Source organism: Ictidomys tridecemlineatus, chromosome 11 (assembly GCF_052094955.1).
Source record: "Ictidomys tridecemlineatus isolate mIctTri1 chromosome 11, mIctTri1.hap1, whole genome shotgun sequence".
In the NCBI taxonomy this organism is placed as follows: domain Eukaryota; kingdom Metazoa; phylum Chordata; class Mammalia; order Rodentia; family Sciuridae; genus Ictidomys; species Ictidomys tridecemlineatus.
In genome coordinates, this window is record NC_135487.1 from 110,818,085 (window position 1) to 110,890,173 (window position 72,089).

The window sequence follows — 72,089 nt, forward strand, 5'->3', positions numbered from 1 at the left end:
TACTGAAAGTTAGTTATTAATTTTAGCAATAATAATAAATAATTTAGGTGAGAGTGGGAGTCCTGAAGTTTGAGAGCAAATTAACTTCTTCCTTTTTTTGCTTCCATGGAAAATGCTACTCCTCCAGTTATATGAGGAGCATTAGACTCACTATCCCATTTCTGCACTAGTCTCCTGACAAGACTACACAATTCTGGTTCGAAGCCGAGACACTTCAGGCTCTGAAAGCAACATTCAAGATCTCCTGGTTTTCATTGAACACTCCTGCTTCCTTACTGTAACAAGTAGAGCTAATTTCCAGTAATCTTCAACCAAACTTGTAACTTCTCTTTAAGCCATTCAGGTGGCCTGGTGCTGGAGAGGGACAAGGGAGGAGGAGGCTACATCTTATAGACATATTCTGTCCAGTAAAAGCAGCATCACCTATAAATATCGCCACATGGACAGGAGGAAGAATGATGTTTTATCTCCTGACAGGAAAGTCAGAGCGAGTGTTTGACAGGAGAGAGTATGGATTTAATCAGCTCAGGCTGCACGTGGGAGCCTCCTGGCTCCTCTCCTTTGCCTGTTCTTATGCCAAATTTTATTTCAAAAATACTGAACCAGGCCAGGGATAGAATTATATCCAGTGCAATTCTCACCCATGGGGTCAGCTTCATAACCTTGAGCATGATGTGAGTGTCATAGCAGGCACCCAATAAACACATGTTGAGTGACTGATAAAACACAACTGTATAATGGACAACTTTACACACATGCTCACAAATTTAAAGTCTCTGGTACAAAAGGCATCTGTCTTCAGAAACTTTCTCCTTTGGATTCCCTTTCAAGTTTTTTTTTTTCACTGTCTTGGTTCATTTGTTATATTCTCTCCCATCTTATATACATTCCCACATGCACACCCCCACACACATGCACAAATGCACTTTGAGATCAAAAAGATATGGATGTGTAATACATTAGATCTGATTACACTAGCTGCAGACTGACGGTGTAACATGTCAAGAGTTACTATTCTGCCAGTTTAGTTGCTTTGAAAATACAAGCAAGGCTTGACTGACTTTGCTCCATGCTCTGGACAATTTAATATTCTGCATTAGTTTTTGGATGAGTTGGTGAGCCATAACTGAGTCTTTAAGACTGGGTAAAGCACATGGGGAAGTACATTATGAGATCAGAAAGTAAACAGAGGGGAAAATGGGGTAAAATATGTATTGACAATGGGTGGCCCATCAATGAGGGCACAATGGGGTAGAAACAGCCTAGAGTCAGAAATAAAGTGTGCACCCAACTGCCATTGCCAAAATCATCGTGATAAGATAGGCAAGGAAAGATGCCCCCCAAGTGTTTCATGTCACAGTGAACAAAGGAATGCAGTGGAGATTATTTAAAATAATGTAAAAAGATAGGCCATCAGGTGCACAAATGCAGGCGTGGAGTGCATGGTATGTAACAGCAGGCAGTCCAGGCAGACAGCAACTGGGACGTCTGCTGCTGAATAAGGTAACTGTTCCCCAAGTCATGGAAACTAGCATTTGACAAGGGCCGATGGAAGATCAAGGCAAGCCCCAAAGTTGGCAGGAAGTGCACTGTGGTCAGCAATTTTCCCCATCCCTGTTCCCATTCTCTTTTGCAACATAAGCTTTGCAGCTTCTCCCATCCAGAGGTGGAATATATTCTCTGCCCATTCATTCTAGATTGGGCCATTTGACTTGTTTTGTCCAGTATGTTACAGTTAGATGCTTGAAATGACTTGCTCATTGTGGAGTGTCTTCTCTCTTGCTGTTCTTGGAACCCCCGCCATCACCATCATGTTACAACCCCTACCCAAGTTAGTTATTGCATGATGAGAGATATATGTACCCATCTCCTTCATCACCAAAACCAATGGATATTGGCCATTCACCAGTGATGAAATCATTTAGCTGCCCAACTGTTGCCTGCAGCACACAAGTGAAGCTGGCAAAGACCAGCGGAAGGACCACCCAGCCATGCCAATCAAAATTACCATTGTACAAAGGTATAAGCTAAATAAATAGTCATTGCTTAAAGCTACTAACTTTGGAAGTGGTTTATTCTGTTATGCATCACAAAAATAACTTAAATACAAAGATATCAGATAAGTCACTATCCAGCTCTTTGGGAATAAGAATTTAGTAAAGTAGAGATTCTTGTCTTGGGAACAAACCAGGGGGCCAATAATAAAAAATTTGCCTAAGCAAAGGAATAGAATCTCATAAGTAAGACAGAAGCAAATTTTTTTCAGATTTTGAGACCTCACATTAAGGCAGAGCAGCTTTAACAGGGAGCAGAGTTAACATCATACGATGACCTTATATTTGTTGAGTGCTTCCGGTGTCAAATCAGGATTGTTGCTGGGAAATTTGATTTTTAGATCGTCCTATCCATCTTTTGCACCTACTCTCCACAGAAACTACTCCAGACATTTTTCCAAATTCTTCAGACCCCTAATTTTACTTTTTTTTCTCATTCTCTTACCTGATTACCTTACTATCCCATGTCACAGGGAAAATACAAGGAACGACATAACAACTCAGTTAACTTTCTACCACAAAAGGCATGGGCAGCCCACTGCAGCCAGAGTTGCCTCCTTCCCAACAGGACCTGGCTGTCATGCCTCACTTCTCCTGCCTGGGCTTCAGATCCACCTACAGGACTTCTCCTATTGCCTCTCTTCTCCTTCTTTTGTATCTTCAGTGGCTATCCTTTTACTCTTTCCCATCAGAATGGAAATATTCCAATACTCTAAATTTTAAAAAAAATCTCCCTTACCACTTTGTTCTTGAGGGAGCATTCTATTGCTGGCTTCTCATTCTTTCTCAAATTTTGTGGCAAAATGTTGCCTTCTTACTGCTCTCATATCCAGAACCGATTTCCCCCCACACACCTTTTTTTTTGCTTCTGCCTTCCACATGCTATGAAATTGCTTTCACTCCAAGCTGCAGCTCAGATTGGTCTTGATATATACAATGACATTGGCCTTGCTTTTCCTAATTACATGTGAAAAGTTATGAGAATCTGCCAGGTATGCTGTTTCCCCTTAGGATATTGTCTTAGACATTATCTATAACTTCTTTAAGCTCAAGGATGTCTGTTTAGTCAGTTATTTATCAGTAATTGTTCAGCCCCATTTTAAGAATTGAAAACAATGGACTGCAAAGCTGGAGCTAGAGTCTGGTTACTGGGAAGGATTTGTGTGATATGTTTTTTATATATAAGAAGCATAGGCAAGGGAGCACCTACTTACAGGAAGGCCACACCAGTACCTCGTCTAATCAGTGTATGCTGGATCCAACATCCAGGCAACAGCAAGGGATGAGAAGGAGAAAGAGAAAGCTGAAATTTTTGAATTTTGTGTCTGGGAACTTATCACATCTATAAAGGGTCATTCAATGGGTATCTCTGTTGTAGCTTAAAACTTAGCTGGTGCAAAGCCTTGCACGTCTCCAAATTTACTTGCCACTCTGCTGGTGGTATCCCATCTTGTTTAGTCAATTTCTTATCATTGGCTCATTGGTTTGTTCTGGGAAAAAATTTTTAAAAACTTGCAATAAGAATCCTAACAGCAAAAAGATATGAAAATGGAATCTCATTATTCAGCTTCCAGAATCCAGGAAACTATAAATGGAGAATGGAATATTCACAGACGATCTCAAAAGAAAGTTTCCTAAATATTAAAAGAAGCACTCATAAAACCGGACACAGACAGTATTCTTTTTAAAACGATATCTAAAAACTCATATGCAAAATTAAAACCAAGCATACATGTTAAATGAATGAATATAACACACCATTCTTACTTAATATAATAAAAGGACTGTTCCATTGAATAACAAAACACAACTCAATTTTATATTAAATATAAAATACACATCTAAAATAAAGTGTCTGAAGAAGGCTGATAATCAGAGGCTGTGCAAAGATACATGAGGCAGATGTATACAAAACCAAGTTAAAGCTTTAACCTTAACAAAAAAAAATTCAAGTTAAAAGCATTAGAAAACAAAGCACACTTAAAATATGGTTATGTCAACTAATTTAGTATCAACATCATAAAGCAAACACTATAGAAGTTAAAAAAGGAGAAAGTGTTGAAAAATAAACTCATGATAAGAGACTTTACAAATTCCTGTCTCTGGCCATGACAGAATAAATGCTCATAAAACATTTGGCAAAATTAATTAAGTAATAGGCCCCAAAATAAAATTTAAAAATTCCTCAAAAAAATGTGCACTACATTCAACATCTAGAGGTGCTATCAATAGGAAAAGAAAAAGAAAACAAAAAAATATGGAAATTAAAATTCTTATTGGTAGAATTTTCTCTGTAAAAAAAACCAAATAGAAATTGCAGAGGATCTAAAACGAGACAAAATAAAGTTCCTAAAATGCTGCCTATCAGAACTATAGGATAGCCAATAAAACAGGGTTCATAAGAAAATTAATAATTTAAAGTATTTACATTAACAAAAAAGAAAGGGATAAAAATTAGCACTTAAGAATTTGGAAGAAGGGGAGTCACTCCTCAAGACAAACACAGGTTGCTCCCTACTCACAGGGACTTTGTCAGAGCATCTGTTATGGTTTGGATATGATGTGTCCACCAAAAGCTCACGATGAGATTATGAGAGTGTGTTATGGTTGGGATGTGAGGTGTCCCCCAAAAGCTCATGTGGGAGACAAGGCAAGAAGGTTGAGAAGAAATGATTGGGTTGTTACAATCTTAACCCGGTCCATTAATTAACCCTCTGATGGGGGTTAACTGAGTGGTAACTGCAGTGGTAGGGTATGGCTGGAGAAGATGGGAACTGGGGTGTGGGTTGGGGGTATATATTTGTATCTGGTCAGTGGACTACCTCTCTCTGCTTTCTGATCATCATGTGAGCTGCTTCCCTCCACTACACTCTTCTGCCAGGATGTTCTGCCTCACCTGGAGCCCTGAAGAATGCAACCTGCTGTCTGTGAATGGAGACCTCTGAAACCATGAGACTCTGAGTAAACTTTTCCTTCTAAAATTGTTGTGGACAGATCTTTTAGTCACCACAGGGAAAAAGCTGACTAAAACAGAGATGTGACCTATTCAGTGGAATAAACCATTTGCTGAATCAATAATTTGAAATGACCACTGTGATAACTCTAGGCAGGTAGAATATAGTTAGAGAAAGCAGGTCACTGAAGGCACTCTTTTGTGGTTTATATTTTGTCCCTGGTACCTCAGGGTCTCTGCTTTCTGACCGTTGCGAGTTGAGCCCTTTTCCTCCATCATGCCCTTCTGGGTGTTTTCTGCCTCATTTTAGGTCCAGAGCAATGGAGTTGTCTGACCACGTACTGAACCTCTAAAACAATGGTCCAAAATAAACTTTTCCTCCTCTAAGTCGTTCTTGTTGAGTGTTTTGAGTAAAGCAATGAAGAGCTAACTCACGTAGCATCTCACATGATACTCATGAACCCGGGTGGCTCTGCCTGTGGGCTTGTGAACTGAAGTGAGTGTGGGAGCCGTGGGCAGGACACCCTCAAAGCTGGGAATGGACTCAGTGGTCTTGGAGGATGTGGTTGTGAACACTACCCAGGAGAGATGGCTCAGCTGGATCCTTCCCAGAAGAAACTCTTTGGGGATGTGATGTAGGAAGCTTTTAACAACTTGGCGTCTATAGCAAAAAAATGTGGGAAAATGAGAATTTTGAAGATTGCTACAAAAATTGAAAGGTGGGGGAGAATTTAAGGCATCATTGGAATATTGGTCTCCTAAAAAGCTTTTTGGAAATATTTCTTCTAGTGATAATTTTTGAAGAATTTCCAAACTATTTATATTGATTCTTCTTTGAGAGTTTATTGAGCATTCACATTAAGCCCTGAGAGCTATGTGGTTCTGAACTTCTCTCTCTCTCTCTCTCTCTCTCTCTCTCTCTCTCTCTCTCTCTCCAAAAAATAATGTAGAGAAATCTTGGAAAAGTAAAGAGCATCATCACAATGAAGAAATCTTGAGCCACATTCCAAATATTATTCTGAACAAAAAAAAAAGTCCTACTGGAGTAAAACCATATGAGTGTAATGTGCCTGGAATAGTCATCATGTGTCACTCATCCCTTAATATCACATTGTGGCTGACATCATTTACCAAGCCCATGAGTGTCAGAGGTAGGGGAAGAAAGCATAACTTTAAGCAATGTGGGAAAGGCTTCGATGATACCCATTCCTTTCTAAGGAATGAAGGTTCAGACTGCAGGAAAAATTCTGTGATTGCAAGGAATGTGGGAAATTATTTGTTTCTCATAAAAGCCATAGAAGACAAAGGATAGTGCACACTAGAACAGATTCTGGTTCCAATCGAGCCCATGAAAAGGTGCACACTAGAGATGGACTTTTTTAAATGTAAAGTTTATGAGAATGTCTTTAACTCTACAAGACAAAATTCATTTTAGAAAGGAAAGGACTCACACGGGAGAAAAATCCTATGAATGCAAGGAATGTGTGAATGCCTCCAAGGATCCTGGTTCTTTTAAATTCCTTGAATGAACTCACACTGGAAAGAAACCTTATGAATGTTAGAGCTGTGGGAAAGCCTTCATTTTCCTTGAAAAGATTAGAAGACACCTGGAAGAGCATCCTGGAGATGGACTTTATAAATGTATATTTTTTGGTTAAGCCTTTAGTTTTCCCAGTTCAGTTCTGAAGCATGAAATGATTCATATTGGAGAGATACCTTATGAATATAAGCAATGTGGGAAATCCCTCAGAGATTCTGGTTCTGTTCAAGCCCATAAAAGGGTTGACATGGAGAGAAACCTTAAGAATGTAAAGACTTATGGGAAGGCCTTCAGTGATATTTAATTCTTTTGGAGTTGGTGAAAATCTTAATTTCTTATAAAAATTAGTTTGGAAGAAATATGGTAGAGCACACTGGAAATGAACTTTGTAAGTACAAATTTGTGGAAGAGCATTTAACTTTCCTAACTAAGTTTTGGGGCATTGCCACACACCTTGCATCCATCAGTTCTCTCTCCAGTATGATCCCTTTCATGGACTCCAATGAAATATAAATTCCTGAAGGCTTTCCCACATAAATTCATAAGGCTTCTTACTAGTGTGAATACTTTCAGAGACTTGAACTAGATTTTGTGAAATCTTTCCCAAATGAAGGAACTCAAACAAGAGAGAAACATTATTAATGCAAACAGTGGGGGAAAGATTTCACTCCTTTTGGTTGTTTTCAAGAATACAAAAGGACTCACATTACAGAGAAACTTTATGAATGGCTGGACTGTGGGAAAGCTTTGTTTCTCTTGCACACATTGGAAGGCACATGATAGTACATAAGAGAGATGCACCTAATAATGTTAATTTGGGGGGAAAGACTTTAATTTTCCCAGTTGACGTCTAAAGCATAAAAGGTCTCACTTCAGATATATGTGGTGAACATAAATAGTGCCGGTAAAGACTTCAGTTATTTCAGTTCAATTCATAAGAAAAAAAAATCACACTGCAGAAAAGTGCTATGAAAATAAGGAATACGTGAAAGCCTTCAACTTTTCAGTTCCTTTCTGACTCATAAAATAACTCAAATTGGAGAGAAGCCCTATGAAAGGAATACGGGAATCCTTTTGTGTAATCTTTCCAGTACAGAAACAAATGAATAATGGACAGACACCCTGTAAATGTCAAAATGTGGGAAAGCTTGAAAGCTTTCTGTTATTTCAGTTCAAATCAAAGCCATAAAAGAATGTGTAACTAATGAGAAACTCCACGAATATACATAAAGTTTCAAAGCTTCTGGTAGCCTGCATCCTGACAAAGACACATATAGTTACACACAGATGTGAAGCACTATTACTTTTAAAAATGCAGGAACATTTTCCATTTCATCAAGGTTTTTCTTCCTTCCTCCTATCCCTCCTTACTCCATCCCTCCCTCTTTCTCTCTTTTGTAAACTGGGGATGGAACTCAGGGACACTCTGCCACTGAGCTACATGCCCAGCCTTTTTAATTTTTATTTTGAGAGAGTCTCTGGCTGGGTGGTTGCCAGGCTGACCTTGAACTTGTGATTTTTCTGCCTCTGCCTCCTGAATTAGCAGTGATCGAAAGAATACTCTACCATGTTCAGGAGATTTAACCAGGTATTTTAAGTCATGTGAAAAATCACACTGGAGAAAAATTTATACAAATGTTAAGTAATATGAAAATCCTGATGAAAACTGGTTCCTGTTTAATTCTATAAAAATTTCACAGCATGAGAGAAATGTTGTGAGAGTGATATATTGTGTTTTTCAGTGGCCTGTTTTTAACTTGGATCTGTAAACATTTCATTTCTCCTTTTGCAAAGGAGCATTGAAGTAAGATATTTCTGTAAGCATTCCTAAAGTCTATATCCTTGATCCACTATGAGAGATAGTGGAGAGATAGGGATGAGAGACAGGGGTTGAATTTCATTTGGCAACATATGGATTTCCAGTTTTCCCAGCACCGCTTGTTGAAGAAGCTATATTTTCTCCAGTATATGTTTATGGCACCTCTGTCTAGTATGTGATAACTGTATTTATGTAGGTTTGTCTCTGTGTCTTCTATTCTGTTCCACGGGTCTTCATGTTAAGTACAAGAAGTAAAATCAAGAATCAAAAAATGGGATGGTATCAAACTAAAAAACTTCTTCACCACAAAGGAAACAAGCAAAAACATGGAGAGAGAGAATAGAGCATGGGAGAATATCTTTGCCACCTTCACCTTAGATACAGCATTAATCTCCAGGATATATAAAGAACTCAAAAACCTTAACACCAGAAGAACAAATAATCCAATCAATATATAGACAAGGGAACCAAACAGGAGCCTTACAGCAGAGGAGATATGAATAGTCAAAAAATATCTGAAAAAAAATGTTTAACATCTCTAGGAATTAGAGAAGTGCAAACTAAAACCACAAAGAGATTCCATCTCACTCCAGTCAGAAGGGCAATTATCAAGAATATAAGTAACAATAAATGTTGGCGAGGATGTGGGGGGGGAGGTACACTCATACATTGCTGGTGGGACTGAAAATTGGTGCAACCACTCTGGAAGGAGTATGGAGATTCCTCAGAAAACTTGGAATGGAACGACTTTTGATTTAGTTATCCCACTCCTTGGTATATACCTAAAGGACTTAAAATCAACATATTACAGTGACATAGCCAATCATTGTTTATAGGATCTCAATTCACAATAGCTAAACTAGGGAACTAACCTAGGTACCCTTCAACAGATGAATGGGTAAAGAATGGAATATTACTCAGTCATTAAAAGATTAAAATTATGACATTTGTCACTAAATGGATGGAACTTGAGACTATCAGGCTAAGTGAAATAAGCCCATCCCCTAAAACCAAAGGCTGAATGTTCTCTCTCATATGTGGATGCTAATATGCAACAAGCGGGGAAAAGGAAGAACACAAGTTCATTGGATTAGACAAAGAGGAATGAAGGAAAGGGAGAGGAGATTGGGATAGGAAAGACAGTAGAATGAATTGGACATAACTTTTCTATGTTCACATAGGAATACAGACCATGTAACTCCACATTAAAAAAAAAAAAGCACATGGTCATTTCAATGCACACTGAAAAAGCACTCGATAAAATTCAACATTCCTTGACGACAAAAACTCAGCAAATTAGGTATGGAAGGAAGATACTTTGACACATAAGAGAGGCCATGAAAAAAAACCCAAAACAAACATCATCCGGAACGGAGGGAAGTTGAAATATTTTCCTCTAAAATCTAGAACAATATAAGGATGCTCACTATTATCACTTTCATTTAAAAGAGTACTGGATTTCTCAGCCATAGCTATTAAGGAAAAGAAACAAAGGGAATCTAAATTGAAAAGGAGGAAGTCATATTATCCTTGTTTGCAGATGATAAGATTGTACACATAGAAAATCTTACAGATGACACCAAAAACTTTTAGAATTAATAAACAAATTCAGTAAATTTGCAAGATACAAAATCAAAATATGAAAATCAGTAGTGTTTCTGTAAGCCAATAAATGGCAAACTATCTGAAAAAGAAATCAAGAAAGCAATTCCTTTATTCCTAATGCTTAGGAATAAAGGAAGTGAAAGATCTCTACAAATAAAATTTATAAAAATTTGATGAAGGGAATTGAAGAGAGAAAAATAAAAATAAATAAATAGAAGATGTCCTGGGTTTATTATTTGGAAGAATTAAAATTTTTTAAATGTCCATACTACTCAAAGTTGGGTGGATTCAATGTGATTGCTACCAAAACACCAATATCATTCTTCGATAAAATAGAAACAAAAAATCCCTGAAATTCATATGGAATCATAAATGATACTGAAAATCATCTTGAACAAAAAACAAAGCTGAAGAAGGCTTTACATAAGCTGACTGCAAAACATGCTCCAAACCTAACCAGCTTGATGGTTGCAAAAAACAGACACAGAGCCCAATGGAACAGAAGAGAGAACATAGAAAGCTACTTTTCAGACAGTTCCCACTCTCATAAGAAAAAAAAAACCACAATTTCTTATAGCACTTTATGGCTTCATATGAATATTTCATTCATTTTAAATTAGTCCTGAAAAACTAGAAGTATAGATAAGATACAGGTCTAATGTAATTTTTTTTTCTAGAGAGAATACAGAAATAAATTCACACACAATAGACTTCCAAAAAAGAATTAAGATTCCACACTGGGGAAAGGACCGTCTCTTTAATAAATGGTGCCAAGAAAACTGGGCCTATTCATGGAGAAGAATGAAACGAGTCTTTATCTCCCAATTTCCAAATCAACACACAACGAATTAAAGACTCAAACTTAAGACCTTCAACTGTGAAATTACTAAAATAAAACAGGGTATAATGCTGCATGATATTCCTTCTAGACAGGAATTTTATGGATTAAAAACTCAAAATCACAGGTGATTCAAGTAAAAATAAATAGATAAAGGGGAATGCAGCAAACTAAAAAGCTTCTTCACAGCAAAGGAAACAAACAACAGAGTGAAGACACAATTTAAAGAATGGGAGAAAATATTGACAAACTATGCAACTCGGGACAATATCCAGAATATATAAGGAAGTAAAAAGATTCAGTGGCAAAATAAATAAATAAATGTGATTTTAAGATGGGCCAAAAAGGGAGCTGGGATGTGGCTCAGTGATTGAATGCTTGCCTGGCAAGCATGAGGTCATTTTTCTGACATTTGTTAGGGCAGTGAATGTACTCTATGTGATGCTATAATGATGTGTATATGTCATCATCTATTTGTCCAAACCCATAGAAAGCCCCAATGCCAACCGTGAACCCATATACAAATGGTGGTCTTTAGGTGATTATGATGTATCATGTGCTTGCCAGCGATAACATATACACCATGTTGGTGGGTGATATTGATAATAAGGAAGGCTACCCACATGTAAGGCAGTGGGTATTTGACAAAAGTTTTGTGTCTTCTTGTAAATTTAGTTGGGAACCTAGGGAAGGGATTGATAAATTTGATTGATAAATTTGACTGCATTAAAGATGAGAAATTTAGCTCATCAGAATTTAAACCTGGAAGTCAAACACCAAGCTATAAATCAATCTCTCTTCCTCCTTCTCTCTCTCTTTCTTTCTCTTTCTCTTTTACACACACACACACACACACACACACACACACACAGAGTCTCTGAGTCAATAAAGAAAACAAATAAATAAAAAGGTCAAATTTCATCAACAAATATTTTATTGAAGGGAAAACACAATACAAATGGCCAATGAATATGTATGTCACTAATCAAGAAAATACATTTTGAAATAACAATGATATACCACTTATGCTCATGAAATGGTCAAAAGTCATATGTACATTGACTTTTTGGCAAGACTGTAGAATGATGACTGTAGAACTCTTACTTGTTGGTAGCCAGGTAGTTTGGCATCACTATGTTAAATGATTTAGTATTACCGCCCCAAAAGTTAAAAGAGGGTACACACCTACTTCATTCTGAGAAGAAACTCACCTATCTTGCAATAGGGCAGGTGAATAAGAATGTTCACAACAGAATTATCCTTAATAGAAGAAAACAAAGACAAAAACATAGAAAGAAAAAAAGAGTGGCACCCACCCCCTATCTATTTACTAATAAATTTAAAAACAAAGTTTAGAATAGTTCATAGCAGTGAAAATTATTTAACTACCAACACATAACAATATAGATGAATCTTAAAAACAACGTGAACTGCAAACTTTTTTTCAAGTAAGTATTAATTCTAGTGGGTAAAGAATGTTGATATGATTTAGGAAAAGAGAATCATTGACACCATATTTTTTTAATTGTGTGATGGGTAAGTGGTTGTTCTTTTTATTATTATTATTATTATTTAAACCAGATATGAATGTATGGTCACGAATTGTTTTTCAATTGAAAATAGCAATTGGCGGCAGGATAAAATATCCCTGGAATTCGTAATCTGTTAGAGTTGTACAATGATCAGGACTTAGGAAACCAGCCAAATGGGAAATATTTGTACCTAGAGCTAGATGGAATAAAGTAATTAGGTGAGTAATTTTATCATCAATATATAGCTTTATTTCTGACATATTATACACATTCAATAAGTATTCACTGGATGAATGATAAATAAAAAGCAGGGATTGAAAACCCTTGGGCTGGGCCTTCAAAATTACAAGCATTATTTTATTAATCGTGGGAGGTAAGGCTTTAAGGGCAAATGGTGGAATGCTTTGGAAATGTCTTGTGGGCCTTCAGCTATTAAAAATGCAGAATAATAAAATACTGATGAAGGGAGGGAGTCATAGAAAAAATGAAAACTAGTCAATTTATTTAGTTGCCAGCATTGCAGCTCCTACACAGACATACAGCCTGATCATTTTATACACATAACAGACTAATTTTAAGAACATCCTATGGGAGAATTCAATCTTCATGAGAAAACACTTACTAACTTATTCCTAGACATATAGCCCTCTGATGTAGCATTTAACATTTTATATGTGTAAGATTCTGTCAAATACATTGTACCAATGATAGAATTTCCACAATCATATTCATATTTCATAATGCAGGAAAAAACCAGAAATATCTAATATATCACTTTGTCACATAACTAATTACAGAAATACTCTCCTGAACACAGACAAGTGCTCAAAATTAAGTGACATGTGGTTCAAGATACATATGTGTGGTTTGCTTAAATCAACCTGAAGCTTTAGTGTCTGAGTGATTCATCTAATAAAAGGAGTCTGCAGCCATCTCCTGTGATTTTTGTCTCCAGGTTTTTACTGTCCTCTGCCTATCATATATTTTACCCTTCTAGAATCAGTCCCGCCTGACAGTACTCCAGACAAAGCAACATCACTATTTCTTTTCTTCCTTTAGATATGACACATTCCTAAACTCTCAGGAATCTGATAACTAACTTCCATGTAGTCGTTGGAAAACAAGCTCATAATGAGAGAAGCTAGATGAGAGGCTGACAGAGGAAGAGCTGAACAATGAGGCCCTGCCCAGCAGTCCATGCCAGCAAGAGCACTGACCAAGGGGCCGCAAGCTAACCAGGAAAGGTGGCACTGTGGTACCCCAGGAGGGCAGATCCTGCTGCATGGCTTTATGGAATGGGCCTGAACTCTGACATCATCTTCTCCACCACCAGACCCAATGCCTTACTGCTCACCTGTTCAACACTTCTCAGCCGTTTAAGAAAAAGTGTCTAGAGAGTGTCGAGTGCTCTTAATAATAAATAGCTCAAAGGAAATTAAGAGACCATATTTTTTTTTAAAAAAACTACAGTGGTGCAAAATCAAATTTTAATACTAAGAAGGGGATAGAGAATGAGGTGAAAGGTGGTCCTGGCATAGTTTGTTTTCAGAATTCTCCATTCTGTCAGTGAGCTATTTATGAAGTACCTGTGCAAGTGACCGTCAGGCAGTGAAGGGAACAGAGGAGCAGGGGACATGATGCCTGCTAGCATTTGGACGTTAGGAAGTAGTGGAGACTGTGGACACCACAGTTTTCTTTGGGCACATGTGTTTAGAGAAGGAGGAATACAAAAGTGTTTATATTAAGATTATCTCTTTTTTAAAAAAATTTTTTTAGTTGTAGATGGACACACTACCTTATTTTGTTTACTTATTTTTATGTGATGCTGAGGATCGAACCCAGTGCCTCACACATGCTAGGCAAGTGCTCTACAGCTGAGCCACAACCCTAGTCACATATTAAGATTGTCTTCAGGAGAAGTGGCAAGAAGGCAATGTGGAAAAGGGAAGTGGGCTAGTCTGGATGTCTTCAGGAGGCTGAGTAACTGGCAGTGATGGAGGTGATGGCTTTTAAGAGCCTGTGGGGTCAGGCTCCACTTCCTAGGTCAAATTCCAGCTCTCCTATTTGTGACCCTGGGCAAGATACATAGCTTCATTGTGCTTCAGTTTCATTGTCTAAGAAAAGATGATAGCAATGTCTTCCTTATAGAAATGCTCTAAGGATACAAAAAAAATGTGCATGTGAAATGCTCAGTGCTATAGTGAATATATCAATTTGATAATTTATTTATTATTAATTAATATTATTTTTACTGATACAGAAATTTATATTGGTTAGCATTAGGAAATCAAACTATAAAGTCAAGATTATTCCTTAAATGCCAGATGACAATAATTTGGTTTTATTCTGTGGGAAGCGAGGGCATTAGGGGAAAGATATCATAACCGGAGAAACTTACCCAATTCTGCAAAGACTAGGTATGCTGTAAGAGTTGAGTGGATAGAGCCTGGAGGCCAGGGGAAGAGAGATCAAGTGGGAAGTGATGGCTATAGCTCACGGGTGAGATAATATGGTCCTGAACTCGGAAATGACTCAGTAGAGGTGAGAAGGAAGTTTATAGACTGGAGATATTGTAAAAAAGGGAAGGAAAGTGCAGTGTCTGTTTGAATCTAGGAAGGAAAGCCAAAGTTATGCATGCTATTTTGAGCTTTAGTGACTAAGACTAATGTAGTGCCATAATGAAAAGCAGAAAATGAGGAATAAAATAACTGATTAAGGAAAGAAGAGGGGGGCATAATATGAAATTTAAGTGCAATGTACTATAGGCAGCTGGAGATGCAGAATGAGAATTCAAGAGAGAGGTCAACGGGGGTGTGTTGTCTTCTGAGTAATGGCAGAGAGCAGGTTGATGGATGACTGCTCTGCGAGCAAAAACGTCAAGGTAAGAGACGAGACTAATGTCTGAGCCTTAGGGATTACACAGAGACTTGGTGATCTGGGCTTTGAAAGAAGAGCATTATTTTATTCTCTCTGGCCATGATGATGCTGTTATAGAACTATTAGCAATAAAGCACACATCCATGTTTTTCTTTCAGTCATTTTTTTTCATCGATTTGCTCGTTTGTGAGCAGTTTTCAAACCTCCTGGTACTTAGAAGCTACTGGATAAACGAATGGAATCCGTGGAACTGTCACATCCTACAGACCAGCTTACCTACCTCCATGTCCTATAGTTTCTCATCACCTTTAGGGAGGGCATTGCAAAGAGATTTATCCGGCATTATCGGAGCCCACAGGACTTTGACCACACATAGTCAGTTATAGCTTCGGGGTAACCTGACACACCTTTTATAGAAACCACTTCCATTCAACATTTATCAGAAGTATTTTGACTCCTTCCCATCCCAAGGGATCAATGACCAGTTTTGAAGTGGGTGAAGGAACAGTGTCCCTAAGTAGCTCATCTTGGCAACTCTCGCTCAAGGACTCACCCGCCCTCACCTGGGCAGAAGTCTCTCTCTAGTGGGACAGTACTTTGCATCTTAGCAATGTCAATTAGAGGTTGAGATAACCATGAAATCACCAACTAAATACTGCTAGTTTGCTCACCACTTTAAAAAAAAAAATAACTAATGGTTCTCGAGTGTCTAAGGCACACTGATGCAGACAGCACCCTGTCTCCCTTCCCACCTTCCCAAACCTCCCCCATCCTTCTTCCACCATCTCCATGGCTACCTCTAAAACAAGCCGTTACAATTCCTGACGTGGCACCAGGCTGACACCTTGGGCTGGGATTTAATTTTGAGTTATGACCGCATTAGGAAAACATATGATGTGGCCGTTTGCTTACAGAAAGAGGGGGGGAAATCATAAAACCCTCTTTTTTTACGAGCTGTCGCTTGATTCGTTCCTGGAGCCCCAAGTAGCAAGCTTCTAAATCAATGTGTGCAGCTGTTTTGGCTGCTTGGAGCCCAGCAGGTGTATTGCTCAGCTCGGCTGCCATCTCCCTACACTCACATTACAAATAATAATGTCTCACACACACCAGCCATCCATCAGAGTTACTGCTGGTCCCTCAGAGCCTTCCTTCCCTCTTCCCTACAACGCTTTATCCTTCTCCTTTCTTCCCCCGCCCCCGCCCTTTTTTCCTTCTTTAATAATAGATGTACTCCATATATTGATTTTTCATCACACTTCTGGATGCCTTTAATTGAATAACCTTTGGCTCTTTTGGCAAGAGGACCAGAGAGAGAAAGAAGAGAAAACCCACCACAGTGTTTATTTGTGTTAAAATAAAAAACAATAGGAGTATTGTGACTGGTGAAATCAATTAGTCTTCCTAAGCACTAAAGGCCCACATCTGGTGTGACTTAAGTTAATGTAAGGGAAAGGGCTGCAGAGGCCCAGAGACCTTGCATTCTCATTTCAACAGGTGACAGAGAAGGCATAAAAGGCTAATAATATACTACAAGTGCAGAGATGGTGTGATAAATACTGGGGGCGGGCGGGGGAGTGCCTCAGAGTAAAATCTTTGTTGGCCTATGACAACCAACTTAAATGCTCCTTCTTCAGGCTGGTCATTGACTCCAGGGAACTGGGAGGCTGAAGGCCAACCTGAGACTATTCCAAAAGGTCAATAAGACCCCCTTCCCAGGGAAATGCAGAGATAAGAACTAGCACTCTGGAGATTTGGTGGTGGGGCAAGTGAAGACAGATTTGACAAGTAAACCCTCCAATCAGAGTGGGTCAATTGAGAGGGCCATGGCAATGCTGTGTCTGGTGATTAGTGCAGAGAGGAGGCTGCTGCATGATTCCAACATATGACTTGGGCCTTGACCTCTGAGTAAGCTGCTAAACTTTGCAAATAAAAATGCAGGACACCTAATTAAATTTTAATTTCAACTCAAGGAGTCATTTTATAGTATAAGTATGTCCTATGCAACATTTGCACATACTTATACTAAAAAGTTGTTTACCTAAAATTCCAATTTTATTGGATTTCCTATACATCCTCTGGTAATTCTACCTTCTAGAAACTTGATTTTTTTTTTTTTTTTTTTTTTACATTTGATACCCTCTCCAGTGTTCTCCATGTTGTGTTATGGATCAAATAAGAACTGGCCCTAAGAAAAGCATGTCTTCTTTATCTGCAAAGCCAGTGCTTAATGCCCATCATATAATTTAGTATCTTTTAGGTAAACATTCATGGGACACACCCTTAAAATTATTTTTTTTTAAATAAGGGTGTCATTCTCATCTTTAGATGCAGAAAATATTCTTTCATCAAAAATATTCCTTTTGCCTTTATTCCCCAGGAGCCTGGAGCTTAAACTACTGCTCCAGTCAAGAAATTGTTTTGGCTTTGGTCCATTTTTCACGAAGCCTCAGAACTCCATGAAAAAAGCAGGTCGTGGTAGTCCTCTATCAGAAAATTATAATATTTTTTTTAGCAAACTAAGGGATCTGGGAATGTTGCAGGAAAAAAAAAAAAAAAAAACCTGTTTAGCTTTTCTCCACCCAGACTTCACTTGTTTGATTACAGAACAACATTTTCAAGAAATGCCCGTTTACACCCAGAACTAATTCACTGAGTCACAGAAGTTGCCAACTGTCGGCTTCGAGATTTTATATATTTATTCTCCTCCTCAGTCTACATACACCTTCTATTTAAATGTTAATTGTCTTATTCGACAGGCATTTCCTTTCAAGGCATCTCAAGTCTTTTTGGAAAGTTTGGGACAGATCAGTCATGAGCAAATAAGTAAATAAAGAAAGGTGCTTGGCATGGATCACATATACAGTACACAAAATACTTGTTAAAGACCTGTAACTCAGAATATTCAGAGAATCGTGGTCACTAAGAAGACTTCTTTCCTTTTTCTCTGTAACACTGCTGACATATGTGAGGGAGCTGCTCCCTGAAAACAATCTGCCCCTTTCTTTCTGCTTTGGTGCCTACCCCATCATAATCCTCACCTGGGTGGGGAGCTCCTGCCGCTGCTCCCTGTAGCTGGTCTCTGCCAGGTGTTAACTTCCACCCCAGAGATAGCTAAGCTTAGCAGAAGTCCAACACTTGAGAGTACATTACATAGGTAGAGTTAGGGACTCTTTAGGAAGAAAGGGGGTGAGGGGGCCACGTGACTTGTTATTCTAAAAGTCTCAATTATTAACTGAGCCCTGAGGCGAGACCCCTTGGTACCTAGCAATCATTCCAGCACAATATAAATCTAGGTGTCATAGAGAAATCTCATTCCAAGGGGAAAGACCCCCTTATTTATTCCAAAGCTAATGGCAGGTACCAGAAACCTGGAACCACAGGACAGTCCATGGGTATTTTAATTTTTATTATTTTCTTAAACCAATTTCCAACAGCTGGCTGCCAGTTGCCCCTAGACGTGGACACATAAAAGCAAAGCCTCCAGCGCTGTGCCAGCCAGGATCAGGGAAGAATCGCAGCCCTCATAAATCAAGGCTGCACTGTTGTACAGCTTTCGTACAATGAAGTGCATGTGTATGGGATAAAGGGGACGAGCTGTGGCCAGAGAAAAAAAAGAGCACACTCCTCCCCCTGGAGACAAGCCAGCACCAGTACGGATGAAGCTTTTGTCCTGCTTTCAGTTTATGCACAGGTCAAATCATCCACCCAAGACCACAGTCTCCTATGGGCAAAGCTTCCCAGAACACTGTCCTAGCTCTTTGCTTGTTTGTTTGTTTTTGGTTTAGTTTTTGCTTTTTAATGTAGAGGCTGGTCCAAGTTGTGCTTCAGGAAGAGTGGACTCTCAAGGTTGGGGAACGGAGATAAGCAGAGCATCCTTCATTACTGACCTGTTGGACTGCAGTCCACTAGAAAGAGTGAGGTCGACTTGGGCTTGGCTTCTAGAAAGGAGAAGGAAGGTCTTTTCTCAGAGGAGGAGAACAGGATTAAAATGAGAAAAGGAGAAGAAAACATGAAAAAATATGTTAACCATCCCCCCACCCCCTCACCCCCATCCCCCCATCCCCCCCACCCCACCCATCCTCCCATCCCCCATCCCCACCCCCAATCATCCCCCCACAGCCCCATCCCCATCTCCAAATTGCTGAACTTCCATTCATGGCAGAGAAATAACTTTTCAGTGACTGAAACACATGTGACATTCACAGGAGATCACAAGCTAAGTAGTAAGTATCAAAATGAAGTCAGAGAGTTCAAGAGTCTAGGAAAAATACCACCTGATTTCACAAAATGGAGTTCCAAAATGACTTTTAATCAATGTGACTGCATTATAGTAAGAGGAAGAGTAGATACTGGTTCTCCGTCCAAGTTGCTGGCAGAAAATAACCATAAATGAGGCAGTAGGGTACCATCCATTGGCAGAAAATTCAGAATTCTTTAGCATAAATGTGTGTCCCACTTCCCAATTGTGAGATCAGGTTGGATAGAAAAAAAAAAATGTAGCCTGGAAGCTAAAAGGACCTAAAAACTAGCACAGGGGAGGAAATAGTAGCGAGTTCCATCCAGTCTGCAATGTAGTCATTCATTCATGTGCCCAGGGTCAATTCTATGCCTGAAAATGCATCAGGAAGCCATCAGGTTGGATGCAAATCTCAAAGCCCACATTCCTGCCACCATGCAACCCTATTCTAGTAGGGATACACATGAGTGGAAGATGTCACCCCACAGACGCTCAGAGAGGACAGGTGGAAGAGGGCATTGCCTGCTAAATAGAGATTAGAAATCACATAAATAATATTAATTACATAATTGTATTGCTCCAATATATTCACATTTTTCTGGGTTATTTGGGATGAGCCTTGATAATTCCATTTTGCAGCTGGGAAAGCAGATATTCTGAAGGCTAAAGAACCAATCTAAGCCCTTGCAATCTCTAAGAGATGGAATGCAGCCTGATGTGTCACCATCCCATACCACCTTCCCAAAGAGGCTTGACTTCCTTACCGGTCTAAGAAGTGTTAGGAGTTGAGAGAACTGTGGTTACCAGAGACTGGAGATCATAATGGGGAGAAGGGGATGTGGCAAGGCACATCAGTGGGCATAGAGTTGCAGTTAGACACCAGCAAGAAGTGCTGGTGAGACCCATGCTAACAAATTATGTTCTGTTTATTTCAAAAAAGCTAGAAAAAGGGATTTTGAAGGTTTTTGCCATAAAGGATTTATAAATGTTTAAAGAGATAGATATATATAATCTAATTTAAACCTCATACAATGTATACATATATCAAAACACTACATGGTATCATATTATTAAGCTTTATGTATGAATTAAAATAAATTTAATATAAAAATTGATTTAGTATAGAAATAAAAGAAAATTCTCCATTATCAGCAAAGGGCAGAACATAAAAGTCATGCCTGGCATGGGATAAAATTTAATTATAAGTAGTGAATTTTATAATAGAGAAAAAGTAACATCATAAAATTCACTGATGCCAGTGTAAAACATTTCCCAGTGTTATAATTTTTAAAGAGGCAGTATCAAAAATAAAGGTTTTTGAATACACAGCTTGATAACATTGACAACCCAAGATACTTTACACTTACATAAGGTCTAGAAAAAGCATTTAAATAAACACAATTTATTTTATTCTACTTAAAATCAGGGTAAATTTTCTATTTGATGTTTAATAAAAACACATTTATGTATCTTCCAATCTGTAAAATATGGATTACAGTGCATGTTGCTGTTCTTACAGGCCATTTAAGTGGAAGAGATTCTGAGTGGGGTTTTGAGATCTCTAGACAGTGTAAGAAAGCTTTGTTTTTTTGCATTGCTATTAATGTTATTATTTGCATTTGATTAACAGAGCTGCTAACTTACCATTATGCTCTATCTAGCCTCATTTCTTAAAACCCCACTAAAAATTTATTTTGTGAACCAGGAAGAAACATTACTGAACCAAGGTCCCTGTGGGATTGGTTGCACCAGAGTTCTCTCTACTAAGTGTGCTAACAAGATACCATCCTATTGTAGAGGCAACAGGGAACCTTGCATGGAGTTGCCTCTCTCTCTTTTATCTTCTGCTAATAATTTTTTATTATTAAGTTAGAAATTAATAATAAAATGTAAATGAAAATTTACATGCTTAGAAATTAAAAATTAAGTTACAGGTAAGTGCTGGAAAAGTAAATAGAAAAAAATCAAAACAAAAATATGAATCGTTTGAACTGAATGCTTATTCTACACAGAAAAACTCAGATGCAGCCAAAACTTTTCTAAGAATGAAACTTATGCCCTAATAAAACAGAGGCTAAGAAACATGTTCCCCACATCCACCTTTATAAAATTAGAAAAAAAGTAAATCAAACAAAAAAGCAAGAGATAATAATGATAAGAAATTAAAGAAACAGAATATTTTTACCAAAAGTGTTTTCTTTTTTTTTAGAGAGAGAGAGAGAGAGAGAGAGAGAGAATTTTTTAATATTTATGTTTTAGTGGTGGACACAACATCTTTATTTTATTTTTATGTGGTGCTGAGGATCGAACCCAGCACCCCGTGCATGCCAGGCGAGCACGTTATCACTTGAGTCACATCCCCAGCCCTAAAAGTGTTTTTTTTTTAAAAAAAAAAAAACACAATAAAACATACTCCTAAAGTTAAGTTAAATTGAAACTCCAGGAAACACTGGTGAGGAGTAAAAAGACAGAAAGTAAAGACTATCAATAGCAAGAACTAAAATGTAGATATTACTACAAGTCCTATGGACATCACAATATAACAAGAGAATATTATGAGGAAGTTTATGGCAATAGATTTAAAAATGTTGATGCAATAGGCATTTTTTGAGGGACAAAATTGACCTAAACATTCAAGAAAACTAAGGGCTCTCTATATATTAAAATAATTGAATCTATAATTTAAAACCTAAGTACAGCCTGGAGAGGCCTGGCCTACAGCATGGAGTGGAACACCGTGTCCGCGGGGAGGGGAACACCGTGGAGCACCAACATGCAGCTCCACCCAAACCACCTCCATTTTGGAAGGTTGCAGCCACCGCCATAGCCCTCCCCATGTGGTAATCTCCATGGTGGGACATAGGACAAGGCTAAGAGGTGGCTGCCCATTAAAGCACTGCACAATATACTGCAGTATCACTGAATAAGTCAACCAACACCATTTCACAGCCCATCCTTTTAGCCCCATCTCTGAAAGCGGTTGCCTCTATCTTGGGACACCGCCACCTTCATCTTGGGTTACCTCTACTACCACCTCCGCTGCTGCTTCCATTATCTTTAGCTGAGGCAGCTTCCACCTTGGGACACTGACTGGGGCCTGAAGCCCAACATCAAGGTACTTACAGGCTTGATGCTACTACCACCACCAATTGGGGACATGGCTGCTTCTATCTAGGGACAACAACCAGGACCTGGCAAACTGTCACCACAGTCCCTGTGGGACTGGTTGCACCAGAGTTATCTCTAGTAGCTGTGCTAACAGACACCATCCTATTGTAGAATTAACAAGGAGCCTCACATGGGGTTGCCTGTCTCTCTTTTTTTTTCTCCTGCTAATAGCCAACTTCTTTTGATTACCTTTTCACTACTCCTATAATATAATACCTCTATATTCTCACATCCTACCTCATAAACGTCACAGCCTACCCTCATCTCCTGTCCACCATTAGAAACTGTAAACACTTATGCAAACCTATTGGCTATATGGTAGGAGATAACTGAACACATCATTTCTGTTTATAGCAACAAAACTGCAAATATCAAAATAGAATCTAATTGGCTTATGGTTACATTCTGGTTTTGTTGGGTGTTGTAAACATTGATATTCTCCTTAATGGTAAGGTATTGGTAACCTGGAGGGACACTACAAGATTATAGGGTAGAAGCTGCAATACATCAGATCTGCACTGCAAGAGAGGAAAACACATAGACAACATAGAAAATCAAGAGAGGAAAGTGCCCCAAAGAAACAAAGATACTACAATAATAGAATCCATTGACAGTGAAGTACATGAAATGTCAGAGAAGGAGTTCAGAACATACATAATTAAAATGATCTGTGAATTAAAGAATGACGTAAGTGAGCAAATACAGGCAAAAATTGATCATGCCAGCAAAGAGATAAGATAGCAAATACAGGTAGCAAAAGATTACTTTAAGAAAGAGATGGAGATTCTGGAACAAACAAACAAACAAAAATCCTTGAAATGAAGAAAACAACAAGCCAAATAAAAAACTCAATACAAAGCATCACCAACAGACTAGATCATTTGGAAGACAGAACCTCAGACAATGAAGACAAAATATAAAATCTTAAAAATAAAGTTGGCCACACAGTGTGGATGATAAGAAACCATAAACTGAACATCCAAGAATTATAGGATAACATCAAAAGACCAAATCTAAGATTACCCGGAATGGAGGAAGTCACAGAGATTCAAACAAAAGAAATGGACAATCTCTTTAATGAAATAATATCAGAAAATTTTCAAAACATAAAGAATGAATTGGAAAATCAAATACAAGGGGCTTACAGGACACCAAATGTACAAAATTACAGATCTATACCAAGGCACATTATAATGAAAATGCCTAGCTTACAGAATAAGGATAGAATTTTAAAAGCCACAAGAGAGAGAAATAAGATTACATATAGGGGGAGACCAATTCGGATCTCAGCAGATTTTTTAACCCACACACTCAAAGTCGGAAGATCCTGGAACAACATATACCAAGCTCTGAAAGAAAATGTTTACCAACCCAGAATCTTATATCCTGGACTCCAATACAACATTTCAACATCTCTGGGACACTATGTAGGCAGTACTAAGAGAGTACTTCATTGAATTAAGCTCTTTCATAAAAAGAAGAGAAAGTCAACAAATAAATGACCTGACATTACATCTCAAAGCTCTAGAAAAAGAAGAACAAACCAACACCAAAAGAAGCAGAAGACAGGAAATAATTAAAATCAGGGTTAAAATCAATGAAATTGAAACAAAAGAAACAATTCAAAAAATTGATCAAACAAAAAACTGGTTCTTCAAAAAAGTAAATAAAATTGACAGAACGTTAGCCACCATAATGAAAAGTCAGAGAAAAAAAAACTCAAATTACTAAAATTTGTGATGAAAACAGAAATATCACAACAGACACTATTGAAATACAGAAGATAATTAGAAACTATTTTGAAAATTTATACTCCAGTAAAATAGAAAACCTTGAAGACATCAACAAATTTCTAGAGGCATATGATCAACCCAAACTGAACCAGGAGGATATAACAACTTAAACAGATCAGTTTCAAGCAAGGAAATAGAAAACTCCAACAAAATCCTACCAACCAAGAAAAGCCCAAGACCAGAGGGATTCTCAGCCGAGTTCTACAAGACCTACAAAGAAGAATTAATACTAATCGTCCTCAAATTATTCCATAAAATAGAAAAGTAGGGATCCCTTTCAAACTCATTCTATGAAGCTAGTATCACTCTGATGCCAAAACCAGAGACACATCAAAGAAAGACAATTTCAGACTAATATTCCTGATGAACATAGATATAAAAATTCTCAGTAAAATTCTAGCAAATCACATAAAAAAATCATATTTAAAAAAATAGTGCACCATGATCAAGTGGGGTTCATTCCAGGGATGCAAGGTTGGTTCAACATACAGAAATCAATAAACATAATATGCTGAGGGCCATTGTCAAGTAGAAATGACGCATCGAAATTTCCTTGCCAAGCATACCCCATGCTGCTTAGAGGACATTCGATGGGACATTGCATGCATGCTTTATAAGGTGACCTTGCTCAAGGACCAAGGCGGATCCGGGTTTAGATCTGATCAGGTTTGAGGAAGTAACCAGCTCCTTGAGTTTAAGGTGTTGCCAGTTTAAGATAATAGGTTTTAGGGAAGTTGGAGGTTGAAGATTATTGCTGGGATTAGGGTGTTCCTGCTGCTTGTTCCCATTGAGTTCTCGTGAGATTAAAATGGGATTTGGAGATAGCCTCGTGGAGTAGGCGAATTGTGCGGGAGATTGGGATTGCCCCTGGACCTGTGTGGAGGCGGTGTGAGAGCGGGAATAAAGAATTGCTGTTTGAACCTACAAAGGTGTGTGGTGGCTCTTGATTCTGGTGCCAAGCCGAGACCTTGGCAATAATACAGCACATCAATAGACTTAAAGATAAGAAATATATGATTATATCAATTGATTCAGAGAAAGCATTTGACAAAATACAGCACCCTTCCCTTTCATGTTCAAAACAGTAGAAAAACTAGGGATAATAGGAACATACCTCAACATTGTAAAAGCTATCTTTGCTAAACTCCAGGCCAACATCATACTAAATGGAGAAAAATTGGAAGTTTTCCTTCTAAAAACAGGAAGAAGACAAGATGTCCTCTTTCACCACTTCTATTCAACATAGTCCTTGAAACTCTAGCCAGAACAATTAGATGAAAGAAGTTAAAGGGATATGAATAGGAAAAGAAGAACTTAAACTATCATTGTTTGCCAAGGACTAATTCTATACTTATAGGATCAAAATTCCACCATAAAACTTCTAGAATTAATAAGTGAATTCAGCAAAGTAGCAGGATATAAAATCAATAACCATAAATCAAATGCATTTCTATACATCAATGATGAATCCTCTAAAAGAGAAATTAGGAGAACTACCCCCATTCACAATAGCCTCAAAAAAGAAAAAAAAAGTAAAACAAAATGCTTGGGAATCAATCTAACAAAAGAGGTGAAAGACCTCTACAATGAAAACCAGAGAACACTAAAGAAAGAAATTGAAGAAGACCTTAGAAGATGGAAAGATCTCCTATGCTCTTAGATAGGCAGAATCAATATTGTCATAATGGCCATACTGCTCAAAGTGCTATACAGATTCAATGTGATAACCATTAAAATCCCAATGTCATTCCTTATAGATATAGAAAAAGCAATCATGAAATTCATTTGGAAAAATAAGAGACCCAGAATAGCCAAAGAAATCCTTAGCAAGAAGAGTGAAGCAGGAGGTATCACAATACCAGACCTTAAACTATACTATAAAGGTGTAGTAACAAAAACAGCATGGTATTGGCACCAAAATGGACATATGAACCATATGGTACAGAATAGAAGACACAGACAAACCCACATAATTACAGTTATCTTATATTAGACAAAGGCACCAAAAACATACATTGGAGAAAACATAACCCCTTCAACAAAGGTGCTGGGAGAACTGGAAATATGCAGCAAAATGAAATGAAATCCCTGTCTGTCACCATGCAAAAACTCAACTCAAAGTGGACCAAGAACCTAGGAATTAAACCAGAGCCTCTGTGCTTAATAGAGAAAAAAGTAGGCCCAAATCTATGTCACATCAGATTAGTTCCTGACTTCCTTAACAAGGCTCTTAAAGTGCAAGAAATAAAATCAAGAATTAATAAATGGGATGGATTCAAACTAAAAGCTTCTTCTCAGCAAAAGAAACAATCAATGAGGTGAAGAGAGAGCCTACATTTTGGGAGAAAATTTTTGCCACACTCACGTTAGATACAGCACTAATCTCCAGGACCTATAAAGAACTCAAAAAAGTAAACACCCAATAAAATAAAATAAAATAAAATAAAATAAAATAACCCAGTCAATAAATGGACTAAGGAGTTGAACAGATACTTCTCAGATGAAGATACTCAATCGATCAACAAATATATGAAAAAATGTTCAACATCTCTAGTAATTAGAGAAATGCAAATCAAAACTACTCTAATATTTCATCTTATGCCAGTCAGAATGGCAATTATCAAGAATGAAAATAACAATAAATGTTGGTGAGGATGTGGGGAAAAAAGCACACTCATACATTGCTGGTGGGACTGCAAATTGGTACAACCAATCTGGAAAGCAGTATAAAGATTCCTTAGAAAACTTGGAATAGAACCACCATTTGACCCAGCTATCCTACTCTTTGGTCTATACCCTAAAAACTTAAGGACTGTCTTTATTATGGTACAATTCACAATTGCTAAACTGTGGATGCAACCTAGATGTCATTCAATAGATGAATAAAGAAAATATGATATATATTCACAATGGAATATTACTCAGCATTAAAATAGAATAAAACTATGGCATTTGCAGGTAAATGGATGGAGTTGGAGAATATCATGCTAAGTAAAATAAGCCAAATTCATCAAAAGAGGGGCCAAATTTTTTCTCTGATAAGTGGATGCTAATCCATATGGGGGGTTACATGGGGTATGTGGAGGAACTTTGGATGGAGAAAAGGGGAAGGAACAAGAAGTAGGAAAGATGGTGGAATAAGATGGGCATCTTTATCCTAGGTACATGTATGACTGCACAAACTGTGTGAATCTACTTCATAAACAAGCAGAGAAGTGAAAAATTCTGCTCCATTTGTGTACAATAGAGGAGCTTTCTACTGTCATGTATAACTGATTAGAACTAACAAATAAATACAAATTAATTAATTAATTAAAAACTAAAATCTATTTACAAAAACACTCCTGGGCCTAATCTGCCTAAATAATAAATTATATTAAATACTTAAGGATCTACAACATGTTCCATATAATCTTTTCCAAAAAAATAGGAAAATTAGGAATAATTCCCAACCAGTATTATGAAACTAGAATAATGTTAAAACCAAAGCTAGGCTCAAACATTCTAAGATATTAAAATTACAAATTAATCTCACTCATAAACCTAAATATAACAATCTTAAAATATTTCTAATTTAAATTTAGTTATATATAAACTATAGGATAATATATCTAAAAAGCAATCATGAAATTCATTTGGAAAAATAAGAGACCCAGAATATCCAATGCAATCCTTAGCAGGAAGAGTAAAGCAGGAGGCATCGCAATACCAGACCTTATACTATACTACAAAGCTGTAGTAACAAAAACAGCATGGTATTGGCACCAAAATAGACATATGAGCCAATGGTATAGAATAGAAGACACAGAGACAAACCCACATAAATTCAGTTATCTGATACTAGACAAAGGCACCAAAAACATAGATTGGAGAAAACATAGCCTCTTCCAGAGAAGGATTGTCCTTGCCAGTGTTATATGGCCAAAGAAAATATATAGACAGGATATCTTTCTACGGTTGAGTGAGGAGCTCTTCAAATCCTGCCTTGAATAAACAATATAACACTGACCCAAACTGTCAGAACTATTTAATAAGGACTCTTGAAATTACTTAAATGTAATCAACAAACTGAGAAGTATTTTATTCATGCCACATGGCAAACTTGGTGTAAGAACCCTGGGAGTACATGACTCACAGAGAGCTACTTCCATCTCCCCTCCTGCTCATCTAACACCACAGGGCCCCAGAATAGGACTGACCACGAAAACAGTAGCTTTTCTCTTAGAGGAAGAACCACTTTCCTTTGGAGGTATTACCCGTGAAAGTAGTAGACTCAGCAAGGAAACAGACAGAGAAAGCCTATAGCCCTGAGAGCTAGGTCACAGACCTGACCCTGCTGCGATGAGTGGCAGGCCCAGAACACGAGCCAGAAACTACAGAAAGATCCTTGAAATGAGAGCATCCAAAAATAAAAATTAAAAAAAAAAAGCTGATAAGTTTTTTATGCATCCTGGTTGCTTGACAGACTGTTTACATACTGAGGAGACCTGGAAGCTTCCGGAGGAAATTAAAACTGTAGCAGAGATGAAAACAATAAAAGAATTGGCAAATCTTTAGCTAGACATGCTGACAAGAGGAAAAAAAATAGAGAAGACAAAAAATACTAAATTTAGGAATAAAAGAAAGGGTATCACTCTCACACCTTCAAAATTCAAGATGATTATAAGGGAATTATGACCAACTTAGTGCCAACACATTAGATAATGTAGATAAAATGATAAAATACAAATACAAAAGCAACCAGGAGCAGAGAGGAAACAGACTAAATCTATTATAAGCATATAAATTGAATTAGTAATTAAAAATCTTACCACAATTCAAAACTGACTTTAGATGCTATCACCAGTGAATATCTTTAAAAAATGCCATTTCTATCCCAATGTTTTTCACACTATAGAGGAGAAAAAAACACTTTCAAATTCATTCTTTGAAATCAGTATTACTCAAAGTCAACTATATCACAAATAAAAAAAACAGACTTAAATCCTCCAGAATATAGACATAAACATCTCTTAAAATTATTAAACTGAGTCGGGTTCGGTGGCACACACTGTAATCCAGGAACTCTGGAGGCTGAGGCAGGAGGATTGTGAGTCTAAAGCCAGCCTCAGTAACTTAACAAGGCACTCAGCAACTCAGCAAAACCATGTCTCTAAATAAAATACAAGAAAGGGCTGGGGATATGCTCCAGTGGTTAAGTGCCCGGGATCAATCCCTGGTACTACTACTACTACTACTACTACTACTACTACTAATAATAATAATAATAATAAATATTATTGTATTCAGATTATATATATATATATATATATATATATAGAGAGAGAGAGAGAGAGAGAGAAAGAATTATACCACATGACTGGATTAGATTTATTGCAACTATGTAAGATCTGAATATAATTTAAAAATTAGAGGTGGGAGAAGAAGGGACAGGGCAGGGGATTAGCAAGGATGGTGGAATGTGATGGACATTATTATCCAAAGTACATGTATGAAGACATGAATTGGTGTGAACATACTTTATATACAACCAGAAATATGAGGAATTGTGCTCTATATGTGTAATAAGAATTGTAATGCATTCTGCTGTCATTTATTTTAAAAAATCAATGTCGTTTACCATATTGATCAAGAACAAAAGACACATGGTTATCTCAATAGATACAGGAAAAAATTGGCAAATCCTAGACTACATCATGGCTTATAACAGCAAATTTGATGGAGTCTACAACAAATCTCAAAAACTAGGTGAATTTACAAGATGGGACGATACAAAAACAATATAAGAAAATATGTGCCAAAAATAATCAGAAAGCAAAATTAGGGGAACAATTTCACTGACAAAAAAAAATTTTAGAAATGATTTTAACAAAAGAAAAAAGTGTGAAAGCGTTCTTCCTTCAGAACACAATAAAGAAGACTCAGTGAATTAGAGGACTTCCAGCCACATTTCCAATTGCTCCATGGCTTTGAATTTAAGCAGCTGTAGTACTGCTTTTCAGTGAGGTGAGTGAGAAAGGTAATTTGTTAAAATTCAATACTGGACAAAGTCTCTTAGAGACTCAGAAATTTAGATATATTGAACAAAGAACAAGAATGAGTTCATTGTGGTAACAACACTGGTTCACGGCAGAGTTGAAGGAAGGCTGACACATAAAAATGCAAAGGACAAATTTGTCATGAAAAAAAAACCTGTGGATGAGAAAAGCAGACTGAACTTAGTTGATCCAGAGGCTTCACAGCAAAGTAGTGTTTGAAAAGTGCTCTGTATTTCTCAACTGGTAAGCAGAAGCTGCAGTGGGAGCCATCTTGAGGAGGTCACACTGCAACTTGCTGCTATAGGAACCTTGGAGATCATGGCAAACATTACCATGCTCTTGTCCACTATGTGGCCTAGGGTGTATCTAGCAGATGTGAGTGAATGGGCACAGACTGTACCCAGGGATTTCAAGTCAGAGAAAATGGAGGTGTGAGCATCTCACTTTCCCTTGGAGTCTCGTGACTCACATGATCAGCTGAAGAGGATTGGGAAACTTAAGAGGCAAATGTGAATGCACTCAGAGACTAAGCCTGAGAAAGCCAAATTTGTGGGCAGCTGAGTATGTGAGACCTGTGGAGGGCTGATTAACCGGTATCAAGAGTAGAATTCATGAGAGGTTCTGGATATCCTGATTCCCAGCACAGATGGGCATCTTCCTGGCCACTGGGGTGTGTTTATCTAATCTCTCCAGAGCACAGAGCAGATACCACCCAACAGAGTCCCTAAGGACTGATTAGAGCTATGTCCAGATACCTTTTAGAAATCTACAACAGTCCTACCATGAAAGTGCATCCATCTGGACAAAACTCCAACTGACAATACTTCCCTTTCTATCCTACTTTACGCTGCCAAGAAGGTAAGCTGAAAGCTACTTCAATCAGCTTTAGTTTTAGACTACTCCAACTGGTAGCTTAATGAGCAACACCAAAAGAGAAAGGAGATCAGCCCTGTCCACAGCTCTTTTTTTCCTCCTTCATTTTGTCCATAGGCCAAGAAGAAACAAAAATGGAAGGATGCACATTTGAATATAGGCATCGAGCCATCCCTATTGACTATTTGGACCACATTAATAGAAACATCCTTTCATTTTTTTCATCAAGATCTTTTTTCTTTTATTTTTTTAGTGTTCTTGCTCTACCGTTTGGTGCATGGATATATGCATGTACTATTTGATTCTTTCCACCTCTTTTTTTTTTTTTAGCATTTTTTGACAGGCGAGTATACTCACCACTATACTAATGAGGAGTGAGCTCTTTTTTGTGTGTGTGGTACTGAGGATTGAACCCAGGGCCTCGTGCATGCAAGGCAAGCACTTTGCCAGTTGAGCTATATCCCCAGCCAACATTTTTTGAGTTATTTTTTCTTGTCTCTTAGGGTTGTGGCTTTTATTTTATTTGTTTTGTGTTTGTATCTTTGTTTCCTTTCTTTCCTCACAAATAGCCAAATTCTCTTGTTCTCTCTCCCTTTATTTTTTTAAAATTTTTTTCCCTCCTTTGTAATTCTCAATTGCTGTATCTCCTCCTTCTCTCTTTTCACATTTTGAACATTCTAAACTTTCTTCTACCTTCATATCACATTTTATTTCTCTTGGTGAACTATATTTGTATATCATTTTTTTTTGTACCAGGATTAAACCAAGGGGCACTGAACCACTGGGCCATATTCCCAGTCCTTTAAAATTTGTTTGAGACAGGTTCTCACTAAGTTGCTTAGGGCTTCCTTGCTAAGCTGCTGAGGTGGACTTTGAACTTGCAATCCTCCTGCCTTAGAATCCTGAACTACTGGGATTACAGCTGTGCAGAAATAACTATAATCACCATTATTATTAACAACCACACCCAGCTATCTGTACCATTTTTTAGAACTATTGGCTTATGTAACTCCTGAGACTATTCATGTTGTTGCAGTTATTATTACTGTGCATGTCATAGTTAACACCTGATGTCTACTATATCTACATATATAGATTTGGCATTAGAGTGGACAGCATTAGAGTAGACATTTACTGTCCTTGTTAACACCTTTTAATGTTTTTGCTGTTGGCAACTGATAATCCCACCATTTTTGTTTTTTTGTGGTAATTAGTGTTATAGATTTCATAGTAGGCACTGGATGTTTATTTTACTTCTGTATATTGTTGACTTTAGTCATTGCTATTATTTGTTTCTCCCTCATCTGTGAAGTGCTGGGAATCCACAGAGACACTACAAGTGTACAGGGTAGAGACTCTGCTGCTAAACTAAACTAGCCAAAAGATAGCACATTTTTCCCTCCACAAATTTATCATACTTAAATGTTAGTTATACTTTAATACAAAGAATAGAAGAGGAAAAAAAACTAAAACTAATGATCAGGCCCCAGTTAGGAATGATTGGAGGGAGAGACTCAAATCCCATGCATGAACATCCACTACTACAGCAAAAACAGATTAACACAAATGCTGTGGAGACCATTCCTATGAGTGTTCTATCTAAATCAATGATACTTTGGCAAAAAAAAAAGACTTTGCCCTAAAAAGACCCACATATAAGAGTGGGAGATAAATTCATCCCCAAAGATAAATGAAACCAAACACGAGTATATAAAAAATATAAAAAACAAGGCAACACAATTCCTCTTGAAGCTCAGAATTCACCTTCAAATGACTGCAAAGATAGGAAAGTAGAAGAAACCTACCAGACAAAGAATTCAAAAGAATGTTTATGAAAGTGATCAATGAATTCCAGGAGAATACAAAAAAACAAAAAAAAATGAATTAAAGAAGTCAGTACCTGATATGAATGAGAAATTGAAAAAGAACCAAGTAGAAATCTTTGAAATGAAAGACAATAAAATGTTCAATTGAGAATCTCTCTAATAGAGTAGACCATATGGAAGACAGAATCTTACAGATGGAAATGGCTGGCCTGAAATGTTTGGATGGTGTTAAGGAAATGAAAATAAGTAACGAGGACCAGAATATACAGAACTCTGAGACATCATTAAGAGACCAAAATAAAGAATCATTGGAATTGTACAAGATTGTGAGAGTCAGGCTAAGGGTATTCACGATGACTAAGTTAGCATTACAGAAAATACTTAAGAGATACTTCACAAAGAAGAAATTAAAAACAAATTCCAGAGCTCACTTGAAGAGTAGCTAAGCAAATGAGGAACAGGACCAAATTAAACATTATAAAAAAGTCAAAATGATATGAATTAATAAACATCTGTCTATAATAACATTGAATGTAAATAGTCTCAACTCTCCAGTTAAAAGGTATAGGCTGGAATAAGGAATTGAAAAAAACAAAACCCAATTTATGTCGTTAGTAAGTGACTCACTTGACAGGCAAAGACATTCACAGGCTGAAAATAAAAGGATAGAAATTGATATAGCATGTAAATGATACTTACAAAATTAATCAGAAATTAATCAGAACACACAAAGAATGTCACTTTATACAGGTAAAGGGGAAAATCCAACAAGAATTTATATGTATTTCTTCCCACAATGTTGGTGCAGTTAATTACCTGAACAGACACTGCTCAAACTGAAGCCTCAGATAGACAATAATACTGTAGTATTATTGTTCACCACAACTCTCTCACCAACATATAGGTCACACATGCATAAATTCTATAAAAACTCTTTGAATATGAAAAATATTATAAATCAAATGAACTTAACATTTATAGAATATTCCATCCAATAAGAGTTGAATACAGTTTCTTCCTCATCTGATGACAGAACCTTCCCCCAAATAGACAACATTTTAGGTGAAAAAGCAACTTTAGTGAATACAAGCAAATTGATATAATTCCTTGCATTCTATTTAGTCATAATGGAATGGAATTAGAAATCAACCAAAAAAATGTGAAGGCTGTATATAAAACATGAAGAATATATTTTGAATAATGAAAGGTGATAAAAGAAACCAGGGGAGAAATTTAACAATTCTTAGACTCCAATAAGAATAACGATACAACACACCAGAACTTCTGGGACACCATGAAGGCTTTCCTGAGAGGAAAGTTGATAGTTATGAGTGCCTGCATAAGAAAAATCAGAAATGTCATAAATAAAGAATGTAACAATGCATCTCAAGGCCCTTGAAGAACAAGAATAAACTAATTTCAAAACCAGTAGAAAGAAATAATTGAGATCAGAACTGAAATCAATAAAATGGAGAATTTTTAAGAATGCAAAGAATCAATGAAAGAGTTGTTTCTTTGAACAGATAAACAAGATTGATAATCCCTTAGCCAAATTAACCAAAAGAGAGAAGACACAAATTCACAAAATTAGACACGAAAAAGCAGAAATCACCACTGACATAACAAAAATTCAGAGGATCATTAGGGACTATTTCAAAAATTTATGGTCCAATAAATTGAAAACCTAGAAGAAATGGACACATTTCTAGGAACCTACGAACTGCCAAAGTTGAATCAAGAGGATATAAAAAAGAACAGAACAATAACTTGCAATGAGATAGAAGTGATAAAAAGCCTTCCAACAAAGAAAAGCTCAGGATACAGATGAATTCTCAGCTGAATTCTACCAGAGCTTTAAAGAAGTAATGTTGATGCTCCTCAAATTGTTCCATGAAAGAGATGGAAAACTTCCAGACTTATTATATGAAACCAATATCACTCACATACTAAAACCAGATAAGGACACATCAAGGAAAGAAAACTACAGACTTATGTGCCTGATGAAATTAGATGTAATAATCCTTAATAAAACATAACCAAATCATACTCAACAGCATATTAAGAAAGTTGTATATCTTGAATAATTTGATTATATTCTAGAAATGTAAGAATGGTTTAATATATGCGAATCAATAAATGTAATTCATTGCTTAAATAGAATTAAGGACAAAAATCATATAGGCATCTCAATAGATGCAGATAAAGTCTTTGAAAATTTAGTACCTATTTATGGTAAAAGCACTAAGGAAACTAAGGATAGAAGAGACCTACATCTACATTATAAAGGCAATGTACAACAAACACAGAGTCAGTATATCGTAGTGCATAGGGAAAAACTGAAAATATTTTCCTTAAAATGTAGAACAATTAAGGAAGTCCATTTTCAATATTCCTATTCAATATAGTAGTAGGAATTTCAGCAAGGAGAAGAGAAAAATGTAGGCACGAGAAGGGTAAAAAGGGGATAAACAAAAGGAAGAAAGAAGTCAAATTATCTCTATTTGCAGATGGTACAATCCTATGCTTAGAAGCTCCAAAAAGCCCCAACAAAAGACAGCTAATAAGCAAATTCAACAAAGTAGCAAGTTATAAAATTGACATACAAAAATCAATGGTTTTCTTATACCCCAATAATGAATCTTCTGAGAAAGAAATCACAAAAACAATCCCATTCACAATAATCTAAAAAAAAAAAAAGCTATGAACAAAATCTAACCAAGTGAGTGAAAGATCTCTACAATGTAAACTATAGAACATGGAAGAAAAAAGTGGAAAGGCACAAGAAGATGGAAAGACCTCCCATATTTTTAGATAGACAGAATTAATATTGTTAAAATGACCATCCTATCAAGAGCAATATACAAATTCAATGCAAACCCCATCAAAATATCAAGGACATTATTTACAGAACTAGAAAAAAAGGTCCTAAAATTCATTTGGAAGAGTAAAAAGGCCAGAGTAGTCAAAGCAATTCAAAGACCAAAAGTCGGTGCTGAAGACATCACAATACCTTGCTTTGAATTATACTACAGAGCAATAGTAACAAAAATTACGGAATATGGGCATAAAAATAGACACACAGATCAATGTAATATAATAAAAGACACAGAGACAAATTCATACATGCACCGTCACTTGATCTTTGAAAAAAGTTGCCCAAAACAACAGGCTCTTTCGTAAGAAGACTGGCTATTCATGTGTACAAGAATGAGAGTAGACCCTCATCTCTCACCCTGCACAAAAGTCAGAAAAATGAATCAAAGATCTCAGAATTAGACCAGAAACTCTGCAACTTCTAAATAAAAATGTAGGTTCAACATTCCAACATTTGGACACAAACAATGACTTTCTCACTAGGACCCTTAAAGGCCAAGAAATAATGTCAAGATTTAATATGTGGGATGGCATCAAATTAAAAAGCTTTTGCACAGCATAGGAAACAAGCAAGTTAAGAGAGAACCTACAGAATGGAAGAAAATTTTGCTAGCTACACTTCCGATAGAGGGTTAATATCTAGAATACATGAAGAACTCTAATAACCTAATTAATAAATGGTCATTTGTATTTCTTCTTTTGAGAAGTGTCTGTCTAGTTCTTTTGCCCAACAGATATATTTAAAAAAATGTTCAGCATCATTAACAATTAGTGAAATGCAAATCAAAACAACTCTGAGATATTATCTCATTCTAGTCATCAATAATAAAAACAATTATAAATGCTGGAGAGGATGGTAAATTAGTACCACTATGGAAATTAGTATGGAGGTTTCTCAAAAGATTAGGAATGGAACCACCATTTAAACCAATTATATCACTCTTCAGTACTTTATACAAAAAAATTAAAGACATCATGCTACAGCAATACGTTCATCCACACATTTATAGCAACATAATGCACAAGATCTGAACTGTGGAATTAACCTAGGTGTCCATTAATGGATGAATGGATAAAGAAAATGTGGCATGTGTACACAATGAAGATTTATTTGGCCACAAAGAAGAATGAAATCATGTCATTTTCAGAAAAATGGATGGAATTTGAGAACATTGTGTTAAGCAAATTAAGCCAAACTCAAACAGACATGGGTCCCCTGTTTTCTCTCCTATGTGGAAGTTAGAGAGAAAAAAAAAGAAAGTTGGGGGAATCTAATGAAAATGGAAGGGAGATTAGTAGAGAACAGGAAACAGAGGAGGGAGCAGGAAACACAAAGGAGAACTATGGGGTGAATGATATTGGCCAAATTATATTGCCATATTCTGTGCATGTACGCATATGTAATAATAAATCCCATCATGATGTGTGACTAGAATATACCAATAAAGATGTGAAAGAAACAAATCAAACAAAAGAAATGAGAGTTATGCAAAAATTACAAATCATTGCTGAGAGAAATTAAAACCCAAACAAATGTAAAATATTCCATATTCATCATTTGGAAGAATCGATTTTGTTAAAATATTAACTTTTCCTTAATTTACTCCACAGTTTCCATGTTATTTAATCATAAATACAAGCAGTTTTAATTGTAGAAAAGGATAAACTGGTCTGAAAATTCATGTGGAAATGGTAAGGACCGAGAATAACAAAATCACTGTTGATAAGGATTGTAAATTAGTACCACTATGGAAATCTTCTTTAAAAAGTAGACTAGAGTTTGAGGACTTACTCTCCTTTCAACATCTATTATAAATCTCCATAAGAAAGACAAAAGTACAGTTTAAGAAAGAAAATACATCATCTTGAGCCATATGTCATACTATACACAAAATGATAGATTAATCAGTGAAAAGGAATAAAGATTCTAGGAGTTGACTCATAACATCTAAGGTCAATAGATAATTTTCACAAAGTTGCCAAAGAAGCTTAATAAGTAACTTACAGTTTTTTCCACTAATAGACTTCCTCAAAGAAAAACAGTTCTACCCTTTGAAAGATACTGTGAAAGAGAAGATAATTCATAGGATAGGAAAAGATATTTGCAAAACACTGATTTGACCAACATACATAAAGAACTCTCAGAACTCGAGAGTTCATTTAAAATGAGCACAAGATCTGAATAGATAATTCCCTAGCAAAAAGATATACTGGACAAACAAGCAAAAAGTGATCAACATTATTTTTCAGAAAATTCTTATTTAAACCACAATGAGCCCCCGCTGTCTCCTCTGTCAATGCTGGTTTGGATGCAGGGTACCTGAAAGTATCATACGCTGTTGGAGGAAAGCAAAATGCTTTAACCGCTTTGAAAAACATGTTGGTGATTTCATACAAAGTTAAATATAAACTACTATATAACCTATCAGTCTCTCAGGTATTTACCCAAAAGAAATGGAGATGTGTGTTATGGTTTGGATGTGATACGTCCCCCAAAAAGCTCACGTATGAGTCAACGCAAGAAGGTTCAGAGAAGAAGTGATTGGGTTGTGAGAGTCTTAACCCAATCAGTGAATTAATCCCTGGTGGAATTAACTGAGTGGTAACTGGAGGCAGGTGGCATGTGGCTGGAGGAATTTGTTAACTGGGGCGTGGCTGTGGGGTCTATATTTTGTATCTGGAGAGCAGACACCCTCTCTGCTTCTTGATCACCATAATGTGAGCTGCTGCCCTCTGCCACACACTTCACCATGATGTTCAGCCTCATCTTGAGCTCTGAAAAATGGACCCAGCCTTCTATGGACTAAGACCTCTGAAACTCTGAGCCCTCAAACTCTTTCTCCTCTATAATTGTGCTGGTCAGGTCCTTTAGTCACGGCAATGAAAAAACTGACTAAAATAATATACATGTATATAATAACCCGTATGTGGATGCTTAGAGTAACTCTATTAAGGGTTGCCAAAAATTAGGGGGGGGGGAATGTCAAACATTAAGTGAATAGATAAACAAACGGTTTGGCTCCATTCACACAAGGAATACTACTTGGAACTCAAGAAAATCAAGAAATAGCTTTGGCTTCAAGATTTCCTTCCTGCTCTAATTACTGGTTTTCATCCTTATAAGTAGATACAGATGGATTTGTCTTAATGATCCTGTGATGGTTTGGATGTGAGACGATGCAGACAGGTTCAGAAGAGAAATTGACTGGATTATTAGAGTCTTAATTCGATCCGTGAATTAATCCTCTGATAGGGATTAACTGAGTAGTAACTGAAGTGGTAGGGTGTGGCTGGAGGAGGTGGGATTTGGGGCATGGTTTTGAGTTACCTGTTTGTATCTCTCTGTTTCTGATCACCACTTGAGCTATTTCCCTTGCCACATTCTTCCACCATGATGTCCTGCCTCACCTCGATCGATCCATCCTTGAAGAATGGAGCCGGACTGCTATGGACTAAGACCTCTGAAACTGTGAGCCCTCAAATAAACTTTTCCTCCTCTATAGTCGTTCTGATAGAATCTTTCAGTCACAACAGTGAAATAGCTGACGAAAACAGATCACGTTTGTGGCTTCATCTTGGCCTCTTGATTGGCTCCTGTATGATTTCTTAGAAAGGGACAGTTTTAATTACTTTTTACCAGGGTTCAGACCTGTTAAGTTTCCTTTTATCCTAGCTTCTTCTAAATTGGAAGCTCACTTGCTTATAGTTGATAATTCTTTAAGTATGAAACATTCAAAACATGAATATTCTTTCAGTTGTTTATTTTCTACTAAAATCAACTGTAAATTCAAGTATATTTAGTTTTTATTTTAAAAAAAATATATATAAAACAATACCAGGCATGGGGTCCCACACCTGCAATCCTACCAAGTTGGGAAACTGAGGCAGCAAATCACAAATTCGAGGCCAACTTGGGAAACTTAGAGCCTGTCTCAAAGTTAAAAAGAGTAAAAAGGACTGGAGAAGTTAGCTCAGTCGCAAAGCACTTGCCTAGCCTGTACGAAGTCCTGGGTTAGAGGACCTGGCTTTAATCTGTAAAACAAACAAAAAAAAGTGTGTGTGTGTGTGTGTGTGTGTGTGTGTGTGTGTGTGTTGCATTTAGCAATGATGATAGGGTGTGACAACCTAAAATTGACAATAAATCCAATTATCCTCCGAGATTTTCAAATGTGTAACATTATTTTGCTCCAGTGATCAAAACACATCAATGGCCTACAATCTCTTTCAGAGTAAAATCCAAAGTCCTTTAATATCCCAAGCTTAGTCTCTGGTTTTATCTGCTGCTATGGATTAGTTCTCTTTAACTCTCTGTACCTCTTCCTGAAACACACCAAGCATGCCCCCCATTGCCCTCTTTGTCCTTGCTGACTCCATCTGAAACTCTCTGCTTCTCCAAATAGCCCCGTGTTTTGCTTCCTCATTTCCTTCAGTTCTCTATTCCCATGTTCCCTTATCCATGAGAACGTCCCCGAATGGAATGTATAAAATAATACACATATCCTCAAGCTTAAAAGTTTTCAGTGCCATTCATCTTGACCTGGGTAACCTTTCCTCTGTTGACTAAGATTCCACCTACCATTTCTTTACCTACCAATCAAAAATGCACCTATTTAGAATAAGTTATCATATTCCTTAAAAGCAATGATAACAAGGAGTAAATTTTGTTATTCAATGTTCTTGTCCAAAGGGAGTGGCTTAAATAGTCTTAATACACAACTCTGAAATCATCCCATTCCTATGCATCCACCTACCTAAGTGGGCATGCAGGACCACAGAGATTCCCGAGAAGAGAAAAATGTAGTCGCATCCTGTCGAGTTCAGAATCCAGTTTGGGGAGGTAAGATCTGTGCACATATCAAGGCAAGTAGCAGTAACCTAGAGAAAAATGGTGTGTCTGGGGCATGTTAATTAGTGATTGGGAAGTCAAATGAGAAAAATATCACTGAACACTGAAAAATAAAGCTTCAAAGAGGAACTGGGATTGAAGGGAAAGAATCTTCAAATGTCTGTAGGAGAATGTCTGTAGGTGGGAAGATGTGGAGGGCAGTGACAAGAATACGTGGCAAATATGAACTGGGCAAGGTATTCAGGAGATGGATTTGTATAGGGTTGCAATTAAGGCCACAGTGTCAAATTGAGGTTCTGCATGAGGCAAAAATTCTGTGTTTCAAGTAGGCAGAATTAAAGGATGCAGGTACTGAGCGTGTGTGTATCTGTTTACATCTGTGTTTTCAGTTGCTTATGAGGATGCTTAATGAAACACATCAGGAATCATCTGACACTTGCTTATTTTTAAATTTTTTTTGTTTGTTCTTTTTAGATATAAATGACAGTAGAGTGTATTTTGACACAGTATATATATATGCATGGAGTATAACTTATTCTAATTAGATTCCAGTTTTGCATTGTACATCATCCAACGCTTGCTTATTAATTCATTCTTCTCTGCTCTTCCCTAAAGAACAAAAAAAAAGTGACCAAGATTTTAGTTTTACTTTCTCAAAAATTTTGGTCAGCCTATTGTACATTCTGTCAGGGCTCCTATTATTTAATAAATAGGCATCCACTTACCTCAGCTGTTATTAACTATCTTCCAAATAGGGTAACTACATAAAATGTAGTCGCTGTGTGATTTTGTTCAGAATCCCTTCTACTATATGAAACATAATTAGGCATTCCTACTCCGAGTATTCCTTTTTGCTATGTATTCTGGAATAAGAACTAGGGTTTATGTATTTGTTTATTTTCAGATACATTTTTTTAATCTCCAGTGCTTTTTTTATGAGTTGGAGGCATTAATGAGAGTAAAATCAACACAACCTAGCTATATAAATTCTGTCTAAGAGAACCCTTTCCATCCAGAGGGGAAGGTGAAAGAAAACCAAGAATTTGGCTTATTCTGTGGTTTGTGAGTTAGGAAACTAGGAAACGAAGGCTTTGTTGACATAGGAAAGGAAGGGAAGCCCCAAGCCAAGGCCTCCCTGAGGGAAATATCTTGTTGCTTCCTGGGGTCTGGCTTGCGAGAGCCGCCAAGTTGTTAACACAAGTGCTGCTGTTCATATCTGTTGGCCCACAGGAGTGTGGGAGGGGTTGGGGTGGTAGGAGATGCTTGGAAGGGGATCAGGAGTGGAGGGTGGGTCTGAGTTATCCAAGTGTTAATGCAGCTAAATACTCTCCAGAGTCTTTCATAGCTCATTATGCTTCTAGTTAAGAAACTTGTCAAACAGGCGGAAGCCATGACCCACAGACTGCCCCTTCTCTGTGACAGTAGAACTAGCAACTAGATAGGAGCAAAGAGTCTGGCATATTGCTATAGATTGGAAGGAATTGGTACCTAAGCAGTCTCAAGTGCCTAAAGTTGATCATTTAAACTAAGTTACATTAAAGTTGCATTAGCCAAAACAGAGAAACAAAACCAAATGAGTCTCTATCTCTCCCTACACACACACACACACACACACACACACACACACACACACACATATGCACACACATGATATAATATATTATATATATGCACCAATAACTCAACTAATGGAAAATGAGCTTGGCTGTGAGAGTTGTCCCTTTGTGCTGCCTTAGAAAAATGGGGAGGGAAGAGGAGAAATAAAATATACCCCCAGGAGCCCATCTGGCATGAACATCCTGGGTAAGAGCGGTTGGCTTTGTAAAGCAAGCTCAGATTAAAGGACTTTGGATTTGAAGAGTAAAACCATTGTGACTATGGAACACATATTGCTTTTCTGACCTATGTTCTTTCACACACAAACTAAACAAAGTAAAACTCTAAGCACTCCAATAATGTGAGGCCACAATTCCTGGCATGGATTCTGAGGTTTGGCCATGCCTTGGCAAGTGATAATCTCTCCATCTCCCTGTCTTGTACACTAGTATGTACAAAGATAGCTTCAAAAGCAAGTACATTTAGTGCATAAAATCCAAATTTTCACAACAGTTATGTTAGACGATCATTATTGACTGTATGAAAGTATTTTTTGCTTTCCTTAGCAAATTGATTAACACATTTGAACTATCATTCAACTTGCAAAGATCTGATCTGCACATATTTCAAGGATACACCAGTTACATGAAATGAGGCAAAACTGCAGATATGTTTTCCAAATGTGAGTAAATCTAATTTTGATTAGTCGAATCAGATATTAAATTTCCTTGGAGAGTTGCTTATTCGAAAGGGCCCCAAGGTGAATTCTTTTGGTAAAGCATAAACTCTTTTTGAATGGTGAAAAATTTGTGAGAAACTTGATGACAACTTCTCCTGGCCAGAAAGAAGTGCTTGTCAAGTTTCCCAAGAGCAGAGTCTAGGCACAGTTCAGACAATAGCTCCGAAAAGGCAAAGGAAAGAGCAGGTTAGGAGAGGGAGTGGGCAGACCTTCAAACAAATCTGTGTGGATTTGTAACCTTGGCTAGAAGACAGATGCATGGTTTCCAGAAACAAAATCAGACATGTGTGTATTTTTTGGATTTTTGACCTTCAGTTTTCCTCTTGTGTGTAGTAAGAGCTGCATTCTAGAAACTGAAAATGCAACATTGACTAAATCTGCAGATAGCAGCACATGTGAAGACAGAGTGAGACTTCAAACCTAGAGAGATGTTGAAGGCTCCCAAAGGAGTGTGGAGATTGAGAGACAGAGAGAAGAGAAGGAAGACAGACCGCTGGGGAAGAACAAGAGCAAAGGTATGATAAAGGAAAAGCAGGCTGAGGAGGGGCAGTCTGAAGAGGAGGGGGGACAGGAGAGCACAGTGTTACAAGAAGACAGTGAAGAGAGACTTTCAGGGAGAGAGAGTTCAACGAGGCTAATTGCTACAGGGAAGTCGAGTTAGATACAGTCTAGAAGGTGTCCTCTAGACGTATAATAGGATCACAGACCAGTTTCAGTGTGGCAGGCCCATGGGCATGGAAATCTCAAATATCACTTGTCCTAGAGACTGTTGGAACCCAAGGAGGCACAAGACTAGATTCCCCTGGAGAATCTGAAGATAAGATAGCACGGTTTCTGTTTAAGTGGACAGCAATGTACTCAGAGATACCTGACACAGGAGTGCAAAAATGATGTTTAAATGTGGCCAATAGATACCCTTGACCTCATAATACACATAAACTTGCCTGTATGTAATTTTTTAATGAAGTTAATTTTAAAACTTCTCTCCAAACAGTTCTGTATCTGTCTGTTATTCCACCTCCGGTGACACTGTGATAACTTGAGACTATTTTCAGACCACAGTAAGTTTTAGTCTCCTCTGAGTTTCTATGTCCTTGGCCCTTGGGAGTTCCTAAATAATATTAATTATGTGATTCCTTAGTGGCTCATTTATTCACCATTCATTTAGTCAACAAATATTTATTGAGAGAAATTATTATTTCTGGAACTCTGTTATGAGTACATGAACAACCAACTAAATGAAATGAAATAATAACTTCACATACATAAACAGATTTAAATGCATGCTATACAATGAATGCGAATAATTTTTTTTAAGAATGTAAACAAAAGAAAAATTGGATCTGATGTAGTTTGTGGGTATTGATTCCAAAGTTTTCAAGTAAGAAGAGGTGATAAAATGCCCTTAGCTTTCTCTTCTTTCATTTACTATCCTCATATATCATATTTCTCAAATCTTTAAATACAGCTCTTATTTGAAAATATTTTCCAATTTTTAAAAAATCCCATAGAGTCCAATATCTGGAAGTTCAAGGATGAATGTAAAAAGTTTTTTGGTTTATTTTTTTTTCAAATGAACACGCCACCATGTAGTAATTAGTGGACATTGGTGAGTAGGGATAGTCTCAGACCTCTTTCCTGTGATGGTGCATGCCATGGATGGTGTTGGTAGTTGGAATATGATGGTTCTGATGGATGGGCAGCAGCAGTTTGCCCTGGCCTCCCAGTCATGCTGAGAGAATTTCCAGACAGCACCTCCAAGAGTGTGCATATCCTGTTTCAGCCTGCAAAAGTATCACCATTAATATAAACAGAGATGACAACTAAAAGGTGATGCAAAACTGCCCAAAGTGGCTTGGGAAGTCAGGAAAGTTGATTAACTGTTATTTCCTGATCTATAAATCATCAATTTCCAACTTCTTGTGTGTTTTTCATGAAATATTGGCTGTGGGCCTTTGTCATGAAAGAGCATCTCCTTTTCTACAATGACCTTGTAAATAATAATTGGTATGCTACAAAGAAAGAGTATCCTGTAATAAACCATGCAAAATATCAGGTCACAGATTTAACTGCTTTGGTACACATGTGCATGCCTCTGTGTCCTACTGAACACTTTATTAAGATTTTCCATCTCGGAACATTCATTTGCATTAGTTTGACAATAAAGTTATTATGCATTCATAGAATCCCCCTTCTCAATTGCCTATCCTTAGGAAGGACCACTACTAATTCTAATGAAAATTAAAAGGGTTTATAGATGCAGTGCATCATCAAGTTATAAAATACTTCCACATCCACTATGCCATTTGCTTTACATGACCAATAGATAGGTTTCATTATCTGTTTTTAAAACATGAAAATTGTAAGATTCATGAGAGTAGCTTTCCCAAGATCACACAATGACAGAAATGGGTGTATATTGAAGGAACAATGCTTTTTAGTAGCTTCCTATGGTATTGTTTTATTTTGAGGACATTTTTATTGCTAAAGGGAAGAGTTATGAACTAACGTAGGATTTTATAAGATGTAAGTCTCCTGGGAATTTGCTAGAAATACAGAATATCAGGTCTCCTTCCATGCTATCTGAATCAGCATTTACATTTTTACAATATTAAAATGTGATTCATAGATGCATTAAAATTTGAGAAGGAAAGTAATAGGTTATTGTGTTCAATCACATATTCATTTATTCAGCACATATTTATTAGGCACCTAACGTAATATTTACTGAATAACTCTGATTTGACACATTTGTTAACATGTGCAAATTTAAAATAGGGATTTCTAAAACTTTCTACTTGCTGAATGACTTTTATTAACTTTATAGGCCAAGTCAGTTAATTAACTGATTAAAGAAAGAAAGAAAGAAAGAAAGAGAAAAACTCAAAAGAAAAAAAAAGTTTTTCTTATTTTTACAGTGAATTGACACTAACACAGTTGGTTAAAGAGCAAACTGCCATTCTACTGTTCCTTTCCCTTGAAGTATAGGTCTGCTTTGCCTGCTGCACAAGAGGACACTGAACAGAGGCCATACTTTTTGTCCTTCAGAGCTCAACACTGGATTTACCATGGAGCAGATGCTCAAAAATAGTAAAATGAATTAATAAAATGCCTATCAGAAGATTATTTCAGGTATTGTTTGTATTCTTCCTCTATTTAAATTTTATTAATTAGTTTGATTTCTGGGGGAAAAGATGCCTGAATAGACTTTCTCTTGGTTTCTACATTTAGGACACAACTAAAGTATCTGTAGATAGTTGCTTTTCACTGATTTTTGACACTCATTAATTAAGAAACGATTTTTTTCTTGGACTTTGAAAATAAAGACTGAAAAAGATAATTACTTAATGAAGTTTGCTTAAAGCAGGCAGAGAGTAAGGCATTAAATTTGAAATGGAAGTAGATATCAGAAGTCTGAGAAACAAAAGAATCATAACTGGAATACCTTCTTGAGGGGTATAACCGATTAAGGTCTCCAGCTTACTGTTCCCTGCAAAAGCAGTGTTTTGGGGAGCACACAGAGTGCTTTTGATTTCTGTCTTTCACCATTGTTCTTTTGTATCTTATCTTACAACCCAATCATCTATCTATTCAGAACTCATATGTCTAACTGTAGTTTTATAACCACATTCTTCTCTTCTTGCTCTAATTTGTATTAATGCCCAAACTTACATTTATTCATTGTATCTTATAAAGCACAGTATATCTTTGCTTCATTCAACCAGACTGTAACTAGGTAACAACAACAAAGTTGCATATTAGACAATCTACTCATTCTGGAGGTCTAGAGGCTCCTATGATCATCATACTACCGACTGACCCCCAATCTATCAACAAGATGTTTAAGTTTTGAATCAACTATTCAATGGATTATTTTGTGGCATTGTTCAGCCATAACTGTGCTGTTTCTTTGGAGATCTTTCATTCAGAATACTCTGACCCTCACAGGGGTCGACATTCCCAATCTTAATGGACCATTAAATTTGGGTCTCCACATTAAGAACTATATAAAAACCCATTTTTTCTTCACACCTCTGAAATTATAAAATCAAGTCTGCAAGATTTATTGCTAACAATATAAAAGGTTTCTATTGCCATAGGTGTTAGGTACATTAGTAGAGATGATATACATCTCTAAATAGCATTTGGTTGATGGCATTGTAAAATGTTTTACCGTGAAGAGAAGTTACTGGATGTAATAGAGACAGAATTCTGTATGAAAGACAAGAAAAGACAAGCAATGCACATTGTTTGATGATATCTAAAATCTTTTATGAATCCAAATAGTATTTTTGTCTCTGCCACTGACTTCCTGTTTAACTTAGAGAAAAAAAAATTATTGGGTGGAAAGGTCACCTAAATTATCCAGTGTTTGCAGTTGCATTCTGTTAAGTTCCAAAAGAATCTGATTGACTAAGGGATTGGAATGCCAGAAGATTAGGACATAAAAATAACAGATACTAAGGTAAAATTTTTAAAAGACTTTTAATGCATTGCCATTGCATAACTCATTCTAATATTTGGACATTACCTCTCGCTCTGACGTATTTGGGGGAAATAAAAGCAAAGATAGAAATGCATTCATTTACTAGTCTTTTAAAATTCCCCATCCAAATTTTCTAAGAGTACTTAGTTATTCCCAAGGAGTCAATCTTGCTTACAAATACCAGACAGAAAAAGAACCCATGTCTGACAATTCAGTTTTCATTGCTTCTACTCCTGCCATATGGTCTGATGAGTTTTTGTCCCTGATTGTCTCTCTCTCTCACCTGATAGGCCACATAACATGCTAGGGACTCACAGATCATATCTATTTAGCTCACATGCCTGACTTTAGACATTCTTTCCAAGTGTGCTATGCAGGGCTGGCTGGGCTAAAGAAGCTTCTAGCCTCAACCACAAGCTGGCTCTCCTCCAAAAAACTGTCAACACCAGAATCTTCCTTTTCTTCTTATGAATTTAATTTGGGGGTCCTCAATATACTTTACTTCCAATGACTCTGAATCCATTATTCCTAATGATAGTACTCAATCTCAAATGAGTCTCTCCTCTTCTTCTTCCTGGAAGATTTTTGGTTCTGAGAAATTTACTCATTTCCGTCCCCAAATTTAGCATTTTACACCAAGGGACTTTGAAAGATCCGTTTGCTTGAGGTCCTAAAGGACCTCACTAATCATACTCTAGGATAAGTAGCGCCTAGTAGACTTAATTTCATTCTTTTTTTTTTTTTTTTTTTTTTTTTTGCATGGGAGGAGGTACTAGGGATTGAACTCAGGGCCACTCGACCAACTGAGCCACATCCCCAGCCCTATTTTGTATTTCATTTAGAGACAGTCTCACTGAGTTGCTTAGCACCTTGCTCATTTGCTGAGGCTGGCTTTGAACTCCCAATCCTCCTTCCTCGGCGTCCTGAGCCTCTGGGATTATAGGCTTGTGCCACTGTGCCCAGCCAACATCAAGCCAGCAGGAAGTTATAGAAAGTAAAGTAAAGCAATGAGCTAGAGGGTGAGACAGGTTATTTTTGATAGCACTGTCACAATTTAACATTGAATAAGGTGAGGAAATAAATATGTAGATTCTGAAGAAGATTACAGGAAAATACCACATGCAAAGCAATGGTGAGGACAAGAGGCTAGTGTGTCTGGAGCAAAATGATCATGGGGGACGTAGCAGATGAAGTCAGAGAATAATTGGAGGTAAAAATGTAGAGTCCTGAAGGTCATGGTAGGAACCTGGGATTAAATTTTCTCAGGGATGAGAGGTATTTGTAAAACATGGAGGAGAGAATTATCACAATCTGATTTCTGTGACAGAAATGTGGGGTTTTGGACAATGAGGTTAAGAGGAGAAAAAACGAACAATGGAATTAGTTGAGAAAATAACCCAATAACAATTTGACCATTTGATTTAACTTAATGGAAGTCGTTGGTGACCTTGGAAAGAGCAGTTTCATTCAATTAGTAGAGACAAAAGCTTTTTGTTACCAATGCTCAGTGCTTCTTTTGTGAACTGCTTTTGAGGTTCTAGTGGAAATCATTCATTCAGCCGGGCAATTTAAAAGTCACACAATTACTATAATCCAAGTAATATGTTTGTCACTAAAAACACAATAAATTAAGGGAACTTTGCTTCTTTTACTCATCACTAGGGAAACGCAGACAAACAAAATGATAAAATTGTAACCAACACCTGAGTCATTAAATGGGCTTACATATAGAAGTCTCCCAAGTTTTCTTACTTTGCAATTATTGGCTATTATCCCAACCCATTCACACAAGAACTGTGTGGAGCTGGTGTGGTTATTTTTATTTCCTGGAACAGAAGAGAAAACAATGTAAAGAATGAAAATGGGAAAGAACTGTACTATGACAAAGACTCGAACAAATCTAGGGCTGGGTGTTTATGTCAGCATGCAACACAAGAGTCTAATAAACCACGCAAAAGGACATACTTGAGTGACCACACCATAACCTATTCAAATAAACACCCTGACTGAATTTATCTGAATGCTTCATGTGTGCAGGGGTGTGTGTGTGTGTGTGTGTGTGTGTGTGTGTGTGTGTGTGTGTGTGTGTGTGTGTGTACTCATACCATTTAATAAGTGCAGCTGTGTTTATTCAACTATGTAACATTCCACAAAAAACATAGAGTGCGCATGTGACCGGAGATCATTCATAGCTTCGTTTTCAGAAAAAGTATAAGTAGAAAAATTGTATAATCTATGAAAGGCAGTTCACACTAGCTTGTTATATACATAAGTGCAGAGAGATACTTAAGTAAATTTACAGCTGAAATCACTGAAACCTAAAAGTGTTCATTCCACTGAATAGTGGAATGTAGGCAATGTAGAATCACTTCTGAGGATAGTCACAAACATGATTAAAGGGATTCGGAAAAGAGGTTTACATGGAATAAAACTGGAATTGTATAACATAGGGAAAAGAAAATTGAGTGATATAACCTACTATTTTGAAATAGACAAATGTTTATATTGTGGAAAATAATAACCCACATTTTCTGACAATAGATTAGAAGAAATACATATGGAATTAGATAAAGAAAACGTCACCTCACCTAAGAGGTTATCCAAATGCTGAATTGCATTACAAATGTGGAAACATAAATCTTGTTTCAGTTTATTGAATATTTTTAGTCTGTGAAAAACTGTGAAGATGCTAAAATTCTAGGAGCTTACTATCTTTTTTTGAAACCTCCTTTTGGTATCCCGGTCCTCTGGTGAAGCATGGTGGGCATAGGTTCTTGTAACTGCCATGAAAGTAGGAAACCAGGACAAAAGACAGAACTAACCACTCCAAATGTTGGCTAGAATGTTTAGCAAGTAGAATTCTCACACATTGCTGGTGGTTGCATGAAATGGCTCAAATGATGGAATAATTATTTGGGTTATCATAAAGACAAATATGTAACTAACCTATGACCACTAGTTCTACTTTTAGACATCTATCCATGAGAAACAAAAACAAATGTCCACAAAAAATACCTGTATAGGAATGTTTATTCATAGTGTGGATAAAAACTGGCTATCATTTAAATGAGTCCCTTAGTACCTGCTAAGACCACTAGTAGGTGAGTGGATAGACCTATTGCGCTTTATTCATAGAACAGAATATTGCTCAACAGTAAAAAAGAATAAACTACAGATGCATGCAACAACATGAACACATTTCAAAAACATATTTAAGTGGAAGAGACCAGAATAGAATGAACAAAAACAAAATAGCACATTTTGTACAATCATTTACATTAAATTCTACAATAGGTAAAAACCTACCATGATGAATTGATTGCCTATTAGAGGTGGGGATTAATGAGTAAGGGAGGAGGAAAACTTTTTGGATGATTAAGGTTATATACAAGGAGTCTATGTTTGATAAAACTCACGAAAATATGCACCTAAATCTGCACATTTTATTTTGTGTAAATTTTAACTTAAAAAAAATGATTAAAATCATCCAGTGGTTTATCATCTCACTTAGAATTAAAATAAATTTTCTTCATGTGGTCTCTAAGGCCTCATGTGATCCAAGCTATCACTTTCTCTTAGACCCCATCCTCCTATCCGCCTCCCCTTGTACACTTCTTTCTAACATCAAAAGCCTCTGCTTGATTCCCTGAGACTTGCTGCTGCCACCTCAAGATCTTACACTGCTCATTCTTCTGCTGGTAACCCTCCTCCTCGGTGGATTTGTACAACCAGCTTCCTCATGTACTTCTCATCTGTGATCTGATGTCACCTTCTTAGAGTGTGCACACCAAACACCCTTCTAAAAGAGCAACACTTGTTCCCAACACACACATTATCATCATCATCATCATCATCATCACTCCTTATCCTTGCTCCTTCCAAAGCACAGGTGTTACATATTTACTTTTTAATACCTCTTCCTCTCTAGGATGAGGAATCCTGCATCAACATGTTTGCATTACTCACTGATGTTTTCCCTAATGCTTAGAAAAATGAATGTAGGGGGATATTCAATGAACATTTGTTAAGTGACTACATAATTAAGCCGAGGTTAGACAATAGTATCAGCGGGATGCAAATATCAGATAGAATAGAAACTAGATGTTCTGATGTTCTACCTGTCTATTGTTGCATAAAAAACCTCCCCAAAACTTATGGCCGAAAACACAATCTTTGTCCACAAATCTGCAGTTTGGTAGAGTTTAACAAAAACAATCAGTTTCTGCTCCAGTCAGTCTCTCAGCTCTGAGGGCTGAACAGGGGAAAGAAAAACACACCTTCAAGATTTATCATTCCTATGTTACCTTGGAGCTCAGCTGAGATGGGGCATCAGGTCCTGCTCATGTAGGCCTCTCCACTGACTTCCTTGTGGCACAGGGGATGGGTTCCAAGCGCAGGCATTCCTGGAGACAGGAAGTTGAAGAATCACTTCCACACTATCATATCCTGTAAGCAGGTTAGAGAGGTCAGATGTAGTGTGAGAGAATATAACCCTACCTCTTCTTGGGATGAGACCCAAAGAATTTTAGGGTCATTTTCTAAAACTACCACACAAAAACATATTAAAGGCATGTTTTGTTACTATGGGGTTTGTAATTTCTGCAGTTTGTTTTCTTGCAGAAGTTTTCAAAAATCATGTAAGGAAAAGTTTTTGAACATTTTTTTTTCACTTTCCATTCTTCAGTCTGCTCTATTTTTTTTATTGGTTGTTCACAACATTACAAAGCTCTTGACATATCATATTTCATACATTAGATTGAAGTGGGTTATGAACTCCCAATTTTACCCCAAATGCAGATTGCAGAATCACGTCGGTTACACATTTGAACATTAATTAAACAAAAGCCATCATGTGATGATCTCTGTCTAATAATGCCAACATTAGAATTCTGATTATATATCAGATATTGTGTTAAAGCATTTGATTTACTCTCTTTATTTTTTTTAATTTAATAAGTGTTTTTATATCATTCTATACCAGGTACTGTTCTTGATACATTAAGGATAAAACCTAATTTAATTCTTGTGACAATTCCATAAATTACGTGCCATTTCTACCCATTCTATAGACTAGAAAACCTAAGAGTGAGATTAACTTTGTACAAAGACACACAACCAATGAGGTTGGAGCCAGGATTTGAACCTGTAGTCTGACTGGAGAGCCTATACCCTTAGCTACTATGTCATGCTATTGCTTTTTAATCTACCTAGTAATTCTATAAGACAAGGTAGTAGTTTTATTCCTATTTGGTGGAAGAAACCACTGAGACTTAGAATAGTTTTGTCACCTTCTCCAGGTCTGCCCACACATATCGGCTCCCACTGTGCCAAGTATCTTATTGTTTCTAATCCTCATGGCATGATTGCAAGGTAGATGTATGGAAACAGAGAATCAAATGTTAAATCACTGGTTCTGGGTCATGTAGCTAACAAATGTTGGAGCTGGGATGCAAATTTAGGTGTCTATGGCTGCAAAACCAGGCCTCTATACCTTTGGTTGCTCTTACCTTCAGGGGCAGAGAAAGAAAGTGGAGAAGCTGCAACCAGAAGAGAGCCACCTGGTTAACTTCCACCCTGGGCCTCCTGGTTAACTCTGGGAGCACGGAAGGAAAGATCCCCAAGGGTGACAAAAAATCTACAGGGTTTTAGAAGAGGTTTCTGAATCAATTGTTAGGTCGTGGATGGCAGCTCCATGTTCTCTCTCGTTGGCTGAAACAGTTTACTCTCCTTTCTAGGGCACGGTCTGTTTTTTATTGCAGTCACAATCTTCAGCCCAGTTGATAGAGGGGGTAGGTGAAGTGATGAAAGTCCACATCTACCCAAGGGGCCTCTTGTGGTTTAGCCAATTAATTGTTGGCCCTTTAGGGACAGGGGAATGGAAGAAGAGTAAGGAGCAAAGGAAGAGATGAGAAAAAAGAAATCAACTAATCCTCCAAACCTGTCAGGGTTCCTCTCAACTTTTCCTATGAAGACGTCCCCTGTGGCCCATTTACAGTCATTTACCAAACGTTTTTCAGCTTTCTTTGATTTTAACATCTGCTTTCCTCTTTCCTCCCTGCACGGTCCTACACTTCCTGGATACATGGCCAGCAGCCTTTGATCTTGGTGCCTCCAGTTAGCCGCACGCTGTAAGTTATCCCCCTCCTGAAGATAATATGGGGCAATGATGGAATCTACATCGCTTCCTTCTTCACCCTCTTTATCACGAGTCTCCCATCAAGGTTGACATGAATCAGGTCAGCTCTCCCATGGGGACTTACAGAGCCCACTCATTCTTTAATAGTAACAGGAGCTTTAGATTGGGCATAGTCCTAAAGTTATCATGCAAATCCTATAAACCAGCCACCCTAAAAGTCAGAAAGACCCCAAGGAAATCAGATCAGGGTAAATAACAAGTTTAGTGTAAATTTCAAGCACAATTAGGCTAGGTGGGACCATTCTCTGTATTATGTGCATCATCATCATTGCTATCAGTACTTGATGTCTATCAACTTCAGATTTGCTATGATACTCATGTAAGCGTGAGAAGAGCTGGAAAATACATTAAAGACAAGCAAATTTGGAGGAGGCTAACTTGAATAATGAAAAGCCTAAATAGAAGAGTCTTTCCAAAGAACACAATTGTATTCTTTCTAACAAAACTAAAACTTATGAAATTATTTCCATTATTTTTATTCCCAAGAATCTTTGTACAATTAATAAATGGTTTACAATAAACTTTTAAATGTAATGCAACATGTCCCCAAATTATTTTCTCAAGCAATTTTAATACTTGCAAGTGATAGTTCCAACACACCATTTATATTCAAATTGCCCTTTAATGATAAGGAAGGACAAAGTTGAATTGTATATAATTTCATAGGCAAATAATCATAAAATTTGAATAATATAGATTTAACTGTACTATTTTCTACCCTTTGGGAAACATCTAAATAATATGTAAAACATTTGTTCTAGTGAGTAGGAATTACTTCTTATACTTTTAAAATATCCCTTGTTATGAGATTCCCAAAGGAAGTCATATCTTATTACTGTTACTCCTTAGTATCAAGTGATTTTTTTATTGTATACCTTTCCACGGGCAGCCTACACCTTAATTACATGTTCATCATGAATTCTCTACAGCATGTTTCTGGTAGATATTCTCCATCTTCTAAATGGTATGAAAGCTTACAAAACTATTCAATGTGATATCAGACTGAATTAAACAACTAGAGTTTTTTTTGCATCTCACCTTTGAATTATCTGGTATTTAACCATTACTCATATTATAACCTCTCCTATATAACTGAGAATAACCCATCACTTTAGAGGTAGTCCACAAGGAAGTGAAGAAAACTGTTCCTGCCTTTACAATGACTTTTTAGTAACTAAAGATGAAACACACACACACACACACACACACACACACACACACGCACGCACGCACGCAGTCTTATATGAAAAAGAGATAATATGTTCTTGGCTGAAATATTCAAAGTTTTAAAAAAGACCATGGAACCAAGAAGTTTGGCTTTAGGTCATGGGTTTTAAATTGCTCTGTGAGTTATAAAATGAACTATGTTCCAAGAACCGAGAAAATCCAAGGAAGAGAAGGAAATTTAGGCTGGAAGAGAGAGAAAAGGCATTCAGAAGCTATAATCTGAATATTTGTGTCCTCCTAAAATTTATATGGTATAGTCCTCATCCCCAAGGCGATGATATTAGGAGGGGAATTCTGTAGGAGTTATTGGTCATGGGGACAGAGTCTTCCTGATTAGGATTAGTGCCCTTATAAGAGGGACCCCATAATGTTATCCTGGCCCTTCTACCATATAAGGACACAGCATAAAGGCAATCTTCATGAACCAGAAAGCTGACCCTCACCAGACATCAAATCTGGACTTTCCAGCCTCTAGGACTGTAAGACATACATTTCTGGTGTTTATTAACTACCCTGTTTATGGCATTTTGTTATAGCAACCAAGATGAACTAAGATGGATTCTTTGTGGGATTTAGAGGTAGGAGAGGAAGGCAGAAGTTGGCAGAGAGAAAGAAGAGAATCGACCCTCGGCAGTGTGATTAGCGCTTGCGCAGACTGCCTTGCCAGTGGCAGGTATTTTCAGGACTCCTTTGAAGGAAGAGCTATGCTGGTGGAACCTGGGGTAGGCTGTCCTCACCCAGTCCAGGCAGGGGTTCAACTCTGCTGACTCCATTGCGTGCTGTTGATGGTCGAGGGGCGAAGGTCCCAAATGTCTGTCTTTGAACCTCATCCCTCTTCGGGACTCCCCAGAGAGAACTGTCAGTGAGGTGTTCCGGACCATAAAAAATGATCCTCTTCCTGGGGACTAGATTATTTCACCTGGAAAAATCAAGCATCCTTTCTTCCTGCAAGCATTTGTCAGTGGGACAGGACCTCTTGCTGTCCAGGATGGCTCTGCCCTCTTCATTGCCTGGCCCCTGGAGCTCTGAGACTCAACTCTAGGGCATTCCTGCAATCTCTGTTCTTCCCCACGACATGCATTCCCAGCAGGGCCTGATCTCTTAGAGCTACGACCCACGCACACAATTCTCTCTTAGATTGTAGCTCCCGGACACAAACATTTCTCAACTTTTCCTGACAGCCGCCAGTGAACCAATAAATCTAACAGCTGGTGTTTGCACAGCACTTACCTTCCAGGGAGCTCAGAGCAATTTCCAGTGACAGACTCTAATCCTCCCCCAACTCCTGGGAGGTAACAGGTATTAATATTATTCCCTTAAATACATAGGAGGGAGATGGAGCCAAGAAACTGGTAATGGTTTGCTGAACAGCACTCACTTGTTAGATGGCTCATTCATTCAATTGACTTTTTTCCCCCACTTATAGCCTTATCGCTGGACTGTAAGGTTTTTTTCACATGTCAACTTTTTTTTCCCCCAAATTTGTTTGATGCTAAACACCTCTGGGAGGTTCTTGTTAAACAAATTCTTCTGGCTCCTATCCTGGATATTGTCATTCAGTGGATCAAGAAATGGAAGCCAGAAATTTGTGTGTTTAATAAGAACACCAGGTGATTTATACCTTCTCTTTTTGTGATATGTAACCGTCCAAGTGATTATGATCACTGGGAAAATCTGGGAGATACAATTTATTTCATTTAATACTCACAATAACTCTGGGGCTCTAATTATGACTATTAAAAAAAAGAAATATGTGATAACTATCAATATGGAAGGCCCCATTGGGACATCTCAATTAATTCAACTCCAGCTCTCCCTCTCATTTCCTTCAGGCCTCTCTCAACTACTTCCTGCTTCCTAATGCTCATAACACTTGATCTATAGCCATATGACTTTTGATCTTGTATTAGAGCTATTGTCTTACTCTCTTATCCCACCTGATGTCTGATTTGGGCCCTGTATTCTCACAGCACAGAAATGATGTCTGGATCGCCACAGACATCCAAAGCCCTTTCAACAACCATCTGCTTCCAAAGTGTCAGGTATAGTTCTAGCCTCCAGGAAACCAAACTCTGCAATTGAGGGACTGGGGACCTTAAAGTACGTTCATACAGAAACTCTGCTATCAGAGGGTTTATGGAAGTTTCCTATTAACCCAATACATTTGAAACAACTGGATGTCTACTATCAGTAGGTATTTGTACTCACAACCATTGGAACGATTAGACAAGAACAGGAGTCAGCAAAATTTCTCTAAAAGACCAGACAGTAAATATTTTAGCCTTTTCAATCCATAATATCTCTGCCAAAACTACTCAAATTTTGCATTGTAGTACAAAAGACACCATAGAGTATGCATGAACAAAATGAGCAAGGGTGTGTACCAATAGAACTTTATTTTTAATAGAGCAAGCAAGATAGGGGTCACAGGTCATAATTTTCCAATCCTTGGTCTAGATGCTTGAAATTACGGACTTCCAAACTCTCATGTGAATGCTTTTGTCCATTTCCATTTCAGTCAAAAATTTCCTCTTTACTAGTTACGTACTTTTAATTTAGTTTATGTTTTCTAACTAATAATACTTGGATGAATCTAGGCTTTATTAGTTACCATTCTCTAATTTAGGTTATCAAGGTAATTGCTAATTCAGCCATTTGGAAAAACAGTATAAAGGGATGTTCCATGAAGCTTGCCAAAGATATTCAAATAAAGTAAAACACCCTTGTAGTAGAATAGAATGCAGATGTTATTGGGACACAACAGTGACTATTTGTCATGAGGGAAGATAGAAACAATATGGTTATAGTGCCCTTAAGGTTGACTATATCTCTTGTGAAGTACCTGAGTTCTTTTTCTCATAAGGAACTCAACATGTTCAATGCCAGCTCAAAATCAAGACTACTTGGTCTGAGGTATGAATTGTTAGATAATTTCTAGTTTATGATTCCTCAATATCTTCAATGATATAGAGCATTTGTATGAATAAAACACTTGCTGTGAAAATGAATAATATCAATGATGTAAGTTTTTAGGGGTCATCATCCCATTCATAGAAGCTGAAGAACTTGAAAGAGTCCCTCAAAAATGAATCCTGGACTTAGATGCCAGGGTAAATAATGTGACTCTTATCCTGGTTACATAACTGACTTTTTAAAATTCCTTTGCCTGGGATGTTATGGAAAGTAACACAACCTAAGAGTTGCTGTTGGCCAATCAGAAGACATCTGTACTGTTTATAATAAATAATTTCATACCTAGATTTATAGCATAGGTTGAATGAAGATAATTTATGTCAAAGAGAAGACATAAAGCAACCAATCTATCTATTGAAGACTCAAGAAGTCAGTGGAATTTGATTTTTTTAGTCAAATCTGGAAGTTTTTGATTTATTATTTCAAAGCGCCTATCCATCCCTTCTGATAACATTTTGTTGTATTTTATTTTTTACACAATGATTCAATATGTGTTTTCTATTTACGTGTTACCATGTAGCCTCCATCCCAACCAGTGATTGATGAATAACAAAAACAAAGATGATGAAAACATGCTACTTGACACTTGATTGAAATTCAGGTATCTGCAAGGAAAACACATCTTCAAAGAGAATCAACAACTGTGGTAAAAATATAAATAGTTCTTCATGTCTTTACTGAAACTTTAGTAATGGAGTTCATATTTTATCTACTAGATGCTCAAGACATTGAATATTTAAAGATGGAAGATGTCATAATCAAATATGAATTTTAGGGACTAAAAAATGTAGCATTCAGGTTAGTAGCTGAAGTGGCCATGATATATTCAATAACTGTATTAGAGAGAGATCTTTTGAATCTATTGACTCTTATGGCAATTATTGAGTGAGAGAGGTAAGGAGATTAGAATAAAGGATGAGACTTTTGACTTGAGTGATATAGTTGAATTAATTAACGAAGGAAGAATTGGAAGAATGAATAAATGAATGAATGAATGAATGTCTGCAAAAGTCAAGTTGCTTCCAAGGATTGCAGTGGAAGAAGTATAAGCAAGTATCAAATTATTTTGAAATTGTATTATTATATCAATATTATTATTATTATTATTATTATTTTGAAACACACTCAGCAACTCACTTACATCCCTCTATATTTGTACCTTCGACCCCCGCCCTTATCAAGAAAGCCAGACAGTGATAAAAGTGTGTTTCCTCCATGCGTGTTCTGCTCTCCTCACCCCAGGTTTCTTGCATGAATTTACATGGCAGTATTTTCATACCTTCTCAAGAGGTCACTCTCCAGCTCTGATGATCCTTCATCCCAGGTCTATGTAACCAAGGAAAGCAATCTGTGCACTGGACTCTGTCCTTTCCTCATTTCTTCTCTAAATAGGCCTGTCTTATGAAATTTTTGGTGTCTTAGGAAACAGTCTTATTTAGGCATGGAAGGGAATTTCTGGTATTTAATTTTTAATAATTAGAAATGGTTTCCCCCCCTCAAAAAAAAAAAAGAAAAAAAAACTTACCCAAATTTCTCTGGGTCATGATCATTCAGGACTATTATCCTGGAGTTCTGATATATATATATATATGTATATATATATATATATATATATATCAGAACTAGGTATTAGGGATAAAACCCACGGTGTTTAACCACTGAGCAACATCCCCTGACATTTTTGTTTTATTTAGAGACAGGGTCTCACTAAGTTGCTTAAGGCCTCACAAAGATACTGAAGCTGGCTTTGAACCCATGATATTCCTGCCTCAGCCTCCCAAGCCACAGGGATTGCAGACATGTGCCACCACACCTGGCTTGAGGTTCTCTTACTGGATATGCTACACTGTAACTTCTGGAGGCAGCCAACAAAGGAAGAGGCAGAAATGTCACCAGGATGTGTACTAAAAAGTTGTTTTTGAGGTGTATGGCATTTATCCATTATCACTGCATCTCCTCCCATCCCCACCCACACAAACACTGCCTTACATTACCACCTTGGCCAAACTAATAATAAAATGGCTGGCAAATAATTCTGCCTCTTGAATACCTCCACTTATTTGACAGCATCATTTCTATTCTAAAACTTGTCTCTCTAGTCATAATGGCAATTATCAAGAATATAAGCAATAATAAGTATCGGTGAGGATGTGGGGTAAAGGCACACTTAAACATTGCTGGTGGCACTGCATATTGGTGCAACCACTATGGAAAGCAGTAAGGAGATTCCTTGGAAAACTTGGAATGGGAACTACCATTTGACCCAGCTAACCCACTCCTCAGTCTATACCCAAAGGACTTAAAATCAGAATACTACAGCAACACAGCCACATCAATGTTCATAGCAGCTCAATTCATAATAGTTAAACTGTGGAACCAACTCAGATGCCCTTCAACAGATGAATGTATAAAGAACCTGCAATATATATATATATATATATATATATATATATATATATATATATACACAATGGAATATTACTCAGCATTAACAGAGAATAAAATTATGGCATTTGCAGATAAATGGATGGAGCTGGAGAATATCATGCTAAGCAAAGTAAGCCAATCCCCAAAACCCAAAGGCCAAATGTTCTCTCTGATAAGTGGATGCTGATCAATAATGGGGGCAGGTGTGGGGAGAATGGAGGAACTTTTATTAAGCAAAGGAGAGGAGGGGAAGGGGAGGAGGCATGGGGCCAGGAACTATGGTGGAATGAGATGAACATCATTACTCTAGGTACATGTAGGACTGCACATGTGGTGTGACTGTACATTGTATATAACCAGATAAATAAAAAGTTGTGTTCCATTTGTGTATAATGAATTAAAATGCATTCTGCTATCTTCTATAAGAAATTAGAACAAATAAAAAGAAGAAAAAACTTAAAAGACACACAGGTATGATACAGTAAATATGAATGAATGACATTTATTCCTTTACTGAGAGGTGCCAGTTGGTATCCATGGAAGCTCCATGATAATAACATTATCCATTGGCTGATACTATTTTTAGGTCCTTTAATGAGTAGTTTATGTGTATTCCCTAAGATATAAATGCTTCCTTTGTCTTCAGTTACAATTACAAAAATGAAATATGAAAAACTTAAAAGTACATGCAACTAGTTCCAGATAGGTTTAATATAGATTCATCTACTTGGAATTCAGTCTTTTAATCACTGCACTATATTATTTACCCAATTGTGATAGATTTCCATCACGATAACAAATACCTGATATTATCAACTTATACTGAGAATAGGGTTATTTTGGCTCATAGTTTTGGACATTTCAGTCCATGATCAGTTAACCTTGTTGCTTTTGGGCCTGTGGCAAAATGACACGTCATGGCAGGGGCGCATATAGAATAAAGTACAGCTCACCTCATGGCCAGGAAGTGAAAATGGGAGAGAAGAGACTTGGATCCTACATGCCCTTTGAGGGCGTGCTCCTCATAACCTAAAGACCTCCACTAGGCTCCACCCCTTAAAGGCCCCATAACTTCCTGATAGTTCCACTCTGTGGAGCAAGTCTCCTCCTTTGGAGAACAAACAATATCAAACTATCCAAACTACAGCAACAGCATAGCACAGGAGCCATCTAAATATTTTTCCTAATTTTCAGTCATCACACGGAGCCCCTTCTTGCTCACTGTCCAGTTATGGTATTTTTATTTTCATTATACTCAAACATTTGATACACGTAATGATTTAAATTACAACTTACCCATTGCACTATCGCTGCTTTACCTAGACCTGAGAATAATTTAAGCTTAGTATCTTGATTTTGGAACTAGACTATGTGCATTTGATTTATGGTTCTCAACTAATTGGTGTCTTTAGGTAGGATACTTGGCCTCTCTGTGCCTCAGTCTTTCCCTCTTATGAAATGCAGTTCATAGCAGTACCTACTCAAAAGGTCCACATCCACGCCCACCCAGGAGCAAAAGTTTCATGCATCTGTTGTCCGTCCTCATATGAAGTGCTTGAGGAGATGGCATTCTGGCCTTTTGCACACCTTAAACCATACCAGAGCCTGAAACCCCTCATCTCAGAGTCCACACTCTTTAAATATATGTCAAAGGTCCTTTCTAATTTCATAACAACATTAAAGTGTCTGTTGAGGAGAGAATTCCACAGATAATAGTTAGCCAAAGACTTCAATCCTCTAAGAGTGACTTCTGGTGCAACTAATATGAGAAATGTGTGTTCCTTTTGATTGGATTATCTATCCTTTGATTCTTCTGCCTGGACTTTAATATTGCAACCTCCAGGTCCTATAACATGTATCAGCATGTTACTGATGGTCAGGGAATGAATAAAAGCATTGTTGGACAGATCCATTTTTTTCCAGAAAGGCAAAAAAGGATAATAAATAAAAGGGTATCTTGGGAGGAATTCTTGAGTGAGAGCTGAGGATAAGTTTTCCCTTCTTGGGCCAGTAGAGCCAAACTCTGACCTGACAGTGTGGCTGGAGGGTGATTGGGGAGGAGAGAACTGGCTTTGGTTCTCCCCTGGATTGCTGTGTGGCCTCAGGCTTTAGAATGGCCTGGCCTCTCAATTCCTCAACAAGCCAGTATGGGCAGGGCCTTATCTTGTGCTCTTGGGAGCTGAGACAGTGAATTAAGGTGAAGGCAGTCTTCGGGATCCCTTCATGAGAGGAGCTGAGCTAGTTGGAAGTTCAGCTGCCCAGGCCAGGCATTCTTACATCATTACAAACTCAAACTTGTGACCTCTACATCTTGATTCCAAGCCTGCAGCGAATATTTTTGAACACTTTAGCATCATCCGCTGGGATGCTTTTGAGCTGTAGTACACTGAGGAGTTTGACTTTAAGGCTTTCATTTTGGCCCTGGCTCAACTGCGAGCACAGAATTGCATTGCTGTTTTATTTTCCTATGTACAGTTGAGGGCCTAGAAGTCTGAAGGAGTTCTTCTGTCTTCATTGGAGTTTAAAAAGTCTGAGAGCAAAAATAATGTCTCTCCTTGCAGGCTCTTCTTGGGCAGGATTTAACACAACAACACAGTGTTGGGGGATAAAGCAAAGGGGGTAATTTAAGGCAAATTATTTGGGAAAAAAAACAGGCACTGTAAGTGGTGTAATTGGTTAACCTTCACATTCCTTTGGCTGAGTGTATGGTGAGCCTAAAGTCCATTTTGTATATTTCAGAGATTCTTTGGCAGAATTTTTCCGAAGGTCTCATGTTCCACGGGGAACCCTTTAGGGACTGAGATTTCTCTGGGAATTCACCACTCAGGGCCCGGGTAATTTATAATTGACTTCCTTCATTGTTTTGTGTAGAGGGCAGGCAACAATTCCATCCCATCCCCTCTTGAGAGCTTAAATCCAAAATACAGAATGCTTTCAGGGAATCCCAACACATTCTTAAACGATACATTCACCTTCCCTTCATTGGTCCTCCTTGCTAATCTGTCCTATAGTCATGATCTGTTCTCCTCCCCTCCCTCTTAGGTCAACCCGACTTAGAACTAGCTCATAGCTTACTCTGAGTGTATCATTTGTTGATCGTAAAGTCTATTGGGCATAGAGAATTAAAAAGACTCCAGCTCTCCAACTAGCTCTACCATAGACAAGCAGCATGACCTCAGGCGAGACACTCTTTCTAACTCCCACATCTGTAAAATAGGGATAACAATAATAATGATGACAGTTTTATTTGGAGTAGATCATAAAACAATACATGCAAAGTATCTGGAAGAAGACATTCAATACATTTGACTTCCTATTAATCAGCCACCTGAATAAACCTTAAACTTGCATAGTCCACAGGATGAAGATAATTGTAGCTACCCTGTTACCTTATTCGTGTTTAACTATGAGAATCAGGAGATAAGATGTGTGTTTAAAAAAAAAAAAACTTTGCAAGTTGGAAATTACTGAATAATATAAAGTGTCACTTTCGCTTGGCTGCTGCTCTGTGGGGTGAAAGCTAGCAGCTCAGGCCAGCTCTGTAGGGCAGAGCCAGATCTCTGCAGTGTCCACTTGTTCTGGATCTTTCCTCCCTCTCTCTCCCTCAGGATGGAGTGCTATGTTGAAAGACTCTCCTTTCTCTCTGACATGATTTCTTTCTGCTCTGCAGGCTGTTCTCCAAAATGAGTAATGACAATGCCCTGTTTTCGATGAGGCAGAACACCAACACTAAATTGTGTCATCGCCTCTCTCAGGCCGTAAAGTAGCATGTGGTGGGCCCAGCATCCCAGTGAGGGAATGGCCACCCTGGTGTGCTGGACGGATCCAGCCTGTTGAATCCATTGCTCAGATCCCTTGGCAGCCATTTAATATTATGACTTTCTCTCCTTTTCTCAGAACTGTGCTTCCTCCTGTCTCCACATGAAGCATGAGTGGACTGGGAGAAGGTTGGGAAGACGAAGGGCTCAGAACAAGAGCGGAAGATAAGAAGGATAGCCACTCGCATTTATAGAGTGCTTTACATTTTATAAAGCTCTCTAACATATATTGTTAGCTAAAAAATCATGCACATTAACGTCCTAAGCCTCCAGGCCTCTTTGGTGGTAATGCCTACTTCCTAGGGTTGAAAGCATTGCAGAGTCATACAGGTAAACAGTGTGTCTGGGACTCATTTCTTCCTTTCACAATATTTGTGGACTGTCTTCTGCTTCCTAAATGCTCAGCAGTGGGGATAGAACAGTAAATATGACACAGCCAGGCCCTTGTCCTAGAGGAACTCACACCCTGGGGACATATTATAAGCACACACACATGCTTGAAAGCTAGCAGATTATTAATGTGGGAATTGAAAGGAATGATGGCTGAAAGAGAAGTTACAGAAATACAATTTATTTTAATTAGGCACTGGAAGTGGAGTGGGAAAGGAAAAGCCAGGACTGTTCTCAAGGTTCTAGGTGGATCAAGCGAAAGGATCATGCTTCCAAAAGCAGAGATCCAGGGACCACTGAAGAAGAGATGGTCTGGGGTGGTGTGCAGCCTCTGTATGGACTCCTAAAGATCTCTGCTTGCTGATAATCGTGTCCATTTCCTCCGAGTGAGGGCCAGAACTATGGATGGCAGAAGCGACGAGATGTCGCTTCCAGGATTGAGTTTTAAGACTGAGACTCCTGGCTTGATCATTCTCTGTCTCTGTATCTCTGCCTCTGTGTGTCTCTGTCTTTTATCTCTCTCTTCCAGCCCCTCAGATTTCACACCACGTGAAGCCAGCTGCCATGATGTGAGTTACCTACTGGAAACATCCACATGGCGAAACACTGATGTTCAGCCAAACCCGAATCTCTCCATTTGCATGATCTCTCGATTTGACCTTGGAAGTCGAACTCGGATTGACTTAAGTAGCAAGCTTGCAAGTACAACTTCCTCAGTCAAAAGATGATGGCAGCCCCAGCCAGCACTTCAGTGTTGACCTCTTGAGAGACCATGAGAAAGCTCTGCCCATAGCCCTACTCATATACCTATTAACTTACTCAGAAAAACTGAGATAATAAATGTCCACTGTTTTCAGCCATTATAGCTTAGATTCATTTGTTACTGAAATGCCTATGATACAATGAATAACTCGTGCAGAGTTTTAGTTCATTTTGGAGCTTTCTGTTAGAGGCACATGAAGAACATCTAAGCATTAGCTGTTAGGCGGTATGATAGGTGCATCTCGAGTTCATCTCCCCAAGAGCAGGCAGGAGAGCAGCACCAGAGGTCAGTGGCGAGCAGTAATGAAGGACGAGAAAGCACAAGGCAGGGAGGTCCTTCTTAGTAGAGTGACTTTCAAGGAAAGGGAAAAACGGAAATATAGTATGAACTGCTCCTCAAGAGAAGATAAAGAGTTCCAAGACAGTTACACACACACACACACACACACATTTAAGTAGAGAGAAAGTTAATCAATTGGTGAGGAGTAAAAATATTTATATTGGGAGTAGAATTGCAATTTGGAAGGAAGGCTGAAGTTAAAGAAATATGAGAGAATACAATAAAATAAGGCTCTAGAGAGAAGAGGAAGAGATGGAGTGAAAAGACCTAGTGAAAGATGAGACCTTCCAAAGGGAGGCACACTGATCTCTGTTATGGAGCCATTTAGCAGGGTATAGTGGCTTACCACAGGGTCCACTTATTATGGTGTAGCTTCTGTGAGTCGGGAGCCACCCACATGGAGCCACCCACGGGAGCCACATGGCTTCACTGGGTCCTGCTCAGGTTTTTTACAACCTGCAATCAAGGTTCACCTGGGCTGCCTTCCTTTCCAGGTGCTCTTTCAAGCTCAATTATTCAGTCACTATGGTGGTAGAACTTTCAGCTCCTTGGTACTACTTGCTATTCCTAGATACACAGCGATGTCACAGACTCTCTTTCACAGCATGGCCACTTACTTCTTCCAGGTCAGCAGGAGAATCTCTCTAGTCTGCTAAGACAGAGCCTCACAGGGAAAAAAAATATATATAGATAGATAGATAGATAGATAGATATAGATATAGATATATAGATATATAAAATCAGGAGATGATTTCCCACCAACTTTGCCATATTCAACAGGCTAAAAGCAAGTTGTAAATTTCACTACTTTCAAGGGAAAGGGAATATACAAAAACATGACTCACTAGGGGACCTCTTAGGATGTGTCCATTATAGGAGAGAAGAGTAGGGAGAGAGACAGATAACTCATTTAGCATGGGCAGTTGCTGGGAAGACTTTTTTTTTCCAAAGAGTACTCATGATGTCAGACAGCCCACTCTCTCAGACACCCAGCTATCAAAGTTCTGGGGAGAGACTCCACTCTTGTCCGAATGGACCCTAGTGGCATTATCTCAATTATATAGGGGCACACTTTCATAATGCCTGTGTTAAGGAATAGAACAAGCCGTGAGTTTCAGAGTACACCTATTTTCCAGTATTCTTTTTAAGGATGCAAGTTTGTTACACAATGTAATCAGTGTTGGCAGTGGCTCTAGAGAGACACCAAGAAGTATGAAATAAAGACAGGAAAAGTCTGGGACTTAAACGGACTATGTAAGGGGTTACCAGTGCAGACTGAGGCAGCACAGTACCTGCCTACAGCTCAGATTCTCATCAGTAAGATGATGAAGTACCTCACGGGTTTCCAAATGAAACCTCTAAACCTTTGAAGTTTGACAGAGTTTACTTAGGATTTCAGCAAATGGCGTTTGCCACTGGAGAATAAATATTTCAGTTTCCTGAAGAATCCATTGGTTCATCTATTATTCATTATCTATTTGACATCACAGGGTTCTTGTCAAGAATTCTATGAAAATGGAGCTCAATTCCTTTTAATTCTTCAAAATAAGTATGAGAATCACAAATAAAAATTAAAAAAAAAATAAGTATGAGAACCACAGAGCTAGTCAACCTCCAGGATCTATCTCTGGCTTTCTTTGCATCCACAAGGCACAGTGTTCAATGGGGATCTAAAACAAGGGCTTTGAGTCGGAATGTCCTTGGGGTGAATTCTGACTCCACAACTTGGGACCTGGAGCAGGGTTTCCTCAAGACTCAAGTTCCTTGTGGAGGTGACAATAGAATCCCCACAAACGATAAATGTGAAGATTTATTCTGAGTGTTAAGATTAACTTTTCTGAGACTTATTCTCTGTAGCTTGGTCCCTAAAATGTTCAGTATAATTCAGCTCCTTACAGTTGAGTTCTTAAAGTGATTCATCCTGGCAGAGCATTGAGGGGACATATCGAGTTCCAGCCTGCCAAGTAATAAGAGATACAACTCCAAGACCTTGATCTCATCTCTGTATCCCTCCAGGGATAGGGGCTGACACTTCTATAAAGTGCCAAATCTTGTCATCTGCCCACCATATCATAGAACTGCAACTGCACAGTGAGTTTCCCGGTCACTTGAGAGCAGGGATTTTTCAACCTCACACTATTAACTTCTCAGGTGAGATAATTGTTTGTTATAGGGGGCTGCCCTGTGCCTTGTAGGATGTTTAACAATGTCTCTGGCCTGTACTTACTAGATGCCTGTTGCACTTCTTTCCTGGTACAATGTCTCCAGACTTTGTCAAATGTCCCCCTGACAACATTGCCCCTGGTCCAGAATCATGACACTTAGATGAACCCCAAGTCAAAAATGCTGAGCTGATAGAATGAGGCTCTGGACAAGTACTGCCTATCATACTTCAATCCTCACCCTGATTACATCAGGGGACAGGCTGTGCTTCCACAAACCATAAGTAAGGGATTCTGCAATTAGCAGGTTAGTGATATACCAAGATATCAGTTTCTAATACTTAGAACCTATAAATCTTACCTTGAGTGGGAAAAAAAAGTCTTATAAAAAGTCATTAAGGATCTTGAGATGGAGAGATTATCCTGAATTCCCTGAACAGGACCTAAATGCAATCAATCACAGATATACTGATAATAGAATGATAGAGGGGTGCTTGAGAAACAGAAAAGAAGATGCACAGATGGAGGAGAAGAAGATGATGTGACCATAGAGGAAGAGTGTAATGAGGCATCCACAAGCCAAGGAATGAAGGCAGCCACCAGAGACTGGAAGAAGAAGGAGCATTCTCCCCAGAGCCAACGGAGAAGGCATCAGGCTGCCAACACCCTGATTTTGTTGGTAATAACTGATTGGATCCAGAATTATTATTTTAAGCCACCATATTTGCAGTGATCTGTTAGGGCAAACCATAAGAAATTCATACAGGTCCTACCCCAGAGTGACTTTGACCCTTGTATATTCCTGTATGCCATCACAACTCATGTCTCTGAGATCTCCATACTAAATTCTGCCACACTACCTAGTGCATGGAATGCCTGGACATTCCCCCTTGGTTTGCATGACCCATTCATAAGCAAATACTCTTTTATTGCCTAATTACAACTCAAGCAATGTTCAAGGCCCACTGGGACCCAGCAGTGAAGACAATTGAATTGGTTTTATTTCAGGTGGGGATAAAAGTTGTAGGAAAGAAGGAGAAGACAAAAAGAAGAGGTAAAACAAAATGGAAGATAACAAAACTAAGTAAATATTAGAATGTAAGAGCATTCTAGAAGTAGATTCAGACCTGTTTACAAAAACAAAACAAAACAACAACATCCAAAAAACAACAACAACAACGAAAAACAACACTGCAAGGATGTAGGGAAAGATGACTTTTTGGGAAATGATGCTGGTTCCTTAAGATTCCTTTTTCCCCTGTCAGAAGAGTAACTGACAAAGATTTTCTCCCTTTCTATAGGTTTCCTCTTCACATTCTTTTCCTTTGCTGTACAAAACTTTCTAATTTGATGCTATTCCATTTACTAACTCTCTTGGTATTATTTCCTAAGCTTTGGGGGGGGGGGGCGGATAGGGGATTAATATTCAGAATGTATAAAGAACTCAAATAACCCAATTAATAAATGGGAAAATGAACTGAACTGATATTTATCAAAGAAAAATAAATACAAATGGCCAAAAAAAAATACATGAAAAAATTGTAACATCATTAGCAACTAGGAAAATGCAGATAAAAACAACAATGAGATTTCATCTCACTCCAGTCAGAATGGCAATTACTGAGACACAAACAATAATAAATGCCAGAGAAGATGTGGAGAAAAATGAAACACTTTTATACTGTTGGTGGGACTGTAAATTAGTACAACCCTTATGGAAATCACTATGAATTGTCCTCAAAAGACTAAACATGCAACCACCAAATGACTCAGCTATACCACTCCTCGGTATTTATCGTGAAGAAGTAAAGTCATACTGCAGTGATAAATGCATAGCCATGTTTATAGCAGCACAAGTCACCACATCCAAACTATGGAACCAGCCACAGATGAATGGATAAAGAAAAAGTGTTCTGCATGCACAATGGAGTTTTATCCAGCCATAAAAAAACAATGAAATCATGTCATTTACAGGAAAATGAGTGGAACTTGAGAACATTATGTTAAATGAAAGAAGCCAAACTCAGACTGTATGTTTCTTTCACATGTGAAAGCTAAAGAGGAGAAAGGAAAAGAAAGGTGCTGGTGGAAAGATTTCATGAAAATTGAAGGAGATCATAGAGGAAAGGGAGCATGGGGAGGTAACGGGGGCGGGGAAAGAGGGGAAAAACTGGGGAACGATAGTGGCCAAATTATACTGTTATATTATGTGCATGTACAAATATGTAACAACAAATCCCACCATTATGTACAACTAGAATGTACCAATAAAATTAGGCAAAATAAAAAATAAAAACATTCCTTTTCCCCCATCTCACAGGGTCCCCAAATCAATTCCAAATGGATTGCAGATCTGTATCCATGGGGATTCTCCCAACCATGATAAGCAGATATTTGAAAAATACAATTGCATCTGTACTGAACATATACAGACATTTTTTCTTGTCACCTTTTCCTAACCAGTACAGTCTAACTGCTTATGTAGACTTTGCATTATATTAGATATTTTAAATAATCTAGACAGGATTTAAAGTGTATGGGAGGATGTGCATGAGTCACAAGGAAGTAGTAAGTCCTTGTTGTACAAGGGACTGAATACCGTGGATTTTCGTATCCTACTGAGTTCCTGGAACCAATCGCCCAGGGACATAGAGGGACAACCGTAGTCTGATTTAGACTTGTTGTGCGTGTGTGTGTGTGTGTGTGTGTGTGTGTGTGTGTGTGTGTGTGTTGGGAATTGAACACAGCGTCTTATGCAGGCCCCCCAACAAACAAAACCTCTGTCTTCTACGTGAAAGATGAATTAATGATGTATTTGCCTCTGACTTTATGCTGAAAGGGTTAAGTTCATTCTTCCTATTGGAAAATGGCTTCCTTCTTCCCAGCAAGAGGCAGTGTGATAATCTTGCAAAAACTTCCCAGTCTCATTTCTCACCACCTCCTCTGAGGCCTCTTGGCTGAGAATCAGCTTTATCTACCGTGTGTGGGACCGTGGGAGGGAAGGGTCATCTCCCTTAGACTGCTTCTGAGGGGGCTATTAAAAAGACAGCTTTACAGGACGTTTATAGTGTTCCTGATCCTAGAGGGCAGGCCTGCAGGGTCTGGCAGGGGAGAGGGTTTGCGTGTGTTCTGGAAGAAGCTGCTGTCTTCAGATCCAGATGGCCCATGATGTCACTGGAAAAAAACCCTGAAACATGCTACAAGAAAAGAACTTTTTATGACTTCCTGTGTGATGTTCCCATGCACTGGGACTTGAGGTGGCGGAAAAGGAATTGAAAGGCTCTCCTTCTTCCCACAGCCTGTCCATCTGTCACACTGGGCTGTAGGGAAAGGAAGGGCCACAAGAATGAGAGGGACGAGGTGGGAGGATAGAAAACAGAGAAAAGACCAAAGGAACTGGGAAACACTTTAGGGACTCTCCTGCTAGACTGTGTTGGAGATCAGTGTCCCTATCTTCTGTATCTCTGCCTCAGAATCTAAAGCAAGGTCTGTTGCCTATAAATGTTCAACAAATATTAAAAGTGGAGTTCCTCATTGGAGCTACATCATTAAAGGCCATAGCAGCAAGAATCAGGAGAAAGAAACCAAATATGTTTGAGGTGTTTTACAATTTTTGTTGTTGTTGTTGCTTTGTATGAGAAGAAAACTAAAACTTAGAAACTAAATCATGTGCCCCAGATGAGAAGCAAGAACAGGCTGTGTTCAAGCCCATATCTGATTGATTCCAAATCAATTTCCACTAGTATAAAACAACTCCTCCAATAAAATTCCCCTTTTTCTCCAGCCCAAACACAAAGCAGGGGAGGAAAAAGTAGGCCATGATTGGGAAGTAGTTATCTGAGAATCACTAATTCAGTACTCATTACAAACAAAATCTGCTAAAACAACGTTATCAGTACTTTTAGGAAAATTTACTGTTGGGCATTTTTCATAACTCTCTAACTATTTCCGATGAACTGAAAGCAAGTTCTAAAGATCCTAATGGTTACTCGAATGGTTTATATAGTGAAAAAAGATGGCTTACAGGGAGAACCATTTCTCTACTTAGATTAAAGAAAATCTATGTCAACTTTGGTCCTTTAGCTAATAAAAAGAGAAAA